The sequence below is a fragment of the Tinamus guttatus genome, unplaced genomic scaffold (assembly GCF_059628265.1).
Source record: "Tinamus guttatus ecotype Peru unplaced genomic scaffold, ASM5962826v1 Tinamus_guttatus_pri_ptg000210l, whole genome shotgun sequence".
NCBI lineage: Eukaryota > Metazoa > Chordata > Aves > Tinamiformes > Tinamidae > Tinamus > Tinamus guttatus.
Window position 1 is genome coordinate 95,820 of NW_028288744.1, and position 66,095 is coordinate 161,914.

Genomic DNA, 66,095 nt, shown 5'->3' on the forward strand with positions numbered 1-66,095 from the left:
GAAAGTAGTATGTGAGGACATCATTCAGCTGCTAAAACAAATCTGCAAAATACACATTTGATTATTCAGGTAGTGATAAATGGGTAAAGGCTAAAAATATCCTGCAGATTCTTATCTAAGTCATTTAGACTTCATAATTAAGAGATACATTGAAATTATTTTTTAGAGGTGGCTTCAGAAGTCCAAGAAATAGAACATCTGTGTACTGATTTCCACCCCCCTTCTTCCTTCTGTAAATAGTAGTTCAGTAGCTTTGCTGCTTTCTCTCCAAAAGAAACAAGTACAGCTGACAGCTGTTTTCCTGGAATAACTACAGTGCTTCTTTCTTTTGCTTGCTGCACAGTGCTTTGTACTGGTATCAGGTGACTGATATTTCTCTGATAAATCAGTGGAACTCTGGCTAATAGGGAGGTAGAAAGATGAGACTGCTCCTAAGACAATGATCTCTTCTACTTACTAAGTCAGGAATGTAAAGAGTGAGATTTTCTTGCATTAAACTACAATGAATTGCTTCAAAAATACCCTATTGAATATCTTGAAAAAGAAAGAGGGTGTACGGTCCAGCATTTTGGAATGTGCTCCTGACCATTTTGCCTTATTCTCTGTTCTTTTAAAAAAAATATTTCTATAACATAATATGATTTGTTTCTAACTGATGACAAGAAGTTGATAGCCAGCAGGGGAAGGGCCGTTTTACACGGATGATAGAAAATGGAGAGTCTGATCCTTGGTGAAGGAAGGAGTTATGAGGGATGATAAAATAAAGGCTTTAAGGAGTCTTGGTAAAAATGCACCAAGTGCTCACTAACAAGTCTCCCTCTGAAGTGTTGTCAGCGAAGCTCAACTTCAAACTCTTGGCTCTCAGTAACTTCAAATATAAGGAAGCGCACAGGTGGAAGTTAAATGTTATGTTTAAAACAACAGCAACAACAAAAAACCCAAACCCTTGGCTGCCTGGGAGCTAAATTCAGGAAGATCAAGGTGCAAGATAAGGTCTATTTCTATTTATTGATTTATTTTCATGTACTACCATATCCGTTCTGTGAGTTCAGAAAGGAAGGAGCAAGCTGGTGTGCGAAGCTGTGAGGTGCCTCTTCCCTACCTCATACTGGCAGCCCAGGGATGACCCTTAACCAGGGCTGTGTTTGCCTGGACTCTGTGCCTAATTCCTGATACCCATCACAGGGAGCCACTGCCTTAGGGAACCACTGCACATGGTGCTGAGGTACCTCCATGTGCTTTAAAAAGCTGCCCAGGGCGCGGAGGTGAGCAGCAGGTACGGCGCCCTGCTGAGAGAGATGCCAAGGAGCTACGGTCAGTCAAGGCAAACAAAAACCTTGCTTTTTGCAGATACAGAGTTATGTTCTGACGCTCATATTTTTCTCTTTTCTTTTTGAAATTGCTGATTTTCTCCCATTTAAAAATCAGTGCTAGATAAATGAAATGGGACATAAATTATTTTTACACTAGCTACGTTGTCATTGTCACGACTGTTGTACAGTTGGATTGTTACTTCTGTGTGCTTTTTTTTCCCCTGTATCTCCTGCAATTGGCATGATCTGACTTAGGAACATGTTCTCTTCCTTAGGGCAGTCTGACTGTCTTCTCTTTAAACAATAAAAATCGTAAGAAAAGGGCATACATGAGAAGTTAATTGTAGTGCACTATAGATTAAAAATCTTATGTTTGAAATCACTCTTAAAACTGCAAAACATTATTTTTACTTTGGTTTTCTTTCGTTAAAGAAAGCTGTTCTCTGTAATTTTAGAAACTTTCAGTTTCTAAACTTGAACTATTACTACTTTAATCTAAAAATAGGATGTTCTCTAGAAATTTACAATGGTACAGCTGTAAAAGAAAATGTCCATCTATGGCAGTTTCTTATTGTAGAGTCTCCCTTAGGGTTCAAAATGTTGCTCTTTCTGAAAACAAGCTTTCTAATAGCAGGGAATGAGCTCTACAGTTTCTTGTAAAGGTCTCTCCTGCTCAGCATAGCTATTTTCTAAATCATCTGGAAAAATAGCCGGGGCTGCTTGGTGTGCACAACAAAAATCAAACAGATCCTTCTTAAATGGCGGAAATAGCCGTCCCTAATATGGTTCAAGCTCAGCTTTGGTCCATGCTGACATGAAAAAGCTGTTCATATATAAACATAAAAATACTAGTTAGATCCTTGCTTCAATTGCTTATTTCAGCCATCTAATCTGTGAAATTTTAGTAGCTCAATTTGCTGAAACTGAACAGATAAGCAACATTTAGTACTTGTACCTGAGCCAACAGCAAATGAAAAGTATGTAATTTTATAGAACTAGACTCAGATTGTCAGATGTAGTGGAGGAGTGGAGGCATGGGTGCTGTGGCAGGAGGTAAAAGACACAAAACAAGAGGATTGTTTTGGCATTTGGAGGCAGGAGGTTTGTACCAGCTGATGCTGTGTGCAAAGAGATGTCTCGTTTCTTCTATTTGCTGTTAGCCTGACTTTGGGGTTTCTTTCCTCCCCAGGCTGACATGTTCTTAGTATTTTCTTGCAGAGAGCTCTGCAGTGTTGCAGCTTACATGGGTGTTGTGTTGACTGCAGCTTTTTAGGTTGGATCACACCTTTTCCCTCTTTGTGTCCATGTTCCCAGTGGACTCCGTTGACATACTGCTAATACCTGAAGTCAAAATTCTAATTTGAACTCTTGCACTTCCATTGTCATCTACTGAAAATACTGGGAAAAAAAACCCAAAAAACAACCCCCCCCCCATATTTGTTTGTGCACTAAGTTTCTGTAACACTTTTAGTTCTTAGCCTCTCTTTTGGAAAAAGTTGTGCTTTGTGATGCAATTTGTCAGTTGGTGTCCACATGTTTGCCCATCATCTTCAGGATTGCCCACTGAAATTTTAGTTTCTTTCCTTTATGGCTTTATATCCTAAAATTTGTAATGCCTGCCTGCCATGTTATGTAATTGAATTGGAATTCTAGAGAAACTTGTGTAATTTATTGCCAATTTGCATACAGAAAGTTTTTTGAACCTTTTTTTTTCTCTCAATTTTTGGAATATCTTCTTATTTGTTAATATACCTGTTCATCCTACAATGAATATTGCTACTTACACTTCTTTTGATAATTGTTTTCTTCTCTTTCAGGTGGGACTTTTAGAAGAAAAGTGTCTGCTAAGAATTTGGAGAAAACTGAAAACTCCAAGAGGCATATTATTTAAAGAAATGTATTTATGGCACTGTAGCATTTTTACAAGTTCTGTGATGACTCCTATGCGAAGTTAAATGCTTAATGGCTTTTCACCAATAGAACCAGTGAGATTTAGGTGCTTTAGTGCTGAGCTCTGAGGACCTCACTGGACTTTGTATAATCTTTACAAGTATCTATACTTGTAAAGCAAAGTATCTATAACTTTTCTTGGCAGTAAAAGCCTCATTAAATAACCTTGATTTTTGTTTTTAGATAAGTATTTTCAAGAGCTCAATCTTCTGATTAATTACCTTATGGATAAGTCATGTCTACCCCTCTGGTCCATCTGTCTTTTTTTTCTCCTCCGTTCTTCCTCTGCAGAGTTCATGGCATTTAAGACGAGCCACATTTATTAATCCAAATGATGAAAGACAACCAAAATGTCCAAGGAAACAAATACTGTATCAGCCCAAATCTGCATGTGTGTAAGCATCTCACAGTACAGACTAGTTCAGCCATATGCAGCTGTTAAGGGGGAGGAAACGCTGATATCATTTATCTCAATAACTGCTTGACACAAGGCTAAAGAGCCTCGTTTCTATGTATGAGCGTTTCTTTGGATGAGCTCTTGGGGAGGCCACTTTCTTCGAGGCTGTTTGTCCTTCTGTTTCCTTGCCTGTTTGTCAGGAATGCCTCGATCTCGCCTTTCTTTTTTGTTTCCTCCACTCTCTCCAGATTCCTTATTAAACTAAGGCAACCTATTTCAGCAGTTAGATAAGCATGTGGAATGTATGATATGAAAAATTTCAGAGTATACTTAAGTACTTCAGAGTGGCTTTATTGGACTGAGGATAGGAGTTGTCAGTGGCATGAAAATGTTAAGCCATGGCATCACTATCTTTATATTTTTAGTGTGACTTACTGGTAAAAATATCAGTGACTGTTCTGTAATGCTGTTTTTTTTTGCGTGTGTGTTTACTTACTACAATCTCTGCTTTATTTTATTATTTGTTACTTGGGTATCTATGCAATAATTCAGCAAACTTTGCTGTATAGTAGAAACTGAAAAAAAAAAATTGCTCTGAGTGCCTAAGAATATGTAAGATGTAATATACTGCCTATTAATAGAGATTGCACTATATTCCGAGAACTATAAAATAATTTAATCTTTATGAACTTACTGAAAAAATCAGTGGCTGTTTTGAAATTGATGTTTTAAATTAATGGTCTCAAACTTTTTAGTCTAAATGTTCTAAACTGTGCTTCTCCTTCACATTTTAAGAGTCAGATCTTTTCATCAGCCTGTGCAATGCTAACAGTCAATATGTAGAAAGATAAATCTTCCCACTTAAAATTCTGGATGATCCTCACAGCTTGTCAAGCTTATGGGGTTATTGCTGGGAAGTGTGTGCTACCTATGGTTGCCTTTTGACTTGTATCTGCAAAACACAATCTGGACCTATCAGTGCATATGTCTCTGACAGTCCCTGCCTGTTTGCAAAAAAACACTTTCTAAAGAGAATCAGAGGTTTATTATTCTTATAAAAATGGTATTTTTACAGGTGATTGTCCATATTTGAGTCCCTAAAATAAGCTTGGCCATGACTGGTACTTGAATGTCTAACATCCTTGCTCCTATAAATTTAAGAGAGAATTTATAAGATCTTTACATTTTTTAAGTTTAACATAACCATCAATCTTGTCTTACAGCTGCTGAGAGGCATATATTTAATAAATTCTTGCATTCTTGTCCTCTCCAAACTTTGCTTGATTATTTCTGTAAAGAGAGCTTAATGTTTGCAGAGGAATTTAATTTGTATTAGTATAATAGTTAGCTTTCAACCTCTAAGATGCTAAGAATTTTTTTTTTCCTCCTTTTTAAAAGGTATTTTACAAAAACAAGCAATTTTGAATATTTAGCAGAAAGGAGATACATGGTCGTAGACTGTCTCAAAAGCTTTAAAAATATTTTATTCTGATAGTGTTGTGTTTTAGTATGCAGTGGGTTAGGACTGCAAGTAGATATGCCAAAAGGATTGAAGAACGTTTAAACAGAAATATGCTATTTTTTTACTTAATTTAAAAGTAGTTTCTCTTTCAATTTTATTGAAAATATATAAAATTAAATACAAGTGTATTGGATATATAAAACATTGTTTGGCTATTTAACATAATTAAATGAGATTTTATAAGACCTGTTCTGTACAGGATCTTAACTTCTGTGTTGCTTCTTCAGCAAGAAGATTTAGAAATGGTGCCTGTTTTATTGGATTTAACACTACACTCCGCAGTTTTGTAGTGGTATGGATGTTGTCATGTCAGTCTTTATTAAATTTGCACATGAAATGTATTTTTAACAAAATAGTTTATATAAAAGTTTTGTACTACCAAGCAGTAAATAAAACATTCATTCTTAAGATTGCTTGTGATTTCCTGAAGTCTGCATCCATTGTGTGAAACTTAACCTTTGCACAGTCTTAGCTGTTAAAAAATGTATAGTGCAGTCTCTTTGCATTAGACAGTGAGAGAGTTATGTTGTAGAGTGATGTACTTAAGTTAGAGGAGTGTTTTTTATCTTGAGAAAGGCCTATTGCAAACATTTGCTGTATTTCATCTAGGTGAGAAGAAAGTCTAAGCTGGTATCTGCTCCAGACGTTTTACCTTTAAAGCATTAAAACTTTTAAGATCTTCACTGAATTTGACTTTGAGCTTTTAAAAATAACACAGCGTTCTTTGTTCTCAATTGTTCTTACAAGGTGTGGAAAGAAAAATTGCAAATGACAGGAAGCTCTTTTCAGTTGCTTCCTCTCATCCTGTGCCTCAGTGATACTACAGTGCTTAGTTTGTCACATTATGTTCTCACAGATGACTGCAATCTGCCAATGGCATTAAAAGACTTTTGGTGTATGAACAGCCTGAAGGAGGCTCAAAACAAGTTGTTGTGGCTAGCTCATATGTAATTATCAGTGTGCTGTCCTGTTTTCAGGTTTTTGTTCTTTATTTTGATGTTTTAGCTGCATCACACAAACGAGGCCTGGGTTTTGTTGAATAGTTATAGCTGTGGTTTGTATTCTGAGTTTTTTTTTTTTGAACAAAATATTCAGCTGATAGCGAAATTTTGTACTGCAAATAGTAAAATTTATAGAAGCTGATGATACTTTAATTCCTGTTCTCGTGTTTTTTTCTGATCTTCTGCATACTGCAGAAAATAAAGGCAGATCATTGCCATTTAATGCATTTTTTATTAGGCAATATAAGCACATGCTAAATACAAAAGGTTTACTGTACTAAAATTTTTGTGAAATGCTGTTACAACTTGACCAAAATAGATGAATGTTCAAAAGAAACAGGAACTTTTTTTTACACAAGGGAATTGTTCTACGACTTTTTTTTTTTCCCCCCAACACACTTTTTTTTTTTTTTTTTTTTTTTTTTTTTGCCAGAATACTATGCAGAAACTCAGGATCTTACAGCAGGCTGACTTAGCAAAACTTATAAGAGAGCTAAATATATCTCTAATAAAATCCTACTTTTGCTATAAAGATTACCAAGTAGATGTACAACTTTCTTAAAACATGGTAAGAATCAAATATCTTTTCTCTATTTCTAAACCTCCTTGTTACCAACACTCAGTTGGCAAGCATACTAGACCCTGCTTGGTCTGATTTCTTTCCCTCTTTTCTCACAGGTACAAAGACTTAACAAAATGATACCTCGTGTTCCTCTACTCAAAAGTGTTTTGCATGTGTCATTTTTGGATAGACTGTGTTGTTCTAGCCAGCTGGTCTCATTTAGCTGCACCCCATCAAGTGCTTTTCAATTTATTCCAAATTTAGGGGCCAGGCGTTGCATATATACACTTTAAATAGAAATTAATGGAAGCAATTCAGGTATTCCTAGACAATAAGGATACAGCTTTTGAATGTTAATGAGTTGTGCTTTAATTTTATTTATTTTACCCAATTACTAAAGTGGTTATCTAGGAGAGGTAAGGGTCTTGCCTTAGGAAACATGAATACCGAAGGCAAAGACTCATCTGATCTGTCTTGAAAATGAAAATAAGCAGCTTGGTTTTCATCCCAAAATGCAGTCTTACTGGCAGCATTATATGGAGAGGAAAGAGGGAAGCTACCACACCAGTAACTTACAGGAAAGGTACATATTTGCAGTAGGGAGATGTAGTACTTGAGAGGAAATGAGTAAGTTCTAAATTATAGTTCAAGCTTTCAAGCTGGGGCTGGAAGGTAACATAAGATGGTGGCAGTGTTGTGTAGTTCAGAATTGCAGAATTTCAAGGGTGAGGGAAGGAATAGCTTGAAGGCAAGGAAGGAGGTCAGTTCACTTTTTATGAATTAACAGCTACAGAATATATGCAGCAGAATATGCAGAGTCATTAGAAAACTCCCAGGGAAATAGTGGAGCTCTTTTTTTTTTTTTTTTTTTTTCTCTCTCTCCAGAGGAGGAGTTTTGCCCTGAAAGAAGGGAATTGCTGCTGTAAAGAAAACAAAGACTTCTGGCATACTGAGAATGAAAGTTAAGAGGTTGAGATAAACCTGCATTTTGATATTTATATGATAATGGGCAGCACTGAGGTACCTCAGTACAAGAGAGTAATTAGAAGAACCTTGGTAAGTTTTTCTAGTGGGGGATGGAGGGAAGGGAGGGAAGGCCCAAGCGAATTTTAGCTTGGCTACTCTACGTAGCTAGAGCTGCTGTTGTCTTGGCTGAGTTGGATAGACAGGTTTTATGCCCAGATTCAGGGCTCTGTGGAGCCAAAGGTTCCCAATGTGATTTGAACATGCCAAATGCACACCTGTTGCACCTTGTGAAGAAACGGACTCAGTCTGGGGTGCAGAGTGAGACAACTTTATTTCCAAACCGACTTCTTTTTATACTTTCTTAACACAAGTGTTGCAAAGCGCACAACCAATCAGCATCTGGCCACCTGCGCGGTTGTCTGGCTTTGTTTCTTTTCTTCTGGCAAGACACGTCGCACACGAGGCAGGGGGAGGTGTTCCTCAGTCCTCGTCTTTCTCGGCTCTGTCCCCCATCTGCTGCAAAGACTGACACCCTTGTGGTTAACTATCTGCTAACAAGGTACTATTGTCTTTGAACAAGCCTCCACATCTCACCCTTCTTTATTTGTTTTTGTTTGAACAGCCATGACTTAATTAAATGATCTATCCTTAAACACATAACAAGAAACAAAGCAGGCACACTAACAATAAACGAAATATGCCAAACATCAACAGGCTGTCCTACTAGACAGGTTACAAACGGATTTACTGGACTAGATAGTATAACATGTCCTGTCAAATTTGATTGGCCAGAATTACCCATATGTAGGTTTTAGCTTGGGACAGCATCCACTGCTGTGTGGATGATGTCACGGTGGTGTGGATGATGGTGATGACTGTGTTAAAAAAGGCTTAATCCATCGAGCAGGTACCCATCTTGGCCCTGAGCCTGTAGAAACACAAGCATATCCTCTACCCCAGGTTATTAAAGAAAAAGGCCCTTCCCACTGATTTGTCTGTGGGTTTTTGATGATAACCTGGGCTTTATCCTGAACTTTGTGTTGTCTCTGTGAATCAAAATGTTGGTATATAGGGGGGCCCTCTTCTGTCCAGCGATTTAAAAAATTCAACACATAGCAAGCTTTCGCTATGCGTTCCTGTGGGGATAAGCCTACACTCCCCCTTTTTTGTTTTTGTAACATATTTTTAAGGGTGCCATGTGTGCGCTCGATAATAGCTTGGCCTGTGGGTGAATGGGGGATACCTGTGATGTGTTGGATTCCCCATTGTTGAAAGAATATTTGTGTTTTTTGCGCTATATAGGCTGGACCATTGTCAGTTTTTATAGTTTTTGGCACTCCCAATATTGCAAAGGCCATAATAAAGTGTCGACATACGTCCTTGGCCTTCTCACCTGTATGTACAGAAGCATAGATACAGGATGAGAAGGTATCAACAGAAACATGTACATATTTAAATCTGCCAAATTCAGGGATATGCGTTACATCTGATTGCCAAATTTCAAGCACAGAAAGACCGCGAGGGTTTACACCGATGGATGGTACTGGTAAAATGCGCTGGCAGTCTGGGCATGACTGTATGATTTGTCTAGCTTGTTCCTGAGTCAACTGGAACGACCTCCGTAACGCTTTTGCATTTTGGTGATAAAAGTCATGCGACAAACGTGCTTGTGCAAAGCGATCTGGCAGAACTACAGCTCCTGCAAGGCTGTCTGCTTGAGCATTACCTTCGCTAATAGGTCCAGGCAGTGAGGTGTGCGAGCGTACATGTTGGATAAAGTACGGATAAATCCTTCTGTTTAATAGCCATCTAAGCTTCCAAAGAAGCGCAAAGAGGGTCTCGTTTGAAACCTCTTTTAAAAACGAATGTTCTAACCTAGAGACTAATCCTGCAACATAGGCAGAGTCTGTTATAATGTTAACTGCAGAGGGCCATCGCGTAAAGACGCGGACGACTGCAGATAATTCCACTATTTGCGGTGAACCTGTGACAACATGTATGTCGCTCTCCCAATGCCCTTCATCATTTCTCCAGACTACAACTGCACGACCTGTCCTACCCGAGCCGTCAGTAAATACTGTAAGAGCATCAGGTATTGGCGTAAGGCTCAAATGGCAAAGAGGTAATAGAGAAAGAGAGTTGAAAGACTGTATGATTTTATGTCCTGGAAAGTGAATACTTATCTGTCCTGGATAATCTGCCAAGGCACACTGAAAAACAAAAGACTGGTGAGTCAAAAAGGTTAATTGTTTTGTATCAAGTGGTAAATAAATAATATTAGGCTCTGTGCCATCTAGAAACATCAAACGCTCTCTTCCTTTTTGAATAACCATTGCAATCATATCAATAGCGGTGGTGACAGTTTTGCCAAAATTATGAGGCAGAAACACCCACTCTAAGATTATTAATGGACATGCGTCCTGTGGTATCCATTGTGCTAATAAGCCATAAGGTTGGAAGCTAGAATAAAAAACAAAAAGACTGACAGGATAATTCTGCTTTCGTCTGTGAACAGTCTGAGTGGTTAATTTGTCCACAACTTTACCAAGCGCAGCTCGCGCGGGAGGAGTGAGCTTTCTTGAGGATGTCAAACTCGTGTCTCCTTCTAAGAGCTTAAATAGAGGATGTAATTCTTCTGTGGAAATTCCTAAGGAGGGACGGATCCAATTAATAGTTCCCAAAAGTTTTTGAAGATCATTCAAAGTCCTTATGTCTGTCTTTAAGGTCAATGATTGTGGTCGAATTTGATGATCAGAAATTCTCCATCCTAAATATCGCCAAGGCGGACTTTCCTGTACTTTATCTTCCGCAATTCTTAATCCTGCAGCTGATGCTGCTCGCGTAATCTGATGCAGAGCCTCTTCTGCTGTTTCCTTTTGCTCTGCAGCAATCAATATATCGTCCATATAGTGATAGATGAGGACATTATCAAAATATTTGCGTATTGGGCTTAAAACTGCTGCCACAAATTGTTGACATAATGTAGGACTATTTTTCATGCCTTGTGGCAGAACTCTCCAATGGTATCTGCTATGCGGTTCCATAGCATTGATGGAAGGTACAGAAAATGCAAACCGAGGTGCATCTTGCGGTGCAAGTGGAATGGTAAAGAAACAGTCTTTCAAATCGATTACTATCAAAGTCCATGTTTGAGGTAACATTGCTGGAGAAGGGAGTCCAGGCTGTAAGGCTCCCATATCTTCGATGACTTCATTGATTTTTCTAAGGTCATGTAACAGCCTCCAGGAATTATTTTTCTTTTGAATTACAAAAACTGGCGTGTTCCAGGGGCTTGTAGTAGGAACTATATGACCAGCTTGCAATTGTTCATCTACTAACTTGTGTAATTGCAGCAGTTTATTTTGTGGAAGGGGCCACTGATCTACCCACACTGGCTTGTCCGTTTTCCAAATCATGGGTGGGACCTGCTGCTGGATAGTGACCCCTAAGAAAAATCCGTGCTTAACTGCATGCCCCATTGACTCAAACAGTCTCTCCCCCACAAGGTGATGGATCCAGGCAATATAAATGGCCTAATGTTTGCAGTTCTTCCTTCTGGGCCAATAATATTTATCAATCTTTTGCTTTGCATTGGAGTACTCTGCCCACCAATTCCTGAAAGCGATGTATGTGCCTTAACTAGGGGTAAACTGTTTGGCCATTGTGAGGCAGCGATGACTGTAACATCTGCTCCACTATCTAAAATTCCTTGTACATTAAATTTTATCAGTCCTGCTTGTAGCGTACAGGATATCTGCGGGCGATTCATAGTTATCTGTTGAGTCCAGAAAATTTCATGCCCTGTGGACCCAAAAGAGCCTGTGCCATGGTTAATGTTTGCAGCGTTTGGTGTCTGTGGTAAAAAGTATACTAATTGTGCTATTCGGCTTCCTGCTGGCACAGTACAGGGTGGTATCGGAGTCCATACCATTATCTTAATTTCTCCTTTGAAATCTGCGTTGATAACTGCAGGTAACACAAACAGCCCTTGTCTCGTTGTTGAAAATCGCCCAATCAATAGTGCTGCCATTCCTCGCCCCAGGGGGCCGTGGACACCAGTTGGAATTAGCACAACTGATGTATCAGTAATTAGCACTTCTATTGTAGTGGCCAGGTCCACCCCGGCGCCGCCGCCTGTGCTGGCGCACAAGCGGCGGCTGCTTCCCGGTGAGGCCGCTCTGAGGGGTGATTTGCTGTCATGGCGCGACCCCCCGCCGCGCTCCGCTTGAAGTTTCCCGAAGGGGCTAGCGGTCGACCTTCCTTATCAAATTTTGATCGACACTGATTAGCATAGTGTTGTCCTTTGTGGCAGCGCGGACATAGTCCAGGCGCTCCTTTGTTTGCTTGTGTTTTCGGACAGTATTTACGAATATGCCCAAATTGGCCACAAGCAAAACATGGCCTTTTCATAGACATTGTTGCAAATGTTTCGGCCATCAGTGAATATTCATACTGTTTGGTACCGACATTAATACATGCCTTTAGCATGTCATCAATAGTAGGATCCTTTAGTGGCCGCAAAACTCTCTGGCAATCAGGGTTAGCATTCTCAACTGCTAGTTGCTTAAAAATGTAGCTTCGTGCTTGTTCATTATCAATTTGTTTCTCCAGAGCCTCATTAAGCCGATCCAAAAACTTCATATATGGCTCATTCGCATCTTGTCTTATGCTAACAAAAGGTTGTCTTTGTTTACCACTCTCCGGAACGGCCTTAAGGGCGCGGAGAGCAAGTGCCTTAACTTGTTGCAAGCCCTCAGGGGGGATTTCTGCTTGTGCTGTTGTAGCACTGTGATCGCCCTCCCCCATTAGCACGTCCACAGTAACAGCCCGTAAAGGACCTTTTTTCGACAGCCGCTGGTTTTCCTCCCCCTGAGCTCGAGCAAGCTCTCTCATTTTCGATTCCCACATCGTGTATTGCATATCAGTCATAATGAGGCGAAACAAGGTTTTAAAATCATGGGGAGTAAAAACCGAAGAATCACAAAGAGATTGTATAAGGTGGGTGGTATATGGTGCACCAAGGCCATGATCTGTCACCGTACGTCGCACGTCCTTAATAAGATTATACGACAAACCTTCCCAACGCGGATTCTGGTCTGGTGCACAGATAACGGGAAAGGCTTTCAGCATGCCCACATCCCCCGCCTGTTTTGCTCCTCGTTTTACTGAGGCCCATTTATCGTGAGGATCCGGGGGGTATAGGTCTGGCTCCTTTCCAGGGTCAATAGGACCCGGACCAAAAGGATCATCGTCCTGTTCATCAGGTGGCAGTACCGCAAAGGCTTTTGCAGCACGTTTTCTTTTCTGATTCTCATCAGGACACGATTGAGGTAAAGGAGGCGCGGAGGGGATGGCAGGGGCCCCGATCCCGTCATTTATGTTCGACTGCAACCCACTATGAGATTTCAATATTTCGAGTACAACTCGCCATTGTGGCAACAGGTTAGCAGCAGCCTTATCACCGCGCGTGGCACTATCCCACAGTCGGACCCCAATTTGGTCCCATCTTTCCAGATTAAAAACATTCTTACTATTCACCGAAGGATCGTCTTTAGAAGCCCATGCAAGAACCTTTTGCAGCTCTTCTTCACCTAATTTTTTTCTTTGCGGTTTCAAGTTTTTAGGAGAAGCTTCTAAATCGTCCTTTTGTTCCTTCATTAGGTATGAACCCATAGTTCCCAGCCGCTTACCTCTTTCCTTTCAAGAGGCTTTTAGTGTGCACACAAAGTAAGCTTCCTTTCAGCTTGATCCTTACGCTTCCTTTCAGCGTGATTCCCGGGAGTTCAGCTGGGCGGTGCAACCGGAGAGACAGCTAGTCTTCGTGCCCCACGTTGGGCGCCATTTGTTGCACCTTGTGAAGAAACGGACTCAGTCTGGGGTGCAGAGTGAGACAACTTTATTTCCAAACCGACTTCTTTTTATACTTTCTTAACACAAGTGTTGCAAAGCGCACAACCAATCAGCATCTGGCCACCTGCGCGGTTGTCTGGCTTTGTTTCTTTTCTTCTGGCAAGACACGTCGCACACGAGGCAGGGGGAGGTGTTCCTCAGTCCTCGTCTTTCTCGGCTCTGTCCCCCATCTGCTGCAAAGACTGACACCCTTGTGGTTAACTATCTGCTAACAAGGTACTATTGTCTTTGAACAAGCCTCCACACACACCCACAGGATGGAGATCATTAGTAATAGCTGCTTTTATTCAAGAACAGGGCAGGAAGAGGTATTGCACTTCTCTTTGCGTCATCCTCCCTCAGAGACCTGAATTGGAGCGCCCTGCACCGGCTGTAAGCACCTGCCCTGGGCCTGTAGCTCAATGCCTGGCAACTGTGGCTGCCTAAGGTTCCCTGTGGGGTTGATGGGTGAAGTGATTTGGAAGGTGTCGTAGAGGAGGTGCAGTGTCCTCCCCATGTTTCCCATCCTGGGGGGAGCCAGGCCTCCCTACAAGGCTGTGGATGTGGGTGGAGGGGCTGAGTGATCTGGTCAAACCTAAAAGCATGGATTGGAGGAGGGCTGCAAACAGTGTGGAAAGAAAGGACAGCATAGGGTGTCAGGTAAACCTGAAGGTTAACTGAGCTTGTGCTTGCTGCCTGCTGGTATAGAGGGATGTGATTTGAAAATGGCCTTGTTGAGGTTGCTCATGTCCTGGTGAGGGAAGAGGGGAGCTGGTTTATTCTGTGTTGGTAGCGCTGCCAGTGTCTCCTGGGTAGAAACATGAAACTTGCTTGCTTGCTCCTTGCCAGAAGGTGTTTCCTGGGTGGTTAATGGCTGCTGAGTGCTTCCACCTGGCTCCCCAGGTGGGTGCTGTGAATGCTAGTGCAAAGCCACATGTGCCTATGTGAACCAAGGTTTCTGTGCCCTTTATTCATGTTCATGTGCTTGTGTACCACTTGTGTACTGAACATGTAATACTGTCAATCGTGTATAAAGTGGTGCAAGAAGATGCCATTGGTCTTCCTCTTGCAGATGGAAGCTGTTGCCCTGGACGTACCATTTCTTCTCCTGCCCTGCTCTGCTGGAGGAGAAGCACCTGTGGTGGGGTTGGCTGGTTGTGTTGACCTCCCACCACAGGGTTGGGATACGCTATGTATCTGCAGCGCTGGCTCATCCAGTGAAGCACAGCTATAGGGAAGATATGTAAGGCTGGAGCAAGATGGGGAAAAAATGCTGAGCTGTTGCCAACGGCAAGGTAGGAGAGACTCTTGGGGAAGAGAAGATGGGAGAAATTCTAAGCTGGTTGTGCTGATGGAGCTAAGTCGAAAATGGTGGAAGATTACTTGGCAATATTTGAAATAGGTCTGTGCTGTAAAACTGAGTTTGGAGTTATTTGGTGGGGAGGGGATATGAGTGGGTTTGTGGTATGTTTTGCTGGGGAGTTTAGGAAAGATTTCTTATACCATGAAATGGATCCCGCTCCAGAGCTTGCGGGCTGCTTGTCCGGGGGATTGCATTCGGCCATCTCGTTCTGGAAACGCAGCCTGGCTTTCTTCATCTGTGTGGGCTTTGAGGGAGCTGCATGTTAACTGAAGTAGCTTTCCTTTAAACCGTGTCCGTGCAACCCCTAGCGTCATAGCGATGTAATGGCAGCAAGTTTTGCTCTGCAGTTTAGCTGACTTCCACCGACTTTCACAAAGATGATTATGTTGGCAAATAAATGTTCTGTCAGTGCAGCTGCCTGTTTTATGCGTGTAAACCTCTGTGATTCCCCCCTCTTCCTTAACTCTTTTCCTTATTTATTTTCAGTCTTTCCAGTCCTGTTGCAGGTGACTTGCCAAGCACGTAGCAGTAGTGGACAGGAGGTTCTGGCGCTTGTGCGCATTGCACTGGAGTTACCGAAATATGGCTGGGGAACAGGGAGTAGAGAGCACTTATTTTGGTAATATTTCTGTAGCTGATTTGATAGCGGCTTGGTAAGAAATGAAGCACAGTTTCCTTGGTTTTCCTAGCAATAGCTATTATAGATAGGCATAGCAGCGAAGACAGAGTTTGAGATGCTGCTGGGTCATCTAGACCTGCTGCAAAATACTGGTATAAGGGCTACCTTACCTGCGAGTGATATCAAGATATGTATTTCATCTTCCTTTGTGTGTGTGTGCCTTAGTAAGATTGAAATGACTTCTTGGTAAGATGATGAATAGTGTCTGTTGTGGTTTATTAGAGCTGCTATCTCTTCAGAGACACAGTAGGACAGTGACTATCCATGGGTACGTGTACCCTAGAACACCATTTTGTGGCTGTGGCAGAATCCGAGCACTCAGGTGACACTTGCTAGGCCTGATGGCAGAAAAGCAAGCTGGGAGAAGAGCAGGCAGCAGTGTGAGCATGAAAGACTTGCAGAAACTTGGGAGGAAGAGGAACGTGTTGCAAGAAATGTTAGCGATAGTGAAGGCAGCCACCAGATGGGTAGACTGCATCGTGCTGTCCTAAAAATTAGCTATCTGAAACCCTTAACTGAAGTACCTTCAGGTTTGTGGTTCACTCTAAATGCATATAGAACAATTAGAATAGGCCAGTGATTTTCCTTTTTTTTTTTTTTTTTTTTTTTTTTTTTTTTTATAAACTGTGTTTAGTGTTCATCACTATACATTTAGCCAGGTGCCCAGGTAATATAGTATGTTTTTTTTTACATTGAATAAGATGATTTTTGACATACCAGAAGGTATGAAATGAGATATGGCTTATATGAAAATAGTTAATATTTTAATTAGTGACCTTTAGTATTTTAATATATAGTCAAAATAGTTATCTTTTAAAAGAAGATTTAGGAAAGTATTTTCCAGTAGTCATTTTCCAAAGATCTACATATGTGTGTGTATGTACATGCACCTGTGTAGGTGCTGTATGTAGATACTTGGGCACATACACATGGATGGAGCTGACATTCTCTCAGCTCAGCAGAGATCTGCGTTTACTGGCAGCAGAGGGAGCCATTGAAGCTTTTATTGATTATTCATCAAGTATTTATTTTCTTTTGGAGAAGGGGGAGGGAAGAGGAACTATAGCACCAATCTAATCAGAGGTAGCTGGAAGTTTCTCTGTAACTGGCTTTTACTCACCTTCAGGTGGGTGTCCTGTGCCCCAGAAAGGGAAATGGAGGGACAAAGAGGCAGCCCTTGCACCCCGGCTGTCCCCTCGGGCCTGGTGGTAGAGAGGGATCCAGGTGCAGCCTGTTCTCCCGATGCTGTGGTGCTCCGTGCTCCTGGGCTGCCTCCTACTTCACCAGGACCCTGGAGTCAGCCCTGGCAGTCCCCACTGTAATTACTGAAAGGAACAAACGTAAACTCCTGCCTAAGCCAAGCTTTTAATCAAAGAGAGGAGAAGGAAGAGGATCTGCGCGGCTCGCGTCAGAACAATAGCAGCACGCATAAGGTGCTCATTAACAGGAGTGAACACACAAATCTGGAAAAGTAATCCCCAGTTCGCGGGGGATGTGTCTGTTATAGTGCCTGGATAATTTGTTTTGGATGTGATTAATATTGGGCCTTTAGTATGGTTCTTTTTCATAGATGCTAACTAGCTGCATTTTGTATGTGAGTCTGATAAATTTGATCAACATCTCTGTGATAAATTCGGTATCCTCTTATTGCTGAAAGAAATCCTCAAATGAGAGCTAAAGGGAAAGTAAATCCTTATTTGGAAAGTAACCATTAAATGAAAAGAGATGGAAGCAATCTGTTATTCATTCCAGGGGATTCTTGGCCAAATCTCCCTTCCATGTGTGTTCCAATCCTTAGGCAATTTTAAAATCGTATTCTTGCATTCATTTTGCTCCACGTCCTCATAGTCGTATAGCTGTTGTCACTTCATCTTGCTGTCCTTTTGGGTTAGGCCAGGTGATTTACATGCTATCTCTGGGTACAGCTCCATGTGTTGAGAGCAGAGGAGAGCATATGTGGCCACAGGTTCTTGGAAAACCTCCAGTGGCTCCAGTGAGCAGCTGCAGGTGCTGCCTTGCCCCGGCTCCACTTGGGGCCTCCCAAAAGCTGAGCCAGGTTCCAGCACGGTGTGAACATCCGCGGGCTCCGCGAGCAAGTGTATAAAACCCCAGCCTTCCCATGACACAGCTTTACTGTGGGGCTGGTTCTGCAGCTTTTCGTAAATCATCTACAGCCTGGCTTAATGTTTGGAAGTTGTATTTCTTGGAGGACTTGTTTTGTTTGCTTTGCTATACAATAAAAGGTTTTTCAGTTGGCAACATATAGATTTGAAGTACAGAAAAGTCCTGCTGTGTGCAGCTTAACCTGTGGTTCTTGCAATCAAGATTTAGATCAGGGGGTGGTGTAGGCTGTTGTAGATTGTTGTTTATGATGCTGGTTGTGAATTGGCTGCTTGTGAACTGTACTTTGGCAAACAGGGTGAGGAAGAAGAGGGTTAAGGCAGTGAGGCAGCACCCAAAAGAAGTGGAGGACAAGTTGTATGACAGAGACCTATTGTGGAGTTGGATTGAAGCCTCTTAGCAAGTTAAAATAGTATTTAACAATAAAAAATGGAAAGAATTCATCTGGTAAATCATGATTATTTACATGAAGGCACAATATTTCTGTCCTCTCCTATAGAAATGGGGAAGCACGTTCAGCTTTTTTCAGAATTTCAGCAGCTCATGGATTGAAATGGAAAAGGGCACTAAGCTTGTGGGACAGAGTTTGCTGCAGTGCTTAATCAGGAGTACACTCATCTGTAGCTGCAGAATGAATATTACTTATTACCAGTTTATCCAACCAGTTCAATTCAAGGATTGCCTGATTTAAAGATTGGAAATGAATGTGAGACCTCAAAATGTGGGAAAGTTTTTAAAAAAAAAAAAAAAAAAAAAAAAAAAAATCCTCCCTTAAACCCCTAAGGGAAGTTTCTAATGGGGGAAGAGTCCCCAGATTGAGTTGTTTGCATACATGGGAGTGTGAAGATTGGAAAGCCTGGCCAGGGACAGAGCTCAGGAGTTCTCATTTCATGATGGTAGGACAATAAATCCTTTGCCAAGGAAACTTCTTGATGGAGAGCTTGCTCAGTCTATTCAAAAAGTCTTAAACTTTAAGATGAAGGCATTCTAAAATCTAGAAGCCAACAACATCTGAAACAGTTTTGTTGCCTCCTTTAAAAATGGAGTCATTTTTAATGTAGACTATAATTTTGATAGATTTGCTTTCTTATGTATTGTGAGTACATTAAAGAAGATTTAATGCATTTAATCTTAAGTGCTGCTCTTGATGCGTTTAGATGGATTCCAATATCATCTACATGCAAGGGGCAGCATGACAATTCAAGATAGTAATCTATTAAGATTCATAGTTTCAACATAATTAAAATATACAACTTAAGCATTTAAATAAACATATAAAATACCATATGCACATGCTTTAATAAATGTTGATATATTCTGTTCTCGTTTAACAAAATGTGGTACATCAGCAGGGATTAATCTTCTGGAAAATAAAATCGCACTTAGGAAATTAAAACTGCAAATACAACACAAGGTCAAAATTAATTTTGCTTATATTAAAACCAGCGTTTCTTGTTTCATGATTTAAATGATGATAAAATTAGTATTTTTAGGTTATTTTAAAGCAATCAACCCTGAAGGATCCTTTAGAAAATAATAGACTTTAACAAAATTTTATTTTTAATAAGAAGTCTCTATAGGAACATTTGCCTGGCTGATTGCCTATTTAAAAGAAAAACAAGAATCTGCATGGAATTTATTGATTTCCAAGTTCCAGCTTCTCGTTTCGCTTTGTTTGCTATACTGAACAATTCTGCAATGTTAGATTTTAGTTTCTGCTCTTGTCTTATAAACAAAGTTGCCCACTAGTGTTCTCTCTAAGAACCAAGTTACTGAAAGAACTGGAGTCTTGTGGACTGGCTGCTTGCTTGTTTCCCGGGACTGCTGACATATTTTCAATCTCTGCAGTGGTCTGAATTTTTTTCATAATTTAGTCCAGTGATTCTCCATAATGATCCACTGTCAAATTAAAAAGTAGTATTTTGATTCCTGTACAATATTTCATTGTTTATATACTGCAATAATATCCTTTTAAGCTGTATCATTAGTTTCAGGGATAATCAATAAAATCTGAGCTCTTAAGATACAAGGTCTTTCTTTGAGCTTCTGTCATTTATAACAGCTTTCCCTCCTGTTAAGGTTTCTTTATTAGTACATATAAGCCTTTACACTTAACTGCACCCAGCTCACATGTTATTTCCTTTTGGGTCAAAAGAAAACCAAAATACTTAGGCATCACTTCATGAGAAGTGGCTAAGAATTCCTGACACCATCTCTTTCCGCTGCGACCTGGTGGAACGGGAGGGGAAGGAAGCTCTGTGAAAGCTGCGCGAGGAGCATAGGAAAACGCTCCCTGTTGGAGATGCCCTGCTCCAGTTATGGAATCTCTGCATCCTGCAGATTCGAGGTATGCGCATGCCTGATTTACTTGGCTGCTAAGAAAAGCACTGGCCCATTATCCAGTTATTTTCTACACAGTCAATATGCTTAATTTATGTTGTATTTTGTCTGTCTTCTTCTTTTGTAATGGAAACCTGGTTTGCGGTAAATACGTTGTTCGTGGCCCAACATAGGGTTTAGGTCCAGGCCCCCAGGATTATGGGCCGCACCAACCAACGGATTCGTTATAGCCATACAAGAGCTGCCTTGTGTGAGGTGCCAGGGGACCGTGTTTGATTTTGGCATCCATGTGGAGAGGTGCAGGCCTAGAGCATGCTTTAATTCGCAGCAAGTGCTGAGAATATGCTTTGATCACCAACAAAAGCCGAGGCTGGAGGTTATAAATGAACCAACCAACCAACCCCTCGAGCTAATGGAGAGGGTGTGGGCAAGTTGGTTGGATTTCCCAGGGTGTGTGTGGTGTTTCCTTCTTCAGCGTTTTGAACCGAGGTCTTTTCTCCCCACCCGGGGGCGGTCCCGGGGGGCCGCGGTGGCTGCGGCCCTGGGCCCGGCTGCTGGGGTCAGGCCGGGCGCCCGCAGGGCCGGGTTGGCTGTGCGAGGGGCAGCAAGGGGCAGCGAGGCTCTGTGTGCTTAGAGCTTCAGTTTGGCCACATAATAGCAGAAATAGGTTATTTCCCATCACAGCCAGAACCAGTAATATGCAGTGTGCAGAAATAGCCACCTACTGTGGTTCAGTATTATAGCAATGCTTGATACTCATATGCATGTATAACATTTATATGCACCTATGAAAAAGCTAGACGTGCTCTCCTAAATGTTCCTACTTAATGCTGCTTCTCAGCTTTGCAGGCTGTTTTGGAATTTGTGTAGTGATTTACTGCTAATGCATTTTTACAAGTCGCAAAGCAGTTGGAGATATGGTTTGCACTGGAAAGGGTTGAGAAGGTGTTGGAGAAAAAATGAACGCTGCTACAATATTTTTAAAATACATAAAACTTTTTTATTTTACAAATACAATACGGTGACTTTGATCTTTAGCTGTGTTTAGTTGTCTTGAAAGTAAAACTTTAGTTTTCAAATCACGATCATATTAACATTTTGAGAAGTGGAACTATTGATTGGCTTTGTAGTATCTGGAAGAGCAGGGGGAATCTGTAGTTAAACAAAAATATTTTGAGTATCTACACATGGCTTAATATTCTTATCTTTAGATAGACTGTGTTACTGATTAGACTAGGGTTTAGCATTTAATGTTGGCAATATACAGTTGGTGCTTTTTGTATGTCTAAAAAAGAAAATCTTACAATTTTGTTTATGCAACTGTTACATAATCAGAAAATGCATAAAGTATAAAAGTCACCTGATGATCTTTAATATGTTTAAAATAGTTTTGTTAAGAGTTTCTGAGTGACTTGGAAACCACAAAATTTCAAAATAAAATTTCAAGCACTTTCTATTGCAGACATTACATTCCATTTTTGGATGACATGATAGTGTGGAGATGGAAGAAGGAGTAAACATGCCAACATACAGACTTGAGGTTTTCAGGTCTTTTGCTTAACTCAACTAGGAAGCACAATCCCTTTCCTGATTTCAATTTAGAGACTGCAATTAAGTCAGAGAGGGAACCCCACCAACCTTTACTGTATAAACAGGATGTATTTAGTGCAGGACCTTATGAGCCTGTTTGCAAACAGGACTGTTCAGGCAAGTGAGCTGTGCTGCGAAACTCAGGAGAGTCGAGAGGTTTTCAGGCTGCAGTTTCACAACACTTAGTCTTCCTATACAGCAGAATTGACTTTGGACCAACTCTTCAATGCCTCTGACTCTGCATGTGTGATTTTTGGGAGCTGTTTCAGCTTATTATCCTGCAGAAAATTGCCCACTTTCAACTGGGTTATGCTTCTGTCATTTTAATCAACTAAAAGTTTATTGGGGGTTCAGAAAAAAGTCCAGGGCAAATGTAAGAGAAGAGATGAAGTTATCATGCAAGCCTGCATTCTTTATTGCATTCTTGCATCAGCTTTATGCTAAAATCACAAAAGTCTGTGGTTTCTAGATATATGGTTTCTGTTTTAAATAATGGAAGCTTTTTGGACCTGAAGTGAACCCTCCTGAGGCTCAGACCTGAAGGAGATATTTGTATGAGCCCAGGTGAGGTGGCCCCACAGCAGAATAACCTGTGCAAACAAATGATACTTTACCCTCCTGGATGCCCACCACGAAGGGCCTTATTTCTACCATTAGCCAAGGGAGCTCATTTGTACCGTAGGCAGTAGAAATTAAAGGGCCACATTTTAACAGCTGAAGGGACAGAGTCCCAATTCCTTTTATTTGTGCTGTTCATAACAGTGGTCCATGTGTACAGCACATGAATTCATTTAGATCCAGAATCAGACCCATCAGTGTATTAAAAGAACCCTTCCCCTAGTACTCATCATCATCTTCCAGATCTTCCCCTGCAGTTGCAGCTTCCAGAGCAGCCAGAGCTGCCGCCACTTCTGCGTCTTCCTCCTCAGTTTCTCCATTGGTAGCTTCGTGGTCGGGGTGTGTAGGTGCCTGTGCTGCTGAGGGAAGGGCTTTGGCAGTGGTACCATCAGGAATGTCCTCGCTCACAGAATAAGTTTTAAAAGGTTCAGCACTGTTTTCCTTCAAATGTAAAGGCAGAGTTAAATAAGGGTACTGGTCTTGTTTTGCTGAAGGCCTCGTGTTTTGATCTGGTTGTGCATAATTGACTGAAAGGGTGTCTTTTTCAACACAGTTCCTGGTTTGACTGTCCTTTTGGGGATAATCTGTGTCTGGCAATTGCATGGCATTATTTTGTGTCGCCAGTATGTCACTTTCTATGAGAGAGGTGTTTTTCTCTGCTACGTAGGAGTTTCCATCTTGAACACTGTCTGGCTCTGCACAGGGTGACTTACTGTGGTTGCCTGCTTCTAGGTCAAAGCTTTGAGCAGACTCATCAGGTTTGGTGTAGAAGTCTCTTGCAGTGGCCACAGAAGACTCTGCGGATGAGCTGGAGGCTCCCTGCTTGCCAGTTTCCTTCATTGGGTTGGGATTGGGCCCGGGGTGAGCTCCAGTGCAGGAGTTGCCACCGTTGACTGCAACATGAAGCTTTGCAACACCCTTCTCGGGGTCATCCTCCTGAAAAGCATTTCCTCTGTGGTTCCGGAGAGCTTCTTTTGTACTATTCACCTGACTTTTATTTTCTGTTCTCTTTAGCTCATCCTTCTGGAGTTCATTTTTGTGTTCTTCAATTTCACCACTCTGTTTGAATTTGGAGTTATTGCTGTCTTGCCCGTGTTGTTTGTAGCTGTTCGCCTCATGAATGTATCCAGGTGATTGTGCCTCTTCTGGATCAAAAATGTAGCTGGTGTGGGGAAAATTTATAAAGGAAATGTTAATTCAGCTGTTGACTAGTAGAAAACAGAAAAGGATTATCTTTAACTTTTAAGCTGGTGATCTGGAGGAGCTCATGCCACTAAGCTTTACCTGGGGTCCTGTGATGTGAATGCAGTGATGAACTGCGCTGTAGCCTGCAGGGAGACAGTAACTAACCCTTGGAGTGAGATTCACCAGGAGCACAGAGATGTCAGCTAGTTGTTCCATGTTTCCAGCTTTATATTTCCTCTTGAGGTTAGATTAGCCAATGAGTAGTCATCATATAGACTGTTTATTTAATGTGTCCCCATGTAACTGCCAATATATATATATATTTTCCTCTTTCCTCCCTGGTATTTTTCTCTCAAGCCTTGTCTCTTTGTCCATTTCTTTTCGTAATTCTGTCCTTCTTTCCTTATTTTATTTTGCTCTGTTCCCCCCGCCCTAATTTTTCCTTGACTTATTTCTTTCAAAGTCTGTCTTCTTTCTCTCTCCTCTTTCATATCACCAGCTTCCTTTCCAGCTTCCTTACCGAATTTAGAGATGTGTTAGGGAGCAATAAGCAAGTGGGACTGCAGTGTTGTCTTCCTAGAACTGGCAATCTTCTACTGGGAGATTTTAGATGTGGGAGTCCTTCTCACAATTAACTACCTTTAAAAGCTGTGGCAGCAAGAATCCGTAGCTCACTTTGAATGTTTAGGGGAAAAGAGAGGGTCTGGCAAAGTTTATTCGTTTCAGTCTAGTAACAGAAAAACACTGTGGCAAAGATAAATTTTAAATGCCACACAACCTTTCTGTGTGTTGGGAAATACAGAGAAGACCCTTGATTACAGTAAATCAAAAGAATGTTCATAGGAAATCAGAATACCTGTGCTCTGACATGATTTACAAAAAATAGTAAATTTGGGTTAATTCAAAGTTGATAAATAGTCTTAATTTAAGTAACAAATATAGAGGAGCAAAGATGTATATTTTAGTACTTTTTTTGACTAAGCATTTTTTTTGTTCTGTTGTACCTTTGTATCATTTTGCAGCACCTGCACCCCATCTGGATTTTCTTTAATCTGAAAAGAGAGAGAGGGAAAGCAAGGGAGAGGGGAAATGAGTGAAGCATTATGAAATTAATGCATGGGCAATTGCATTGAAAATGATGCTCATGTTTAGGGTTTTATTGGTTAAAAAGAGATGCCTACACAGGAGTGATCTAGTGCAGTACGGTTGAAGGCCTCCCGAAGTTCCTATCTTCCATAAACAACAGCCTTTAGATGACAACTCGGGAAGAAGTTAAGGTCTTAAGCATCTAGCGGTGTTTCCCCACAGTATTTTCCTAACCTCCAGCAACTTTGTGGCTTGGAGTATCCTAAGTCAAAACACAGGAGCAGTGTTTCTGTATTTGGTATCCTGGACTTCTCTTTCATGAATTTGACCACTTGTTTTCCAAACTCACTTAAACTATTAGCATCTGTAACATCCTAAGTGAGGAGTTTCCAGCCCAGCCTTTCCGTGTGCCAGGAACCACCTCTTTTTGTTTGATATGATCCTGTTTCCCACTAGCAGTATTCGATGCCTTCTGGTTTTTGTGCTAGAAGGGGGAAGGAGCATTTCTTTCTATTGCCACTGTATTACAGGTCCTGCAATCCCCCTTCAGTTACGGTTTTCAGCCCGAGGAATCCTGGTTTTATTAAATGTTACCTTGGGGATGGTCCTTGTCATGGACCCTTCTTTGGGTCTTACCCACTTCTGTGACCTTCTTAAATGAGGGGAGGAACCACATATGTAGTGTTTTCAAGAGCTATTCTTTGCTAATAACTCTTGCCCACGGCTAGTTGGCTTTGTGGCAGCTAACAGCAGTGACATTGCTCGTAGATATCCCTTACCTCTCTGTAAGGGCACAGACATATTGCCAGATTGGTACTTCACTATGCACAGTGCAGGGGTGGCACCTGTGTTTTATTGGAGTAAATTTTTCAAAGTTTGGAGTTATCAAAATGCTGCTTTTTACTGCATGCCTATAAACTGCAAGGTTGCCTGATGTAGGAAGGGGCTGAGCACCACCTGTCATATGGCTCATAACAGTGAAGTCTTTTATTATAAGCAGGAATAATTTGCTAATTTGGGCCCTTGAGAACTTTTATTTTCTGAACCTAAAGTGAAGACAGCTCTGAACCTCCCAAATCCTCAACAACATTCTTAATTTTATGGGCTGGGGCTGTCCTGGCTCATGGTAATGGTAAATCTTACACTTGTTATTCAGACCTCTCTTTCTCAATATGTTCTTTGTCTTTGCCTCAGGACAGCAGCTCCCTTCGTAGTAAGACAGCAACAGATGATGCAAGGTCAGGGTATTTACTAGAGTGATTATTCATGAAACACTGAAGGAGAATAGTACTGATTTATTCTTACCAGGTGTGGCCCGAACTGCATGCTACTTGTGCTAGCAGAAATTACAGTCAGAGCTCTATGCAATCCAGACCCATTATCCCACTTTTTTTCCTTCTAAATCTGACCTCCTCTGATGTCAGCCCTGAACATAATGCCTGATGTCAGGTCTCCTCAGCTGCAGAGCCTCTAAAGGGGCCTGGAGCCCTTCAGCAGCTGCCCCTAGGCAGGGAGTAGCTGCCAATGGCTCTGCTCTGTGTCCCTGTCTGCACCCGAGCTGCTCTGGGGCTGGAACGGCCCTGAGGAGCGGCCACGTGCTGGAGCCTGGCGCCTGTCACCAAGGCCGCTCGGGCAGCTGCTCGGCTTCCTCTCTGGACGGGGGTCTTCCCTCCCTCTCTTCTCAAAATGCTTTCTCCCTTTGTACCTCTGCTTTTTGTTTTACTGTTATTAACCTAGGAAAACTTCTATGATAGCAGAAGTTTTCATACAGGCGTTTTCTTCTGCAGGTTATGCAGTAATAGCTGGTTGAAGTGACTACATATGCTGACATTTCTTCTGTGCAGTTTCTCTGTAATATGGACACGTTTGCCCAGGTGGGAGATTTGAGCTCCTTGTCTTTCTTCTCAGACAGAGAGGAATTTGTAATCTTTTTGAAGGCTAAATTAGCCATAGCCCTTCTTTAGATTGCCTGATTTGAAGCAAACAGTTGAGATGAGTCCTGTATGGACACTGTTTGGGTCTAACTGACATCTTTAGTTTTGCCATAAATTTGGTTTTACACTGTAGACAGAGCAAAAAAAAATGCTAAAAAGTGACCATTGGGTTAACTGGTTGAGCCTCCAAGTGCTCATGGTTAACAAGTTACCATCCGTTAGACGAGCCACAGTAACTGTTCTTCTGAGACCTTACTTCATGGAAAGGTAGTGTAATCTAGTTTAGGTTCAGTTTCCTTTAGAGGACTAGTTAAGCTACGATAATTCTTGCTTGCCAATGCTTGATTTTTGTAGTTCCATAAAAAAAAAACAAGTAGTATTAATAAATTCCTCCCTGAAGTCTGAAGCAAGCGTATGCTATGCAGGCTCATTTGAGAGAAAAAAAAAAGAAAAAAGGAGAGAGAGAGAGAGAGGGGGGAAATGGGTTTTTGGAGCATTGAAAAAATGGATAGTGATGTTATCCAAGACTGAAGTTGGGAAGAGCAAGATGTTGCATTCTTTGTTCAGTTTTTTTTTCTGCCTTTGTTATAAAAACTTTTATTCTATTAAATATGCTATGCTGCTAAATTGTCTAGATATTTTCAGGTTATCAACACTTAGCCCCAAAGTGTTCTGCAAAGCGCCATTTTATTTCCGAAATACAGTCTGCCTGTCTAATGTAGCAGTAAAATGCTTGACCTTCATGTTTAGATCCTTCAAATTCAGCTCAACTGCGGCTAAACCTTGGCATTATTCTTTCTTAGTCATGAAATTCCTGTAGCCTGTACATTTCTGTCATTAGTTATTACATAGCACTTAATTGTGGACATAACTGTAGCACCTAGTACTAAAGCTCTACTAAAATTCAGAGTACAGATTTTTGTTTTTCTGGACATGAATTTGGAGTGTTAGCAGGAAATGGTGTTGTCAGGAAGGAGGAATGTGGGAGGCCTGGGTTTAAAATGCTCAGTTTTGAACTCTGGCTTTTCAATTTAGAGTAGCCACCAACTCTCCGAAGTGTGTCTGTAAGGCTGAACCTGTAGCAGTTCCTACAAAATCAGATTCTTGGAGCATGAGAGAGGAGAGCCTTGGGGTTTGCACATTTGCTGTCAGTGTTTGCATCAGCTAAAATATTTAGCTTTGATGGAGATGGAAGAGACTCAAGTGTGTGTATAGTTCCCTCAGCCTCTTCAGCAAGCCTTTAGTTGATAATGCGAATGGTGGTCTATAATTTCCTTGTAATCCTTTAGAATGAGTGTTTGCAGAGATCACTAAGATCTGATATTACAAAGGAGTGACTCTTTCTTCCTTCGAAAGAAAAAAGATGTGGAAGACCATCTATTTTATAATCAATTGGAAAAAATGCCCTATGTTTTTTAAGGTGGTGGCAAGTGGATTTAATCTGCAGAGAGCAGAGCAACAATGTCCTCAGCAAAATAAATGTGGGAAGTGGGGAGGCTGGGAAGTCAGGTCCCTTGTTGAATGTTTTCAAGTTGGCACCTGGTAAGAGTCTGGAATGGGACTTTTCTTGGAGTGTGAGACCTTGCTGAGAACAGCAAGCGTGTGTAGTGGCTGGCTCTAAAATGTAAACCTACATTAAAAGCCACCCTGTGCTTTGAGGGCTACTTTACATTAACAGGTCTGGAAAAAAACACAGCATGGCTGACCCTAGCTTGTCCATTGAAAGTGCAGCTGTATTTTGGCTGAACAGAAGGCAGACGAAAGGCAATGTTACAAGTAGGCGAGTGTATTCCAGTTGAGCAAAAATGGTTTGAGAGCATTTCCTGACACTCTTGAAAGTTGTGTGAAAACAGGGAAGGGCTGCTCATTGTGTTTTGTTTTGTTGGCTTCTATTCGGTCTTGAATTCTATGCCCTTCCTGCCTGTCCACCCAGAGTAGAAGCAGAAAGGTGAGGGGGTGACATAATGACATATTTATATGTTACTTCCAGTAAATCCCAACTTGGTTAATCCTGTCTGGGACTTCTGGTCAGAGTCATTTAAAAATAAAACAAAAACTGCTTGATTTCCATCTCCCCTATGCTCTCATCCAAAGCTGGTGCTTTCCAAGCTGCTGCTGTTTCTCTGTTTTTTCTCTCTCATCCATCCTTTCCCACTCTAGATTACAAAGTACAGTCTTTTCCTCTTTACTTTTCCTCTATTTATACATATGCTGCCTGGGCTGCCAAGCCTGAATGCTGCCTCTCCTAGCGGGCTCTGGTAACCTCTTCCTGATAGTTTCTTTTTTAGTAGAGGCCCCTTTTGGACAAGCTGGTGCCCTGTCAGTCGCTGTGTTGCAGCCTCCTCGGTGGAGTCCGCGTGTGCACAGGGTCCCAGGCTGGACCCTTTTGGCTCCGTGCGGACGCTGGTCCTTCTCTCTGCAGAATGGACGCTGTTTGCCTCGCTTCTAACCCAGTCTGCTTGGGTGTTCTTCAGACCCAGGTCTCAGGCAGGTGCCAAATCCGAACCAGCTAGGAGACAGTCACAGAAGCAAGCGTGGGAAGCAAAAAGTGTCTGCAGAGGAATACCTAAGGACAGCATATAAAGAATTTGGGGTTATTTGGGGAATAACCTTCAACAGCTCTTGTGATTGGCAGGCTTTTCCTGCTGGGAGGCACTCGCAGCTCTCGGAGTTTTCCATGGCCATCCTCAGCATCTGCTGTGGTCAGAGGTGTTCCCAGGCAGGGGGAGGGCAGCGCAGCGAGGGGCGAGGGCTGGAGGCAGAGCCGGCATCAGTCTGCACGGCAGGTAACGTGAAGGAAATGTGGGAGGACTGTGAGGCAGATGGTAGAGCTGAGGAGAACCAAAATTAGAAAAGTAGAGAAGTATTAAACATGCAGTGGAAAAACACAACCTGTGGCAGACGGAGGGAGGGAGAATAGGGAAAAGGGAAACAAAGGAGATGATGTAGCTTAGTTAGCCATAGAGCGTATAGACCAATCACTGCTGTTGGGTGAGTCTCATCCATAAAAGGCCTCAGAGACCAAGAGCTCTTCAGAACTTGCTATTTCTGCATGCAAAGCAAGAAATACCCTACTAGCTGTGCTGAGCCTGCAGGTAATGACTCCCTTCCTTCCCCTGGCAAAGGGAGAGAGGAACAAGTTCCTGAGTCCAGCATCCATCCTGCTAATCTGTCGTGGAGACCGATAGCCACCAATGGAGGGCTGTGGAGCTCATGGATCAGTGTCTTCTGACACACGTTTCTTTCTCACACAATTGCAGATCATCTGTACTACTGTGTCTGAAAGCTGTGCTCCAGTTTTCCTAGAACAGTCAAATTTAGCATAGAGGTGACAGCCACACAACTGTGAAAGATGTTACCGGGTAGAATATCAGACCTTTTTCAGCGATTCTCTGGATTCTTTGGCAACCCTTGTCTGAGCATAATTGTTATGGAGGCAACAACCGATAACTGGTCTGTGTTTAACTCTGCGTTAAGACTGATTCTTTTGAAGCTGGACTGAAATCTAGGTACTTCATTTTTCCTAATGGGTTTTTAGTCTGGGAATTTCTCAAAATAGGGCCTTAGGGAGCAAGTGAGCCATCATATATAATCTAAAATAAATCAACTAACTTGAGAAAATATGATGATGTACTCTCTTACAGAAACAGTAAAAACCTGCCTCAGGGTTTTTTTGTCTGTTTTTTTCAGTGGTTTAATTAACTTGGCTCTTTGTTTAGACCTGCTTAAGGTCTATTACAAGGTTATTGCCAAGGCTGTGGCTGCCCATCCTTCCCTTCCTTACTTCTCCCCCTCAAATCTCCTTCTTCCATTTACCTCACCCGCAAAGCTGGGGTGCCTTGCGGGAGCTGAACCCCAGCTCTTTGACTCCCATTGCCTCTTTGACTCTGCTTGCTCGTTTTCACATCAGACCTCCTGACCTTCACAGACAGCAATCATCACTGCATAACTGCAGATACCCCCTCTTACACTGTCTTCACCTGTTTGTAAGAATCTATGTGTGTTTTTGAAGATGATTCTGTGTTAGAATTAAAAGGGAAGTTGTGCAGTATGAGAGACTGCACAGTTATATCACTGCACAGTTACAGCACTGCACGATGATGAGAGCTTTCCAAAGAAGTATCATCAAAAATGCAATCTTTGCTTTTGCAAGAAGACATTCATAATTCCATCATTGATATTTTTCCTTTTTTTTCTAATAATACAAAGTATCCTTTATGGCTTATGTCTGCCAAAATCCCATCGTTTTCTGACAATTATTTGATTGCATACCTTAAGACCATTTTTTATTAATAATTTTTCTGAGTAAAATGTTTTTAAAATCTGAGTAGTGTTAAATGACATAGCATATACTCCCTGAAAATATGACCTGCTGTCATCCAAAGTTATCCCCTTCACCTGTGCTTTAAGGACCTTTTCAAGTCTCTGACCGGCCCCCACATCGATTCCCTCAGGTTTCCTCTGAATGCTCCCATGTTCATCCTCACCCTGGAAGCTCTACTGCAGGCAGAAGGTTATTCCCAACTCCTCCATAATGCAGTCGTGTCTTTCCCTGCCTCTCTCTCCTCTTCTCCCTCGCCATGCTGGATCAAGCCCATAGGCTTTAGGTTGTTCGCGGCAGCGGACTGAGTCTTTGGGCCTTTCTGACATTGCACAACTAGGACTGGTTAGACTCTGTGCATGGGCAATGGCCGGTTGTTTCAGCAAGGAGAGAATTTGATGTGTTTTGTATGCTATTCAAAGCCTGAAGTTTGGGGTTGTTTTGGTGTGTAGGGGCTTAGAGGTGGTATTTATGATTACTCCAAAAGTCATTAAAACAATTTAGATTCATGGGACTCATGGTACTTTTATATTTTTTTTTAAAGGGAAAAAATGAGTTTTAACCAGGGCAGATTTTAAAAAATGAATATTCTTATGCCTGAGAACTGTGCCTTGCTTTTTGTTTGAAAATTTATAGGACTACCTCTGTTACGGCTTCATAAATTATTGTTGCTTAGTGCTCTGGCCTATAGTGATACCATTACTACTATGGAAGTAGCTCTGATGTCACAAAACACTTTTACTCCAGTAAGGTGATAAAAAAGCAAAGCTGTGCAGGTGGCACAACAGGGGAGTACAAATCAAGGGATGTTTGCATGGCACTGTTTGTAGCTAGTGTACCCTGACCTTTCCAAGAAATTCCAAGCCAAATGCCTGATTTTAACGTGTTTGTGAGGTGGTGTCTGAAAATGTTCACATGTGTTGTTCATCCAGGAAGTTGTTGATAATAATAATTGACAAAGATGTGCACTTGCTGTCTTCTATGTTCCAGATTCTCAATATCGGTAGTAGACATCGATTATTGTATAACCGAAATAGTGCGAGCTGAGGGTTATGTCCTTGGATAATGCATGACAGCCTCCAAGAGAGAAGGCCGTCTCCTAGGTGGGAGGTATCTGCTGTGCAGGGGCTGTGCCGGCTGGGGAGGAGCATCCTGCCCGCGCGGTGCCCAGCGCCAGCCTGAGCGGGAACCGCTCCGAGCGCCGCGGTGCTCGGGGCACTGCGTGTAGCTGCTTATGTTCCTGTTCATAGAGCTGAGAAAGGTCAGATTTGGCCTGCGTTGGTATTAGAAAGCTGTGTGCTAATTAGCTTATATACATATCAGAAAACTCTGTTAAATATTACTATGGTCCATGCTAGTGCAAATAACCTTAGCTGGAAGAGGAAACATTTGACATCCGAAACTGTTCCCCTTCCTTACAGCTGCTCCCCCTCAAGGCATTTAGTTACACATTTTATCAGGTCCGCATGGTATTTCTGTCCCCTCCTTGACCCTTTCCCCTATTTCATGTGGCTGTTTTGCCCCAAACGAAGTTGCAGTGGCAGCCAGATGTCAGTGCAAGGAAGGCCGAGCCTTGCCAGCATGGCTTAAACACACCTGCATTTGTGATTTGCAGGTGTGTTGGCACAAGGAGAAGGTAATGAAAAGTAGATGCTATCAGTTTTGCAAAAGGCACTTTGTTTTTGGTTGTAACCATTGGTTATTGTCTAAGTTGGTCTTTTACAAAGCGTAATAATATTCCTAGTTATGCTAAGTCCTGTTAGCTCCTCCTCGAAACGTCCTGCTTTGCAGCCCGCTAAGGTCAGCCAGGTCCTCCGCGTACCCTTACTTACCATGTGGCAGCGTCACTCCGCGTGCCAAGTCCCTTGCTGACTGCTGCCCATAGCTCTTGCCCCTTCTCTTCCCAGCTGGCAGCTTTCCTCTCCCTCTGGCACGCCGTTAAAGGAAGGGATGTGTTTCCCAGCCCAGGATCTGCTGGGTCCTGCCTTTATGAGCAGAACAAGCTCTTCCCCGTCCCTGCTGGTGCTGGGTTCTCGGACACCAGCCCATCTCTAGTACTGCCCCTCTTTCCCCTCATCCTTTTACCCTGTTTTCCCTCCCTCCCTCAGGAAATGGGCTCTGGTGTCCAAGGCTGCTTGCGTGAGTTGCTCAAGGGCTGGTTTTGCTGGGTGCTGAGGGTGCTGATAGTTCCAGTAAAGATGGGGCTCTCTAAGTCCCTCAACACCGTGGCAGAGTGCCGTAGTGTGCGCATGGAGAGCTGCTTAGAGGTGATCTGAACACGTCCTTTTTGTTGTTAAACCCATCACAATTGATTTTAAATATTTATTAGAAATTTAAGAGGAAATAATGCATTCCTTCTGCCTGTTCCTCACCACTCAGAGCAGTAGGTCATAGAGCGTTTCCCTACCCCCATTATTTACCATACAAAACGTTTGTTTTATTTTAGTAGATTAAAAGGAAGAGTGGAGCAAAGGGTAAAACTCGCACAATCATTAGCCAGTTTGCACAAGAGAAAAACAAATAGAGTTTGTAGCATAAAAACACTCATTTCCTCCTCAGCCAAGCTTATTCCCTACATCTGTTCTTTCAAAACCTACATCACTGTCTGTTGTTTCAGTTACTGAAGTTCATATTTCCTGTCTTTTAAAACTGTTAATCCGATGTATTATACTGGTTTGTGCTCTAGGGGCTTCTAAAGCCTGGAATTGTATTTAGGACCATATTGTGCAGAATGAAACATCGAAATACACTCGCTTTCCCAAAGGATACACAGTCTAAATGTGTGACAAGGCAAAAAAATGCATGTGGTAAACAGATGGTCATGTACGTGTGAAAGAAGCAATCATCACTTAAACTATTTTTAATTTGACAATTGCGTTAGGCTAGGCCCATGTGGCGATCTGTGCTTGGAGATACAGTTGGAACCTCAAAATATCCCTAGCTGGTCTTTCTGTAATGAAGAGGGATTGCCTCTGAGATTTCACCTCTTTTGGGAGGTTAAGGTACCTCTTTGTGGGCTTATGTGACTTGCCCTTTGCAGAATGGATTCTTGGGTGTCAGCCTCTGGTTTGAAAAAAACTATTATGAATTTTCTCCCATATAATATTTACAATATTTAACATAAACAGTCCTATAGTCACGGACTGAGATGCCCTCTCTTTCCAGCTCAACCATCCTTGTACTGGGCTATAATTCTTCTTCTTTTGCTTGTGCTCCCTGGAATTATTCCTCTCACAGGGGCAGATCTTCAGCACCTACTTCATAATAGGGTCTTGAGGGTGTCACTTTGATAGCTGAGATATGTGAGTTTGAGGCTGAGGGACAAACTGAAGCTGGTCTTTCTGGGAGAACTTCCCAACCTTTTCTCAACCATTCCTACCACCTCTGCTGCAGTTTTGGCTGGGAATTTTACTCAGCTGGTCACCTGGGTGGAAATGAAGTGCACCACATTACAGGATGTGGTAGGGACCTCAGTTTTGGACCAGGGAACTTACAGCTCACTGAGGTATCACCAAGAATCTCAAAGCATTAGAGTGAAAATGAATACTGGAGCAAGAATAGGAAATGTTTTCAAATTTGCCTTTTTCCCCAACTCTGTTTCGGAAGGCTCTGCTGTGTCATGTGCAGTAGATGAGATTGTGTTCAGTGAAATGGAAGCTTGAATAAGGACTGGGGACAAGTTGTCCCTATGGATAACTGCTGGCAGCTAGATGGGACATCACAGAGCATCTGGGCCCGCTGACCCAGCAGCAGAATGTGAGAGCTGCTGTATTAGACACTGGTTTGTGGCTCTGCTCCCTGAGGAGAGTGGAGATTTCTTGTGCTTCTGTACATGATACAGTGAATCTCTTGGAGAGAAACATTGCTCATTTGCACAGTGTTGCAGGCCAGCTCAGACACAGATGGAGGAAGCAGCTAATCATTTTTGTGCCATAACTGTCACCTTAGAAGAGGTGACATGGCAGGTTAGGTTACAAGGAAAGATAGTGGTATAAAAATGTAAAAAGAGCCTAATCAGTGAATAGGTCCACAGAACTGTACATTTTTGTGTCCTAGACCTGTGAAGCGCTTTTTTTTCCCCTCTCTGTTGGTAAAATGATGCCTTTGAAGCACAATTCCTGAAGATCTGGTTTTGGAATTCAAAGAGTCAAAAGTATCGTGCCGAGAACTTGTTTGACTTGATTGCATATGCGTGCTGAAAGGGGAGCATGTGGCAACTGCTGCATGTCATAGATGTTGGAGTCCTTTTTTTTTTTTTTTAATGTTTCTTTTAGAATAAGTAGTAGCTTATGAAGATGTTGCAGTAAAATGAAAAGCATAATTTGAAAGTTCATTTGCATGCATCTTTTAAAAACTATTACTTGTTTCTCGCATGTGCAGAATATTTGAATACTGACAAATACTACTTTGTTCCCTACCTTCTTACATAGTTCCTGTTCAAGAAGACTGCTTCTTGTTTTTGCTAGGAAGATGTGTACTTGGAGTGCCTGTCCGTGTCCCTTCCTGATCCGCTCTGGCCATTTCCCCCTGTCGCACCGGCCAGCGAATCAAGCAGTCTGAGCTGCTGCGTGTTGCTCCAGTGCTGTTCTGTAGTGGGTTTCCTCCCCTTCAGTGGCCACATCTGAGCATCCTGAAGGCCAGAACCCTTTTGCACAGGGTGCGTACATATTCTGTGTGCCTACGTGAGAAATAAGCAGCAATTCTAGGTTTGGCTTCCTATGGTTCTCACTGAAATCAATGGAAACCTTTCAGTTTACTGCTAAAGAAACTTGATGAGTCCTTCCATTCATTAAATTATGACTAGCTTCTACTTCACTGGAAATATTGAGATGTTTGTGTGTATATTATTGTTCCAAGGCTTTTTTCCCCCCTCCTAGCAGCTGAACCATTTCTTTGGTCATGAAAACTACATATAGTTCAAAATTCAATATGTTTTCTCTAGCTGATTCAGAAGACTTATCTTTATCTGAAATGTCATAAATAAAAGGTTTTATGGTAGGTTACTTGCAGATGTTTCTAGTTCTATGTGCAAAATTAGCTGGAGATGTTAGACTTCAAAGCCTATGCCTGGATGAAAGATTTAGTAAAGAAGGAGGACTTAAAAATGTCACAGAACTCAGCAAATTTAGGTCAGAAAGAGTAGACAGAGAGGAACAATCATGCTGCTTGTTCCAACACTGTATTAAAGGCTTTGGTAGAGTGTATGAGTGCTGAGAAAATTCAACAGGTACTGAGAGGTCAAAGACATCTGTTAAAAATCAGTCAAAGATAGGTCAAAGATGCTGTTGTGTCTGGTAAAAGATGTCAGGAACCATAGCTGAATTTGAGAAAGGCAGTTGTTGGGGTCGGGAAGAGTACGAAGGTCTGTCCCGTAGCAGACTTGCTTCTGGCTGTGTCTGCCTGCCTGCATGGGACAGTGCTGAGCAAACTGATGAACAGGAGCATGTAGTGAGGTGCAGCCAGAGACCTCGGCCTCTGCGTGCGAGCGAAACGCGCAGGAGCGCTGAACCCAGGAACTCGGGAGAAAATCAGTGTTTCCTTGGTCACTCAGGTCCCTGGTTTGAATGGGTACCACAGTCCCCAAGAACCTTTAGCAACACAGGGCCAATCTGGTTCTTTTCTAACCGCCATGGTCTGCCTCGTTTTCCTCACCAGGGAGCATCAGTAGAATGCAAGTAAAAGCAGAGTGTGGCTTTCAGAGCACTTATTCCTCCTGGAGCTGAACAAACCACAAACTGCATAGTTTGATTTTCTTTGCAGCACTGACAGGGAAAACAAAGTTTTTGCTTGACTTTCATATGTCAGCACAGCTGCCAGCTAAGCTGCTTTTTGCTGTCTTCTGGTTCAGAAGTCACTTTTCCTTAGACTTCCATTTTCAGAGTTCAGTGCAGCTGAAGACAGTGAGCCTGTTTGAATACTGAAATACTTTCTCAACTTGGATTATTCTTCAAATAAAAATATTGTTATCTTTCTGTCTTTTTTATGGCCTTCTGGAATAATTTCATTTTATTGTGCCAATGCTGTTGTGAATCAGAATTTCTGTTTGGGCCATTAGGAAAACCAAAAAGATCCTGCAGTCGGTGCAAAGGCTGCGTCCTACTGCCCCAGGATGAAGCCTGGGAGAAGCCAGCTCCAGGCAGGCGGGATCCCAGCAGCGTGGTGTGACTGCAGTGTGTAACCGCCACTAGTTCGCAGCATAGCAGCACACTCCGTGCTGCTTGAAACCGAGCCGTCCTTGCATCCCAGAGAGAATCTTTCATTTACTGGCTGCTGTTCCCTCTTGTATAAACTTTGTGACTTCAGCAGCAGAAACCAGTAACAGTTTTCTGGCCTTCTGCAGCAATTCGGGGGCTATAGGTAGCAGAACCTTAAAAAAATACCTTGTTGTCAGACTGACTTTTTACATGATCTAGGATGCACTTTGTGAACAGAGGAAGGGGGAGAAGGGAGAGGAGGTGGGAACTTGACTCACTTCAGAATTTATAAAATTATTGCAATTTTTATTGCAATTATTAGTATTTAAATAGGAAAATAATAATAGCTTTTAATATTAAAATGTTACATGTAAGTGAACTAAATGTATATGTACAAGTTAACTCATAAGTAGCTTTGGCATCCTGGGTTATTGAAAATTCATGTTCTGTTTGCAGACCAGTTTGTGAATAGGCTTACTGGGTTTTTTGTGGGGTTTTTTTTTGCTGTTTGTTTGTTTGTTTTTTGTCACAGGTATGAAGAAACACTGCTGGTATTTAGCAGGCCTTTATCCTTTAAGTGTATCATACCTTTTTACTTAAGGGCTTGGATATCTATGGAGGTTGCCTCAACCACATATTGGAGTTTTTGAGTAGATGCCTGTAGGCAGCATGTAGGATATGTGATCCCAGCTGGGGTCTTCAGCTGGAGCTTTGTGGCCCTCTAGTCTTGAATATTTCAAATGCTTCCGATTTGTTTAGATGATCCAGCAGATTGCTAGTGGCAGATAGTGCGGTGGTGTTCTAACGTTCAGAACATTAGCCTCTTTTAATACAAAGAAAATTGGATAAAGCTGGAAACAATGTGACTCACTCATTCCCTTCTGGATGAAGAAGAAGAAAAAAGACCCAGGCGCTTTCTTAAAATTGTCAGGATATTGGATTTGTCCATCTAATGGAATAACCTGCAGCTTTCCCTTTGCTAAGGGAACTGTTGGAGGTCAGTGTGCTCTTCCTCTTGAACTCAAATCAATTCTCATATTTTTCAACTTTTTCTCCTTCACTAAATTTCTCTTTCTCTTCACCATTGTTTTAGTTTGTCCTTCTCATAACCTTTGCCAGCCTTTCATCATTTTCTCCTCTGATACTTAGAATGAGTCAAACTTGACTTAGAATGAGTCAACTTTGTATCTTGTATTTCTGCTTTATGGTAATTAACTTTTTCTGAACTTTAAAGTGGAAACAGGTAAGCTTTTGTTTGCTAATAAAGAAATATTAGGGGAAAGAAACACAGTTAAGAACCAGTTTTGTCACCCAGCGCTGGCTACCACAAAGCTTCTCTATTCTGCTGTGCTGAAGGAATAATAGTGAAGAGCAAGGAAATCTTAAACCCACGCAAGGAGAATAAAAAAAGGCTTACCAGTCAGTTTGTACTCCATTGATTGCTTGAAAAGTTTGTTTTAAATGTCTTGATCCTGCAATAATAAAACAGCATTTTGTAAATGGTCTCTGCACATGTCCGCAAAGTGGAGGAGGTGAGATGGGGGCTGACTACTGAAAACTGGTTAGAAATGTGAAAACTGTGCCTTTCTAAATTCTTAATTTAGACAATGATCAAGCAGATCACTTGAGTAATATGCTCATCCCTTTGAGCTGAATCGGAATGCTAACCTGCTTAAAGTGAGCATGAGCCTGCCTGCTACCGTGGATTAGGGCTCATGTGAAATGTTTATACGCCAAGCAGCAACAATAAAACTAGAAAATCTTCAAACATCAAAAACCTTTTTCTTCGCTAGGGGCTGGGATATTTATAGAATCAGCTAAAATTTACCCTTATGCTTGTCAGAACTTTCTCCTTCAGATTTTCAGGAACTTGGAAACTTAAGAAATGCCTCTGGCATTTCAATAATATTCCAGGTATCTGGTAAAGCTGTTGTTCTTTCAGATAAGTACGCTCTGGGCTAAACGGAAAGTTCAGGGAAATGTTTTCTGCTGTGAATTTGCAGAGAGAAATTTGAAAGATACTGGTAGAGTTGGAATAAAACAAAGCAGATGCCTTTGCATTATTTAAAGTATTAATATTTTTTGTATTTTTCATAGCAAGTGGAATGTGGGCATATGCCCATGTGGATCTGTGTGTGCGTGCAAAGCTGTAATAAATATTAATCACAAAGTTCATTTTTGTGAAACAGTGTATTTTCCTGTGTATTTTAGAATGTGTACCATGTGCTTTCTTTGATCCCAGCATCTCTCTGCTTCGACAACAATAATTTGTGAAGTTTCAGTGCAGCTTGTGTTACTAGCCTGTATTCCAAATAGTGTTGAATGTGCTGGGGTCATTTTTGAACTTGGATGATGTTTTTTTGGAAAACGGTGAGGTTTTTATGGCCTTGTAATCCCTATCAGCACAAATTGTTTAGGATCTAAACCACAGCACTTTATTTTCAGTATATAGAAATATCTTAGGGGAGCATGTAAAGAGGATGGGGCCAGATTCATTTCAGTAGTGGTGAGCCATAGGACAAAAGGCAGTGGTCACAAACTGAAACACAGGAAGTTTCGTCTGAATTTCAGGAAGAACATCTTTACTGTGGGAGTGACAGAGCCCTGGAACAGGCTGCCCAGGGATGTCATGGAGTCTCCTTCTCTGGAGATCTTCACGACCGCCTGGATGCCACCCTGTGCCACGTGCTCTGGGTGTCCCTGCTGGAGCAGGAGGCTATTGGACCAGATGATCTCCAAATGTCTCTTCCAGCCTTAATGATTCTGTGATTAATGAATTGACCATCAATTGGTAACAGGGCTGGGGATGACAGACAGGGTCACTGCAGTTGCTACTGTTTTTGCTACCCCATTTTTGTTTGCATACCCTGGATTTGCATAGAAACAAATATATGAACCACATTTTTGGTTGAGGTCTTAAACGTTCTCTTAAAATGTCACAGCTAGCTTTCAGGTTTGAAAGTCCCCTTAGCTGCTCAGGTAGTTTCACAGCTTCTGCGAGCCCACAGCATCAGGAAGCCAACAGCACACAGTGCCATAGGTGGAAGCTTTCCCATTAAGAGCCTGAAAGGTGACTTAAAAATAAGTGCATACTGCTGATTTGTAACTCAGAGGCTTGTGATTTGGAATCCAGTTCAGGTGGCCCAGATATATGATGTGACTCAGTGTGAAGGAGAGTCTGGGTGGAAGCCTTTGATTCATCGCATTGCTCTGTTGTCCTACAGCAAGTCGCTTCACTTACCTTGTTCACTGCAGTTTCATATCCTTCCCAGAGCTTAATGTTTGTGCAGCACTTTGGAGATTTATAGCCCTGTTCAATCTTACACTGATGCAAAGAGTTGAGAAAGTATCTGAGCATCTGTTAAAAGTGCCTTTTGTAGGTTAGGTAGAGGAAATAATAAAGCTTGAGAAGAATATTTTATTGTTCATTACTATCCTTATTTTTTTTATGAGTCATCTTGTGTCTCCTTCTACCTTAATTCTATTCTTATTTGATATAGCTGTCATTATTAATTACAATGTAGATTCTTCCATTTAATTTCTGTCCTAATCTCTAATTAATCTTACTTAACAGTGTAATTTTGTCTTCATGTCCTCATCTGTTTTGTGTAAACTGTGGCCTAAACATTTACACATACCATGGTGCTTTTAAATGAAAATAAAATCATGGCCTCCTGCCACATGTTGAAAAGATGCAGATTTTATTTAACCAGTGTAAAAGGTTCCTCCTGTTTTAACTAAGCTCTGTGGTGCATTCTTATCTCTGGAGAGTTGCTTTTGTCTGTCTAAAAAACTGTGGAGTGGCAGGATTTTCTTCCAGTTTAAGGATTTTCTTCCAGTTTATAATTGGGTTTTGTTTGTTTCTTTTCAATCTACTACAAGATATGTTTCCATGTTTTTCTGGAAATGGAAAGAAAAATGCCAAAAAGGAGAGCTGATGGAGGTCATAGCTGTTGGTAGGTGGTAGGCATACCCCCCTTACCTCTTGTCAAGAGGTAGATGATTTCACTGTGAACTTCTGCCTTCCCCCTGACAATAACAAGGTATCTGACTGTCTTTTGACCCCAAAGAGGTGTTTTTTGTTTGTTTTAGTAGGAAAAGCCATGGGTTAGTGAAGCTGCAAATAGTCTACATACCATGTTAAAATAAATGCTGAAATTTCACTGTCAAATATTTGAGGCTTAAGAAAAGAATACCTGAAGAAGCTGACTTTCTAGTGAACCAGTAGTTAATTTTCTCTGTGTCAACCAGGATGAGGCATAAACCATTTCTATGTTTGTATTTAAAAACTTGAGTTAAAAATATCCCCTTTTCATGGCCTTTGGCGCTTTCTCCTCTTTTACTTGGTGGTAGTGTGGAATGTGGCTGTTATTCCTGCAAATTACACTCACAACTAATTCATAGCTAAATATTCTTTTTTAGGTCATCTTTGCTTAGCAACATCCCTTTTGAGATGTCCTTGGAAACTTTGTGTGATGGAGAAAACAATGTTTGTAAATCAAGGAGTGTTGCCACATCCTGTTCACTTACGTTGTTTAATACTTTTTATGTCACTTTGAGAAAGCCAGCATACTAAGTTGCTCCAGTTTGCTGCAAGATGTAGCTACAGATGAAGAGAGATGTGATCTTTGGAGTGTGCTTACCATGTCAGTGTAGGTTGTTTATGCAGGGCAGTAGTATCTGCATGGTTGTCACGGATGCAAGAAGCAAGTAGCTTTCACATTCCAAAATAACCTGGAATTAAAGGAAAAAAAGAAAAAAAAAGTCTCTTAGTTACTGGGAACTAAGTACACTTAGTTCTCTTAGTGCTACAGTTCTCTGTAGCTTCTGTGCAGCAGAAGCTCCAATTTGCATTTTTCCTTTCATTTAGTTGCTGGGAAATAAGCTCTCTCACAGCCATACGCTCAAAATCTAAATGTGGTGTCATAAGCCTGTGTTACCATAAACCCTGCGTGATCTTTGTGCTGCACAGAATTAACCTTTCAAACACCATGGACAGTTATTTCTATATTTACCTTCTTGTTCTACTTCGGATCCCTTCATTTTAAATGGATCTGTGTCCATTCTCTGACCGAGTGGTGCATGTGGAGTGGTTCTGTCAATGTCCACGCTGGGAAATACGTTGTTTGCACTTCTGGCCATGTGTTTCACTCTAAATGTTCACACAGGGGTGTGTTAGGGTGCTCTTTGTGCAAGGCAGGCTGAGATGGACTTTATGAGAGGGTCACTATAGAACATAGGCCTGTTGTGGGTTGATGATAGGTCATCAGATGAAGGTCAGTTTTAGGATTGACCTTCCTAGGAGCAGAATTCAGACCTTTAAGATTCTGTTGCAAGGTCATAAATTGAGAAGCTTTATGAAATCAAAGCTTATTTTGAAAATCTTAAATTGCTTCTATCAATGCTTGGAATCCAGAAATTATTTTTCAGTTGTAAAACTGTATCCTTCTCCCTTGTGTTCTATGTTAAGATGGAAAAATAAAAATGTAGGTCTAAAGCTAGCTTACCTTGCTAAGGAGGAGAATAAACAAATAGTAAGTTTAAAATTTTTTTTGAGGTTATTTATTAATCTTTCTTGAATTTTAAGAGGCTTTTCCACACATTGTTTATGTTTATTAGTGCACTAGATCTTGAATTATGCCATTATGCTCCTTGTAAATATAAACCTTGCCACTAATAGTATTAAATAGGTAAGTGTGTAACCGAGGCACCATTCATTAATTAGCATTTGAATCAACAGTGTTCAGCAGCTCTTCTGGATCTCCCTGGTTTGTGATGAGCCTGAGCAGCAACCAAGGATGTGCAGGTGATCTGCTGAGTGGACAAGCCAGGCTGGCAGGAGGAGGGAGCTCCAGCTGGCAGTGCTCATCAGGAAGAGCCCCGTGATCCTGCTGCTTTCTGGGCTGCATTGGCTGAGCTTCCAGCTGCCACGTATGTGCGCCGAGGTTTGCTTGCCTTGCTGAAAGCTGAAAGTGCCAGAAACTGCTGGTGTAGTTGTCTGTAACTACACCAAATAGAGACAAGGGATTTCTGAAAAATTATTAGCATCTTCCAACTAGCCAAGGCAGCTTATGATAATGCTCTCTGCTTAGCTGCTCTTGCAGCATGTTATCATGTGCCCATATGTGCCTAGATGCAGGTTATTTTTGCTATCTGTTAGGAAGGCCACTTCTAAAGCTTAGGTTATTGGCGCTAAGAGAGATTTTTATGTTCTGTTTGTTCTGCCAGTCTCACAGACTGTGCGGGCTACTTTCTATTTCTTTCTGGCACATAGTAATCATGAACCATGTTAGATAGTGCTATCCTTGTGGCTAGCCAAGGTTTTGCTGCCTGCAAGATGAATCACAACAAAATAAATTTATTTTCTGTTTTATGAAGTGCTATGTAGAATCGAAGAAATACTGAATAGGAAGGGACGCCTTGAGTTATCTGGCTCAGCCTTTCACATAGTAGAAGTCAACCCAGGTCTACAGCACGTTACACAACGTGAACACCCAGGTCTCAGCTCATGAATGTGTAGGAAACTTTGATCTGTATTGGCAGTGTCTGCGACAACAGCATAAGGCAGGGCAGGAGGTGCAGTGTTAATTTACTTGTCTATGTTTGCCCAGTCCTTTATGGATAAAGATAGCCCAGAAATGTGGGGTCAAAGTTTTGCATCTTAAGTTTTCCATGTCTGTAAAAATTTCCTATTCTTTGAGTGGGTGTTAAAGGTTTCTGTTTGCTGACCTTCAGATTTCAGGCCAAAATACTAGCAGTGTGTGCCTTGTTTGAAGAACAAGGAAGAAGAGAAGCAGATGAAATCCGTGCTCTCTTGCTGTATGTTGCTATTTGCATATATTGCCATTTGATCTGGCAATACAGAGACATTTATATTCCCTCTAGAAGAAGAAATTTGAGGCAATTTCTTGAGGGGCACGCAGTTAGCAGGAGAACTGTCAGCTGTAGTAAACTATGCTGCTTCTCAGGTACCATTTATTTCTCATCTTCTCACCGGCTAGATAAGAAATGACTAGGTAAGAAGTGCCTTGGGAGCAGGACTTCTTGAGCTTCATCCTGGGAGTCGCTTGGGCACAAAGGTGTTCAGATACCCAGTTTCTGTAAGTGTTATTCAGAGGGAATTGAGAAAGCAGGGCAGCTTGCCAGGCAGCAGTCTGTGTCTGGAGCACCTTCATTTTCTTTCCTCGTGCATGCTGAGGACGTGTAGCCTTTTGTATCATCCAAATCTGAGAAATCAGCCTACCCAGATGCTTAAAAATCAATTAGAAGCAGAGACCAAAAACAACTCCTGGTTCCTGCAGCTGTCAATACCCATAAATCAGCTCTGTTTTTCCTTTTGAAGCAGGACAAGAGAATGGATTTAATTAATGGGTTTGACTTGCTTTGGAAACATGCCGCAGAGCAATGGTCCTCCCCACACCTTTCGCAGATGCTGTAAACACACAAATGTTATTGTGTATTTACCCGTGAAAGCCTGCCAGCATGGCTGTGCTAGATACAGTTGGGTGCCTCAAGCAGGTGGCAAGCCAGTGATTGCAACAAATCCTTGTTCTCCAGGCACTCGGATCGTAGCCACGAGGCAGCAGCCGGTTCGAAGGCATTGGGTGGCTGGTGTCACTTCCCTGGTTCCACCTGAGTTCTGCTCAACAAGGGCATTAATAGGATACGGTGGGGGAAAACAAAAAGGATGTTTTTCATCCTAGTGGAATTTAATTATGTGTGGAATTCCCAAATACATGTAAAAAAAATAGGTAGGATTATCCTGTCTCTCCATTTAAAAGAAAAGAGAAGCCTATTCTTCTAAAAACTGTGCCTACAGCAGGATATTTATGGCTTTATTTTTTTCTTGTATTCTTAATTCTGTCTTATTATATGTAGAGAGGCTCTGAAGCTGCCCAGCTGGATCAGACTCAATTTCAGACCTGTGGTCAGCTCCAGATACCTTAGCAGAAGTTGCACAAACTCCCCTCAGGTAGTTGATATTATGCAACTTCAATCTGACTAAATGTTCCCTGGCGTATATATTATATAACAAGATGACTATACCTTCCCTACAGTCTGTATTAGAGCGTATGTTTCATTATAACTTTGGAAAATGTATACTAAGAATAGGTGGTTATGCTAGAAGAACCAGTAATTCAGAGCATTATACTGACTTCTCTATGTGGACTGGTATTTTTTTCTTTTGTTTTTTTTTTGTTAATGTGGCTTAGTCTTCAGGAAAAGAGTCATGGAAGACAGTGATGCTTTATTCAAATACTGAAAAAGCAGCTATAATGGCAGACTGCCATTATATTAATGGCAGACTGTCTTATATTAAAATCTGAATTTTGTTTTCTCAGAGAGACTTTTGTGGGCAGGACCTGAGCTGGGGCTTTGGGAGAATGAGGTGTCTAAGTTTCAGAACAGTATTACTGGACTTGTGAGTGTATTTTTTAACTATATTTGTGGGAATTAAGATTCAAAGTGAGTTCTAAAAGTGCAAGTCACTGCACGTTTTAATCTGGTAAAAGTCTTAGTCCTCTCTTCCTTGCCGTGAGACACTCATAGCTTGAAAAGCTCCATGGTCCTTGTTTGTTAAACTCCTGTGCCAAAACAAGAGCACGTATTACAAGAAATGTTTGCAAAGAATGCCAGACCCCAGGCGACTGGTGTGCTATGTCTCTGCATTTGTTATGAGAGAGCATTTTTTCATTAAACTGAAGAACAAATATTTTAGCTTTCTCATCTGTATGTAACTGCTTTAAATCAAATATTTTACTCATTCTTTAAGTTATTACAAAAATTGTTATTAAAGCTGTACCAGGAGGCACTTCATCACATGAAGAATCCTCAAGTTCCACAGGAACTTAAGGAAAAATGTTTTAACAGTGAGGGTGACAGAGCACTGGAACAGGCTGCCCAGAGAGCTGGTGGAGTCTCCTTCTCTGGAGATCTTCAAAACCCGCTTGGACGCAGTCCTGTGCCACGTGCTCTAGGTGACCCTGCGTGTGCAGGGGGGTTGGACTAGATGATCTCTAGAGGTCCCTTCCAACCTTAAGTATTCTGTGATTCTGTGATCAGCCTGATGTTGGGAGTGCGGTTCCCTGTGAGGGCTCAGGCTCCGGTGTCTCACACAGGACAACTGCAGAGGCCTCGTTCCCAGCTGCTACTCCCGCCTCATCACCGGGCAAGGCCGTTTTCGGGGTAGCACAGGTAGAGAGGGCTGCATCTCTCCTGCTCCTTTGTCACTGCAGTTCATGGTGCACATTAGCATGAGCTGAGCTGTGACTCAGTGCTGTCTGCTCTGCTCTGTCTCCTCCAAGTTGCTCTCCAAGGGCCAGAGGAAGAAACTTCTGTGGCCTTTAAGTTTGGTACAAGCAGGACCGTGAATCTTTTGGACTTGGGTCTCAGACTTGGCTGTGTGTTGGTTTGCCGCTTTATTGCTGTGGAGCGTGAGGAGTCACAGGCGAGTTGTTTGCTGCCTTATCGCAGTTGAGCCCAGCTTTCCGCGTCTCGCCCATCCCTGCCTTGCGTCAGGAGCCTCGTGGGGAGGCGGTTGGGAAAGGCTCGGAGCCCTGTGTGCTCCAGAGCCAAACACCAGGCCTCGCTTCCCGCTTGTGCTTTCCTGGGGTTATGTGGCAGGTGAAATACGTGTGCGCAGAGCCAAGGACATGCAAGTCTGAGGACATGATTTTTCCTTCGTGTTGGGCTGGAGAGGTGGCTCGCTGCAGGGCCTCTGCTCCGTGGTTTTGGATGACCTTGTTCACGTTTACCTAGGAGCTTGTGCTCTCTCTGTTCTTATAACAAATCATGGAACTATTTGGGATATGTGGGGTTAGAGGGTGGGAGGAGATGTGTGCACTGTGCATCTTTTCTTTCCACAGACACCTTCATTACAACTACCTGATACAGATGTGTCCAACGCTTCCTCGTTTGCCAGCTTTCACCTACACTTGTAGCTACCTTGCTTGAGACCTGGCTCGCTTCCTAAGTAGTATTCCCAGATACTCAAGTACCTCCCAGTCGCTGTCAGTTTTTCCATCAGTGATGGCAAAGCAGCATGTAATTTAGATATGGGAATTACACAGGTTTCTGAAGAGTGCAATGCACCATCATAAGCTAGTCCATGGGCAGAGAGCCATGGGGAGCCTCCTGCAGAACGTGGTTTCCCTCCATGCCCAGTTCTGAGGGTGTGGAAATGGATGGTAGTAAATCCTGTGTCATGAGTAGAGTGAGAAGATTGCAGGCTGATTCCATAAGTAGAAAAATCCCTTAAGAAAATACATTAGGTCTCTAATCCTTTCAGTCAGAAGATTAGCGATTCAGTCAAAAATCAACTTACAGAAATGGCTTTAAAAGTAAGGCTTTTGTGATACAAGGGAGACATACATGATGCTGAAGGCTTTGAAAATTGGATAACTTTGGGAAATGGTATTTCCTGTGGTTGTGGTTGCAAAATGTTCTGAGTTATAATTAGTCAAACATGACTCTTTTAGTGAAATACTTGAAATAGATTTGTGGTGGAAAGCATCCTGGTGTGCTCAGTGTTCATTCATGTATTTGGGTAACACGTGCAGCCTTTGAGGCCCCAGCTTCAGTCTGGGGTATGTTCATTATAGTTCCTAATAGTGTGTCAATTCCAGTGACCCAGGGAAGGATGAGGAGGAACAGGAGTGCTTCAGCTCGCGCTTTGCCTCTTCAGTGCTATCCAACACACAGCTGGAAGCAGGATTTTCTCCTTGCTTTTGTTGTGTGTGCATCTGCCCTTTGTTGCTGTGGTTAGTTTGTGGATTTTGTGTTTGTGCATATATATATATATGTATGTATATATATATATACACACACACACACACACAAAGCTTATGTACAGATGTGTGTAAATATGTATCATCAGTATCATACCTTCTTTAATACTTTAATATTACATCTATGTATTTAAGTGCTTATTCCACCATTAAAATAGAAAAGCGAGTCTCAAAGGCTGCTTCCTCCTGTTGCTCCTGCATAATCCTTTTGAAAATGAGATTTCATTCGGAGCTTTTTTCTTCTTTCTTAAAACGTGTGGTGCTGAGTGGAGCAGACAGCAGGGCCCGTGTCGCGTTCGCTCGCGTTGCTCCGGCTGCGAGTGGGAGAGGTAACACGGTTCCCAAAGGCTGGGAAGCCCCCTGCCACGGGGTCGGCTCCTCTCCCCCTTTTTCCTTTTGCTCCCTGTGTATTTCTGAATTAAACAAGACCAGGTTGGGGCAGGGTAGCTTTTCTGGATGAAAAAGCAAGGCGTTTTTGATAAAACTTAACACACATATAAGGGTTAACAGGCACATCAAGCCTCACTGTGGTGAGTGTCTCTGGGCCCCTGCAGTTGCCAGCACCAGAGCGAGCAGAGTTTGTGCTCCTCGGTGAGTCCCCTCGGCAAGGCAGCCACAGAGAGATGAGAACACTTCCCTAAAGTGGTCGCTACAGCCCTTTCCAAGTGAGCAGTAAAGGTGTTTCGCAGACAAACTGCTGCAATTCAGTTAGACTGACCTGATTTCCATTCCTTTTCCCCTTGCTTCAGTTTTCCACTCTGCTACAATTCGAACTTCTTAAGATCCTGTCCTACCTGGATGGGACTCGGGTTGCAGCACCACGAACTAACATGGTTTAAAAACTGAAGGTTGTCTGTCTTGTGTGTGTTTGGTGGTGCTAAGAAAACTGAAAAAAGACATTTTTGGTGTGGGCAGATTAATCTTTTCCATAGAAAAAGAAAAGCTGCTGTAGGCACAAGTGAATGCCACTGAGTATGATTTATGCAATTTATACTTTATTTTTTTTTTAATTAGAGAAATGGAGGCCATAGACCCACTCCTCTATATTTATGTAATTATCTGCATGCTGACTGCTCACAGTGACATATTAAACAGTACAAAAGTCCCCCTGAACACCTATCAACTCAGTCGTGTGTATCACATCCCACAGCACAACTGGTGTTATGCGTTTAACGCAGTTTTATTTAGAAACAGAAATTCTTATAACTGGGCACTTCTTCAGCAGCATCTGTTTTCTTTATTTAACTTAATTAAAAGCTATTTGGAAATGCATTGACGACATCAACATTTGGATAAAATTAGGGAGTGATGGTTCTGGCTTCCAAGCCTTTGAAATAAATGAAAGTTCTTGTTGGAGCACTAAATCACTTTTCCCTAATTTAAAGTTGTTAATCCCATGAGCCTGGAGCATCCCAAGCATCTATGGCCTTGCTTGTCCACAGAAATAGCACTGTTCTGAAGCAAGAGTAAACTAATCAACATAAACCAATTTTAAATCAGCGCATTGTTCCTGTATAAAATTGCTGCCATTTAACTGTGTTAGTTCAACACCACACTTGAATGCAAGTTGTGGATGTAGTTTGAAATGGTCCCTCCATGAGCAGCTCTGAGCAATGGTTTTGCAACTAAAGCAGCGCGACTGCAGCCCTCGATGAAGGCTGGATTCCCGCATCCTCTCTGCCGAGGCCACGCGGTGCCTTGGCGTGACGCTGGCTGCCCGGCCTTTTGCCAGGGGTTGTAGTCACCTGCCATTTTCGTAGGCAATGGGATGGTTTGAGTGGTGAGAGACTTCCTCCCTGTTTGCTGTCTGTGACTACATGAGCTGTAAGGAGGGCCTCAAATTTAGTTATTCATTTTCCTATTGTAGGCTCAACTTAACCAAACTCGTGTGATTTATATTGCTGTGTATTGCTGTGATTTTAAGTGGACAATGCAATGACTGTTGTAAATCAATATTCCTTTTGACTTTACAGTAACAAGTGCTGTGTATCATGTCTTGTAGGAGTTTTACTTAAATTTGGAGTTTGCAGAGGACAGTTAGATCTCTGGCACAGAATTCCTTTTCTTGCATTGTACCGCAATTGTTGAAATTAAGGAATTCTCACGAGGATGAAAATTGCTGCCTTTAGTTAGCCTTTCGTTCCTGTGATTTGGTTCTTACAATGAGTGGAGAGCTAATTAATAGTTAGCTTTGACAAGCTTTGACAAGAACCAAATTTTTAATGATAAAGTCAAACAGTAAAGATTAAAATCTTAGGTTTCTGTTACACATCACAAAACCAATACAGTGGTTTTTTTGCTTTTTTTTTTCTTTCACAGTTTATATTTAATTTGGGCTCTAAATGTTATCTAAAAGATGTTTTTGTTCTTTACAAAAGGGAATGCTTTTTGCACTGTTACCTGGCCTGTTATCTCTTGAGATGTTTGGATCAAAGCTACATTTTCTCTGTAGCAGAACTTTCTTTCACCCACAGTGACATATGACTGACTTGAGGTGTACTTGGCTGTCACAACTAAATTTCTGTAATGCTGGACTGCTGCCAAGTGGTAGGCCATGACCTCACCAATTTCCTTGGGCTGTGCTTGATGTATTAAAAAGAATAAAAGTAAATATTTATTTGAAGGACAGTAATGGAGGAAAGTACCACGAAAAAGCCCAGCCTGTTTGACGTAGGGTTTACTCTGAACTCATAAGATGGGAAGAACCTGTGAACTAGAGGCCTCAAACTTAGGCCATCGTAGGACGGCTGGAGCAGGCACAGCCCAGAGAAGCCTCCTGGTGCCCAGAGCCAGCTCTGGGGCTTTGCCTGAGACGGGAGGGCTACAGAGGAAGCATGGCCCCTATTCCCACCTACTTTTAACACAAAAAGCCTACTTGGTCAGATAGTAGTTAGTAGTCAGCAACAAGGAGTCCACAAAACAAGAGCCCTGTTTAATCTGTGGTGCTTCCTCTGTTGAGACATTGTCTTAAAACCACAGCCTTGCTGCAGACTGTAGTAAGAGGAGTGAAAATTCCTTATTATTGCCTCTGGAAAGGAAGAATGCTACTGTGTAATGTTTTCCAACTAAAACACAGCTTGTGTAGTTCAAACTATTTTGAAAGAGAAATATATATATATTTCTATTTGTTGTGTTTTCAGGTAGCAGAAAGTTTTATAGATGTTAAAGTTTAGCAATATGAAAGAAGGAAACTTGTGAATTCAGGCTCAGGGAATAGATATCTCCATAGTCAAAGTCTAAGAAGGAGGAAACTGATGAAAGTATTAATACTAGGGCAGTTAATTCTGTGGAGTAGGAAGATTGAGTGGAGAAGATGGCTTTGAGATGAAGAGGACCAACTAATCTGCTTGTGGCCCTTCTTATGACCTTGTGGACCTGCGCTCCCTGTGCCCGCAGCGAGCGGCTTTGTGGAGCGCTCGGCCTTGCGGGGAGCAGTGCACGTCTTGGTGCAGGGGCCAGCACGGGTCGAGCCTTCTGCTCCCAGGGAGCAACCAGCAAAACCTCTGCCTAGCTGCTTGGGTACCACCGAGCTTATTATGCCTAAGCTCTATTGCCATGAAACGTGTGTAGCTGTCTAAAGTCCTGTTACTGCAGTGTGCCCGTGGCATATACACTGCTGGCGAGGGTAATGTACAGTTCACAGATTTGGTGTTCCCTTGACCTTGCAGAGCCCTCCCTTTGGGTGAGCTCTGAGACATTTAAATGCGGTGCTGCCACAAGGCAGCATGTGGCGGTGGCAGCTCTTCTTGCCTAGTGACCACCTGATGTCACCGAGTGCTGGGGATTTGGGACACCTGTGATGAAGCCCCTCCAAAATTCAAAGGCACCCAGAGCTTTTACTTCTTGGGATAATGGTTGTTATTAGTAGGCCAAATGGGCCTGGATTATTATTATTATTTTTTTTTATCCCTAAAGTAAGTGTCTGGATCCCCTCGATTCTGGAACTACTCTAGTCTTAAAGTGTTTAAATAGGTTATGCCTTATTGGGTGCCTGTGACAGCAAGAACAATGGGACCTTTATCTCATCTGGTGCCTGCAGATGCTGCCGTAAGACAAACAAGGAAATATTGTAAAAAAAGCTGAAGCCAACTGTCTTGTTCCTGATAAGCTTCGCTGTAAAGGACCTACAGCCCCTTTCCAGGGGAAATCCTCTACGCCAATCAGTGCTGAACTTCCTCTGTTCCTGCTGAAGGGGAGGGGGAAAAAGCCCAGAAGTATAACGGGAGCAGGGTGATTTCACACCACGCAGGGCAAACATGTCACACTTGTTCCGGATGTTTCACCTGAAGGCTTCCAAAAGGTCATTCATGGAAAGCTTTATTGCTAGCAGCAGCAATCCTTGCTTCCATGAAGACATTTCACTCCTCCTGGAAAGTAAAAGAACCACGTGGAAGAAGAAAAAGGGATAACTCCTGACTGTTTCAGGCTTATCTGAAGCATAAAAAAAAAAAAGGGAGAAAAATCCATCATCTAACTGACATCTTTCTTGTGAAAGCAGGGTTATTTCCTGTACCATAAGGGGCTATTTTAGATATCTTTGGACATTGTGTTCCTTACCAGCAGGCCATGCAGGTAAGGAAAACCAAACCAACAGGGATCAAGTCGAAATTCCACAGCGTAACAGTACAGTCCTGCACACACTGAGGAGCCGAAGGCCAAGCCTAGAAAAGAGGTGGCTCAATCCTTGGGCTAGGAATTTTGTGCCAGTGCCTAGGTGAGCTGTTGAGGTCTGTTGAGCTCATTGCCACACAGCGAGTTCTATGGGCAGAGCCATATTGCGGTGGGAATGCCAGATGAGGTGGGACTGAACAGGCCAGGAAAGAAGCCGTTTTGTTAAACAAAGAAATCTCAGTCTATGGTTAACTTTCCTTCATGTCAAGGGTGGAACACGTAGGTCTGGGCTGTTTCATGGCATGATAGGGAACAATGCGGGCCCTGTCGCGGAGCATTCCACGAGTGGATTAGCTGTGCTAAGTGTGCTTTAGAGCAGTTCAGGCAGGTTTGCTTTAGCCTAACAAATACTCTTTTAATGCAGTTGTTAGAAAAAGTGCAAACCGCAGACTTTCAAATGAGCCTTGATAACTTAACAGATTTTGGGGGAAAACAGGCAACTTTAGCTTCTTGAAAGGCAAATAGAGCCTACAGGAAAAAGACTTACGTAGGTTTTATTGTTTCAAAAGAAGTTTAGGTAGCAAAAACAAATCACGTTTTGCACAGCCAATGGACTGAAAAATCTACTGGGAAGATTGCAAGTTACAACTGGCTGTTCAAACTGGAATGTAAACAGCAAGAAAAGATATGGAAACCTGTTTATAAATACCTTGATTTTGTAAGAGTTACATCCTTGGTTTGTTACTGCTAGCCTAAGGCAAAACCTACGCAGAGGAGTAGATATGACCCACAACACGTGTGCTGTAAATTCGGCCAAAAGATAATAAGCCAAAAGATAATCTTTCTTGGCAAGACTGAGGGAGAGGGTGGCACAAGTTAACAGCTCAGCCTCTGCCCGGACTCGTGGCCACCAGCAGCTCTGAGGAGCAGGAGGCTGCGCGCAGGCTGCACGCAGGCCACAGGCCTCGGTCTCGGGCACGCGTAGAGAACGGATGCAAAACCACAAATGTGAGCTCTGCCTGGTGCAAATGAGTACATGGGTTCTACAGAAAAAGATTATTTCCTCAGTGGAAGGTTTCGGGTATGGAGTTAGCTTGCTTAGTGAGCAACATGGTAATGCTGTTGTTTGTTTCAAACCCTGCTTGTCCACAGTTCAGACAAATGCCAGCACTGTGTGTGGGAGCACCAAATGTTGGCGGTCCAGCACTTCAGTGGATGGTCAGGCTGCGGCACTCCTGGCTCCAAATGTTATTTCTGAGATTGTTTTGCAGCCTTCCTACACCTATTCAGCTTGAGGTAGTTTGAGAGTGATCTCTTATATGAATAAAAAGTAGAATAATCCTTCTAAAACAGTGTAAGATATATAAATCAGTATCTTTAATGGGGTATATCCATATCAATGGATCAATTTCAGTCTGAAATGCATTATTTGTGTCTGTTTTTTCCTATTTCCCTTTCCCCTTTCTCTCTTTTCCCCTCATTTTTTCCCTCATTGCTCAAGATCATTTTACAGGAAGAATGGTCAGTAGAAAAGCGTATCATTATTCAGACTGTAGTTTCAAAGTATGGTGAAAATGTATAGAAAGTCTTTTAAAGATATAAATAAAGAAAACACTAAAGCATCCGAAGGTCACACTCAAAAATCTTCAAGGAAAAACTGATACAATATCTTAATAAAGACCCTTTCATGTGACACACTTTTCTTCTGCCACTTGGGTTCTTTTGAACTGAAAGGATTTCTCTTTTCTCTTAAATATAACACTTAGATTGATGTGTGAAGCACAGACGTAATTTAATCAAGAGCTGCTGAGAGGGCCTGTGGACTTTCCCATTTGGTTATTTTTAACCAGTTTCCCTAACAGACATTGAGTGATGATAGGTGGCTAAGAGAATGATTAGACACAATGATTTAGTGAATAAGAGTAAAGGGGCTTTGTTAATAATTACAGTAATTATTTCTCAGTATAAGACAGATCCAAAGTATTGACTACTGCATTAAAAAGGATTAAATGTGTATAAAATGTGGTAGTGGTAAGATAGCAGTGAAGTACAGCTGAATCTCCTTTCTGTTATTGAATTGAAACATGCTTATCTTGATTATATTTGCAGCCTTTTTCAGTATTGCACAGGAACAATACTTGAAGGCTACAAAAAGGTGTTCACTCCCTTAAAAGGCTTAGCTTTGTGTGGAATCAAGACAGCTTACTGGGGTTTTGTTTTGTTTTGGTTTTGTTTTCTGTACTGTGTGAAAGAATGGGCTGCATTCACCAAAGTTATCACCTAGAATTGCGCAATTAATTTCCATTGACACGTGGAAATCCTCCAACTTTTGGAGTAGTCTGTGATGCCCAATGGTAGGATAGGAACTCAGGGACGTTTCAAGCCAAGCTCCTCATCCAAAAAGGTGATAGTGGAACCATAAGGGCCGTGTCTCAGATAGCTCTACGGTAAAGCGAATATCTGCTGTCTGGAGGAACTTTGTTGGCCGTTCTGACACACTTCCTCATGGCAAGGCAGTTATCAACACTGATAACTGATAGCGCTGGTTGAAATTTAAAAGCGCGTTAGTTCCTAGCGGCAGTTTGCTCTGGCGCAGGGAGCCTTTGGGAGATGGATGCAGATGTGGCCTTCCCGTGTGGGGCACCGAGGCAGCCCCTCGCTGCCCAGACCTGCTCTCCCCCACACGCAGGACAGCAGTGAACATTGTGAGCTAAATAGTCATCCCCTGTGCAGCTGGGTCCGGCAGTACCCGTTTCAGAGGTGCCGGTGTAAGGGGCTGCCACGGCAGTGCTGTGGAGGCACGAAGCAACTGCAAGGCCGCGGTGCCATGGCTGCAGTGCAGGGGTTGGCCGCGGAGCAGCTCGCAGGAGCCTATGGAGCAGGCCAGGGCAGCCGGGGTGGCCCTGCTCTGTCCTCCTCCCTGCTGGATGCCCTGGGCTGCGAGCCGTGTGGAGCTCCTGCTCTGGCTGTCAGGTAGCAGATGCAGACGAGTGCCTGTCCCGCAAACCTCCACTTAGGCCTACGTGAGGGGGGTCTGGGGCACGGTGACGTGGAGTGAAAATGCTTCAGATCTAGAGGCCTCTCCTGTTGTTCCTGCCCAAGGCTCAGCTGCCGGTTAATGGGTGTTTGGTTAACGGGGCTGGGCAGGCAGGGGCCCTGCCAGGTGCTTCTGTCCAGGCCTCTGTGGTAGCAGTATCCCAGTCTCAGATTTAAAGGTATTTTATTAAACTGTTGTTTGCCATTATGTATTTTTGATCAGCAAATTTTTTCATCAGCAAATTTTGATTAGCAAATTTGTATGTTTTTACTCTGTGCATATACATAGACAGAAACAGTTTTATAGAATGTAATTAATTGCACAATTGCACCAAGCATTGCTTTTTGATGCATACTGGTCAATATGGACTAGTGTTTTCACACTCTGAGTGAGTCCATCCAATTCAATGGAAAATATTCCCAAGCAATTTTAATTTAAAATGAGATTTTAGGGCAGAAGTCAGACCTTATACGTGGCAGTAGCTTCTCAGGCCCCTGGAGACCGTCAGTTTGGAGTTGATGACTGTAGCTTCTGCCTCATTTACATTTCAAATGAAATCTTACGGTATTTTTGTCCTTTCTGCATCTTTGCCTATGAAACTGTGCCCAGCAGTTGAATGTGTATCGTTGCCACCCAGACACAGCCTGATGTTCAGTGGAGACATACGCATATCCCGACAACAAAAACGCAGCACAAATACTAAGCCGTGCAACATCTGCCAGGTTTGCATGGACAAAGAGAACACAGAAACAAACACACAAAGGGCACAGCTAGCGCGATGGTAAATATTGTTTTTTCCATACCCCGCCCAGACCAAAAATAGGGGCACAGAGGACCTTAACAAAGCTTTATTCAGCTCACGGCGAGCCGCCAGCAACCGCTTTTTCCACTGGGTGCAGGTGAGCAAGGTTTGCTTCCCAAGCCAGCGCTGTCCAGGCTCGCTGTGTGCGCGCTGCCCATGGGCACAGCAGGGCAGGGCAGCAGCATCCGAAATCAGGAGCATTACAATCCCCCAAGTGGACCGCTGCCAAGCTGCCTGCCTGGAAAGCAGTGCTAGCTGATAATGTTTTTTTTTGGATTGGGCTCCTGCACAGGGCCAGAGTGTTGGAGGTGAGAGGTAGAGCTGGGTGCTCCCAAACGTCCCGCTGATAAAAGCAGGTTGCAAAGTGGCAGCAAGAAGAAGAGGGAAGCGAGTGCCATGATGGTAACCCAGCAGAGCAGGGGGGAGGCATCTGCGTGCAAGAGAGCACCGAAGAAAGCAGGCCCCAAGGAGGTGGCTCACTCCTCGCTCTCCCCAGGGAAAAAGAGTAACTCTTGTGGATTAATAATAAAATACTGACTCGGAAACACTTCTTTAACCAGAAGGCATCTGTGGCTTTGCAGAAGACATTTGTGGTTAAAGTGAAGAGTCGGTATTAAAATGAGCTCTTGTATAAAGACTGAAGGCAGGAAAAGATTACATCAAAAAGGAAATTTACAGGTTTTGTTTTTCTGCTTCCTATTGTTACAGATTAAGTGTTTAGTTTCCAGTTCTTAATAAAATTTTAAGGTTTCTCTGTAGGTCCAAGCAAAGTGACTCAGAGGAGAGCTTGCAGGAAAAGTGTTACTGTTTCTTCTCTTTCCAATAGTCCCTTTTGACCTTTCTACCAAAACTCACTTATTTGCCTAATTTGATATTAAACTTTCAATAAGCTAAAAACTGCACCGCCTTGCACCTATTCCCATTAGCAGTATATCCTGCAAGCCAATGCTTTTCTTCTCTAGCAAAGCCCAGCTATTCAGTTGCATCGCTGTCTGTGGGGCTTTTTGGGGGCTCTTTCTGCAGCAGCGGGAGGGGAGGGAGCCCCTGCGGAACGTGGGGACTGCGTTGGGAGTGGGGATTCAGCTGCCAGCAACACTGCACAGCACTCCACGTCCACTGAGAAACAGAAATTCCCACTGTTCTGTTTCAAATAGAAATCCCATGGGATTTCTGGAACAACTGGCCACTGCTAAAAATACCATAAGTTTTTCCTCATGAAAGGAAGGACGCTCAGAGAAATGCTAAAGATTTTACTATGGCCACTTTTTTGTTGTTGTAGATGATTCTGGCATTCTCTTCTGACATCATTCTCAGATGGACAAATTTAGGCAGAGAAATGTTAATTCAAGTACAAGAGTGAATATTTTCTGGCTGAGAGTTTCACTGTGTTTCAGTGGGCTGTGTGTGCCACTGAGCTTTTCTTCATCCCCCTGCCCCAGCCAAACAGTAGCAGTGGAAGATGTGGACAATATTGAGGCCGTATTTAATTAAATACTGTACAAACAGAAAAAGACTCTGCCTTCCTGGAAAAGCTTGCCGTCCAAACAGGCGTTACAGGAAGGACTTTCCTAAGGGCCCCTGGCAGCACTGCGGTGATGCCCGAGGCGGCCCCTAGTCCTCAGGCCCCTGCGGTCGATAGAGCCTGGACCCTCCTGCCCCATGAGTTGGAGTGGGATCTGGAGAGCTCCTTCCCCATGCTGGTCCCTCTCCTGCTCCGTCCCCATTTCTCTCCATGCAGAGGCTGGCGGGCATTATAGATGCCTCTGACCCTTGCTCCTGCCCGCTCTCTGTGCTGCCTTGTTTTGGAAAGGGGCAGTTGTGCTTTGGGGTACACATGGCACCTTGGCTTTCACGCAGTAAAGCCCTGGAGCAAGTCCTTGCTCCCAAGGAAGTTGCTTCCCTGAGATCAGGCATGCACAGTTGTGTGGTTAGAGAAGGGCCTCAGTCTGTGGACACATTGCATGCATCCTTCCCAAATGTGTCCACCTTCTACTGGGCTTCCCAAGGAAGCTGCAGCTCACTTCATCTCATGGATCTGCTCTCTGCTCACCTGCCTGGAGCTGAGCAGAAACCACTTTTGGACTAAAGTCTGGTACAAATTTCTTATACCTGCATGTCTTTTCGAAAACCAGGGTTGGCTTTTGATGAATGCTTTGCCTTGCTCTGGTTTTGGGGTAAAGTGTAAACTCTTCTCAACTTTTGCAAGTGTTTTGATATTTGTGTTGGCTTGGTTTCCCCCAAGGTCTAAATGCAAAATTCTCTCTCAGGTTTCCAGTAATATGTTTGAAAGAATCTCTCTCTGTTCTTGTACACCAAAATGGAAGTGTTTGAATTGTGTGTTTTTCCCATGAAGCATCTGTGTTGACGTGCCAAAGCAACATAATAGGTTGGATAATTTCTTCAGCAAAAAGTAATAATTAAACTGGTGCAAATTACTGTAATGATTGTAAAATTGTTGCCATAAAGAACATCTGAGCTACTAGAGTGCTAGAAGGCAAATGTCTCATTTGTATTTCTTTCTTTAGGATATGAGTTACGTTTCATTCTCATTCAATGCCAGGGCTTTCTCGTTGCGGAGTGCCCATACGGATCAGTGTGTGCTCCATTTCAGCACACCTCCCAGCTTACCCAGGCATTTTACCTATTAAACATTCAACAGTTTTAACTGCTGAACTACTAAGTGCTACTTTCCCCTGACCCGCCCAATTTGTACAAACATTTCTTAAAAAAGATTGGCCACGATAGGCTGTTCTTAGCACTTAAGACGCAATGTTCCTTTTCAGGGAAAAGCTGCGTAATAGGACGGCTGTTTATTTGGGGGCTGGTGCATTCCTCTCTCTTCCCCAAGATTTAAGTGTCGCTGTGCAAATAAGCCCCTTATTGACAAGAGTTTCTGAACAAGTGCAGAGGTCAGTTATGTAAGAGTAAATAAAGAATGGTTCTTTCTACGTGCCCTGGCTTCTCTGCCTTCCCAGCACCGTAGCTGTGAGCTCCTCTGCTGGGGCGCCAGAAGGAGAATTACTTTGATAATAGGATTTTTGATGTCTCAGGCTGGACATACTAGGCCTATTTTCATCTTCACCTTTCTGAAAATTAGAGCTAATATGTTTCAGGTGTTCACACCTTGGAAATGAATGGTGATACTCATTTTTTAAAGCACTGTTGATAAACTTGAGGCTCAGACCTTTTGAATATCCATTAAGCACTGGTAAAAGTCCTTTTTGCAAAGCATGTTGAGAGCTTATCTGAACTAAAGAGCTATATATATTGTTTCCATTTCTTTTTAGCTTGTGCTAGTATTATGTACCAGAAAAACTGAAAATTGTTTGCTTGCAATCACAGTCATTGTGTGAGTAAATTAGTAAACCCTGCTTGCTGCTTTTATGGAGTGGGAATCCCCACGGGTGGAAACCTCGTGATGCAGCAGTGATCTTGTAGTATAACGTAAAGTCTGCTGCCTAAAACTGCAGTCTTTCCACGGAGTTAAAGTAGTGAGTGGTTCAAACACTGTCTGTAAACAACTGAAAAACTATCATGAGAGAAAGAAAGAGCTTTGTGATAAAGATTCTGCCCTGGAAAAGTCCTGTGGTGCAGGTGGAAAAAAATGAACTCTTGCAATGCTGACAGCAGTATCAGTGAAACTGTAGCACTCCGTGTGAATACGGATGTGCTTATATGTAATTTTACTTCTTGATTAACAGTGTTTTAACGAAAGCATCAGGTCACTTTCCTCCCCTGTTTGTAATTTTTTTTTCCTTTTGTGTAGCGCTGAAATACATTTCCCATCTGCCTTGCTTAGCCTTTGTAAGATATTTTTTATGTGCACTGAATTATAGAAGGGGAAATCAGAACTTCTGTAAGTTCAGTGAGGAAACCACATCCATTAAAATATATTTGCACTGAAGTAACTGAAAAATACGCAATTCAGACTGTAAGTAAAGTCAGAAGAGCTCTAAATCCCTTCCCTTCACACATCAAAGACATATTAACTCCCCCTTCACCCCACAGACTCTTAACACACCCAGTTCAATAACTAAGCGATCTTAAGGAATATTAGTTTTAGCTTTCTAGTAGTCAGACATTGCTTAAAGAATTGGCTTGTTTGGCTTTCCGCAGAGCTGACTCTGTTTCTGAGTATAAAAACAATACGAATTCTACAACAGGTGAAATGACTGAGATCAGGTATTTTCTGGATAAAACTCTTACATTGTTCTGAAGGCTAAAAAAATGAAGAGAGAACAGAATATGCCCAGTAAACAGCTTCCCTTGAAAGCACAGCGTTACAAGTTTAAAGGAACAAGAACTTTTCCTACCTGTAGCTTTTATGCTGATCAGGAAGTGCAGCTCTTTTCTGATTGCAATCTTCCATGGCTTAGCTCGGCTTCTGCATTTGAATGTTAAATATGTAAGAATCCCTTGTTTAGCTTGGGAGTTTGCATGACCTCTTAATGAGATACTGTAGTTAGTGTCATTGGGTATTAAGGCATCATGTGACTGTAGATGAAAATAAAATCCTTTAAAGTTTGCATTTAATACTTCCTAGAATCTGTAACCCTTTACCTGCAAGCTGGGTACGAACAGGGTGAACCTCTCTGCTTTCTGGTCGGGACTAAAACAATAAAAGAGTGTGTGCTCAGTCATTCCTTTCCTCTGGGACGGTCACATAGGATAACAACAAAGTCCAAGCCTGACGGTGTATTAATGCTGTCATGTGCATCTTTTTGGAATTAAATCTCCCTATGTCAAATTCTGCTAAAGGATTTGGCAGAAAGCTCCTCTGCTGCATCAGATAGTTTTGCCTAGCAAGGAAATTTAGTTCTCACTGTAGTGGGTGATGCCTCACAGAGCAGCTCTGACCTGAGGTGGGAGTTTCAGGCAGGGTGTCACTTACCTGTGAAACCTGCTGACCTTTCTGGAATTACGTTGTTTCGGGTGTGGTGTTTCCAAAAAAGATGTTCTGCTGCCCCAGCACACTGAGGAGCGTGTCCCCCCGGGAAGGGATTTAATTTAGGCAATGTCTGCCAGCAGCTGGGTCAGGTGTTTTCCATGTGCAGTCTTTAACATGTATCAATGTACCTGGAAACTATAAAATAAGTCCTGGAAAGAACTTGCCAACTCACACTCACGTTGCATCACCGAACGTCGTGCGTCACTGTGCGGGCCTGGAGCTGCAGAGCCCTGGCGGGCGGGCTCGCTAGTGCTGAGGAAACGCACTGCTAGATCCGCTGTGGCGCTAGGCGTGTGGGAAGCGCTGGTTTGAGGTGTGGCTGCTGCCCGGGAAGGTCTGCTCCTGTCACCCTGCGGAACCATGAGGGGCACCGGCGCGTTGGCGCCCTGCCTGGAGGCCCTGCCGTGCCTGGGAAGGGGCCTGTGCCGCCCTGCTCTCCTCCTCCCGCAGAGTGTCCTCCCGATGTGCCGGCTCGGCGGTGAGCACGGCTGCTCCCCTCGTGCTGCCTCTGCTATGCCCTCCTTGAGAGAAACTGTCAAACTCATGGCAGTTGTGAGCGCAGCAGGGGGAAGGGGTCGCCCGTGCAGGGGAAGCAACTGCGCCCTCTAGCCCCGCTATCCCCTCGCGTGGCTGCAGAGCTGAGGCTTCAGCATCACCCGAGTGAGAACGAGCTGCTTTGGATAGGCTTATTTCAAACAGAGAAGTGTGTCATTTGGTGAGGCCAAATGTAATTCTCAGGCTGAAGTAACTCCAGCAAAACTGCCAACTCCAGCACCTCTGCTCTGCAACACGAGGAGTGTTAGTTCGGCTCTCTTCAGCCAGCAACTCTGACTTGGCTGATTCCAACTGCACTGCAACTGCCATCTGGCGGGGGGGGGGTGGGTTTTTCTTTTCCTACAGCTAAGATTTAGCATTACCTGGAAATGGCCTTCAAGTGCTAGGGAATGTCCTGCTGCAAAAGCCCGCATTAAACTCTCTGAAAGGCTGTGATCAGCAGGTGGAAGTTCTGAAGATGCCCCTTGGGCGGCCAGCCGGGCCTCGGGCTGGCTGCCCGTGCGGAGCCGGGGGCTCTGCGCACAGAGTGCGGCAGGCCCTGTCTCCCCACTTCTCCCCCGGCTTGGCCTCCCTCAGACTGGTCCCCACTTTCAGGGCTAGGCAGGCTGCTGCCTTTTCAGAGGTTCTTGGAACAGGTTGTGTGCCCCAGAGGACGCTGTAGCCACGTACCGGCGCTGGGCTGGGTCTCCGTGCTGCCCTTGTGCGAGTGCACACTGGGGCTGGGGCTGCGTGCGTGGGCTGGACCTGGCCCCTTGCACGTGCTTGTGGGCAGGCCTGGCTTTCAGGCAGAGCACGGCGCTTTTCGTGCTCTGAGCACTGGGCCTGCATTCCCATCCCCGTCTGCGTGGACAGGAAGGCCAGTGCTTTCCATATAGGGGTGTCTCACACCGCGTGGACCTGCAGAAATACAGGAAATCCTCTGCATCTCTCTAGAGTAACTTTTGACAGCTGAAAAGTTGGGAGTGCCTTCCTCTCCCCTTCTCCCAAAAGTCCTGGTCTCTCTGATCAGGATGTCCTAGCTTTTCCATGTCCTGGGCTCCCAGCATTGCTTTGTATTTTCACCTTCATTTGTGATACCATTTTCCTCCTTGATCTGCTCCCAGTAGGAGACCCCAAGTCCTCACATCTCTTACTGGTAGCTGCTGCTGACCTCTGTCTCATTCATTCTTCCATTAGCAAGAAGTCCTGCATTAGCCCTTCAGTCCCAGGTGTGTTGTGTCCGTTAGATATGCCAGTTGTGCCAACGTAGATTATGCCATTCCTGAAATCCAATATTTTCTATGAGCATGTGCAAACCAGTGAGAGCTTCCCAGGCTTATAGTTTTGTTAGGTTTTCACAAATAAGTCCTGGATGAAATGACCACTTGTTTCACCCACCCAAGGCCCTTGTTCTAAAACACAACTTTTTTTTTGAGATGTCAAAGGGAAAGCCATTGAGATGTTCAGCTTACGGAAATCCTCTTTTTTCCCCTCTAGCCTCATTCTTGTACTTTACTAAACAATTTTGGCTGAGGTTTTTTGAAAGACATTTCTGCTGTGGTAGCAGACTGCCTTTGAAATTTGCGGCTGAAAAGGTTACGCTTGCAGGTTGAGATACCTGCGTCAGTGTCATCTTGGAGTGGGAAGTGCTGGGCCGTGTGGTAGCCAAGCCATCCATAGAGACTGAATGACAGTCAGCAAAATATCCCACTGCTTTGGAGATTTCTGTTTTCATCTGTGTTGCAGTGTGAAAACTGTAAAAAGTGTAATCTTGCTCAGGGAGTGGAAAAATTGTAATCTTGCTCGCAGTAACCTCCTTCATGGGGTATCAAAGTGGGTTCCAAAGGCCTTAGTCCACATTTTGATATGATTGCATAAAAAAGTGCGTGTAAAAAAAAAAAGTCTTTAGTCTCATAACTAGAAAAAATAAAAATAAATGTCAAATTCTGTCCTTCTGTAGGCTTATATATGTTAAATATCTAAATATTTATGTTAAATATATATACATGTTAAAACGTATATTTTTAAATTTCTGCTTAACCAAACAAAAAAATACAGATTGTTGCTATTGGTGTAATTGCCCAAATGACTGGGGTCCTTCAGACAGGCAAGCTGCCTCAACCTGCCCTGAAGAGCTTTCAGTGTAGCTTTTGACAAAGATGAGCAAAATAGCGGGAGTCTGAGCTGGTCTGGGACTGATATAGTCCACCCTGGCTATGAAAGATGTTTTAGTGGTGATTTTATTTGTTTCAAACAACTGCCTGGTTAGCTGGCTAAAACTGCTCCTACCACAGACACCTGTAGAGGGCTTGAGCAGGTGCCATGTAGCTGTTAGAACTGGGGAACCACAGAGACCTGAACAGACCTTCCGAAAGCCTTTTTTGGGCTACATGTTAACTCACATTTTGATGTTATCTGATAATAACATGAAAGAAGTCAAATGGCCACAGGCTGTAAGAAATGAAGTCATGGGCTGTGCATTCCCCAGCTGTGGTGCAAAGGAAATGACTGATAAAATATACCTCTTTTCTAGCTGACCTCTGGCTTACCTTGGTCTGCCAAAGAATTTCTGGTCAATTCCGTCTGGAAGCTTTGTTCCAGCCACAGCCTTTTTCTAGCAGCTTCTGTGCTGGAAAACATGGATGTCATGTGAGTGTGTTGTGTTGCGTGTCCCAGTACAAGAGGGACGTGGAGCTTCTAGACAGAGTCCAGCATAGAGCGACAAAGATGATTAAGGGACTGGAGCATCTATTGTATGAGGAAAGACTAAGCGAGCTGGGCCTGTTTAGCCTCGAGAAGACTGAGAGGGGATCTGATCAACAGGTACAAGTACCTGGAGGGAGAATGTAGGGACGGTGGGGCCAAACTCTTCTCGCTGGTGACCAGTGACAGGACAAGGGGTAATGGCTACAAGTTGAAACACAGGAAGTTCCATCTCCACGTGAGGAAGAACTTTCCTGTGCGGGTGACAGGGCCCTGGAACAGGCTGCCCACAGAGGTCGCGGAGTCTCCTTTTCTGGAGATCTTCCAACCCTGCACAAACCCAGTGCCACGTGCTCTAGGTGTCCCTGCTGGAGAGGGTGTTGGACTAGATGATCTCTAGAGGTCCCTTCCAACCTTAACCATTCTGTGATTCTGTGTTTATGGATATGCTTTAGATAAGGAATAAGTGAAGGTTTTGCTCTAAATATGCAAATAATCTCCTTGAAAAAGTAAATGGCTCTCTCCCTCTGTCGAGGTAGAAATGCATAGACAAGATCCTGGCACAAGCGGCTGTCAGAGCCGCTCGCCTGCAGGTCTGCACTAAACAGGAACGGGGTTCAGCTGCTCCCCTCTTTTCTAGTGGTAGGTTGCACAAGGCCCTTGCGCAGCTACTTACCTTGCACACTGGCAGTCTTTAATTCAATTAATCTAATTCTAATTCATAACATTCAAACTTCTCTTTTTTTGGTGAATTTCAGGGCCATTTGAATGTTTTATTTAGGTACCTGAAGTGGGAAAAATATTGGAATTTTCATGAATACAGACCTTTAGAAACTATTTATATACAGGTTAATGGAAGATGGAAGTGCCTTGTGTCCATGTGACAGAGTGAAATTTGCTGTTCTGGAGATAGCCCCTAACAACTGGGCATGCCATTCACTTCTCAAGAAGTAGCATGTTAGTCTCCCACAGGAGCTTCCTCTAAAAATAAAACTCTACACACAAGTCTGTTTCCTTAATTTATTAGTACAAACAATGCATACACAAGACTGTATATTGTTTGAAGACTGCAATAGATTTCTAATTTAACAACTCTGTAACAAAATTTAACTAAATTTAACATTTATGAAAATATAAATCTCTGATTGGGTAGGTTTTCCCAACAATACAAAGTTTACATAAAAACATTCAATATGATCTATTAGTTGCAAACAAGTTAGGAAAAAATCATTCAAGTCACTTAATATACTATATTGGCTTGTACATAGAACATTCACACACTACACTGAATCCTAGCTTAGCATTCGTTTCTTGGAAATCTGTGGCATGGAGTTCTGAATTTAAAAATAAAATTGTTTCATTTAAATCCTTTGAAAAAATTTTCACAGACGTGCCATCTTTAAAGATAAGTAAGGAGGGAAAAATCTTCTCACCCTTTCAGATGTTGTCAGCCTGGTGAAATGGATTTTTTAAGCATTTGTTAATATTTCCCAATTTCTGCCCTAAAGCTGATAAAACTGTACAAAAGGCTCAGAACAGTTTTAAAGCAGAAAGTGAAACTTGTAAATATGTGGAAGTAAGAAAAACTCATTACAAATTAGAGCAGTAAAGAACCTTTGGATAGCCTTTATATATAGTGGAA

General features: G+C 42.7%; 1 protein-coding gene across 3 annotated transcripts; it reads right to left on the reverse strand.

Moving 5' to 3' along the window:
- Positions 1–22,398: 22,398 nt before the first annotated feature.
- On the reverse strand, positions 22,399–60,698 carry PGCKA1 (PDCD10 and GCKIII kinases associated 1). 3 transcript variants are annotated; one of them, XM_010223252.2, is made up of 5 exons: positions 60,582–60,698; positions 41,675–41,765; positions 38,449–38,503; positions 24,501–24,548; positions 22,399–23,473 (listed from the first exon to the last, which is right to left on the reverse strand). In XM_010223252.2, the coding sequence occupies exons 4-5, from the start codon at positions 24,530–24,532 to the stop codon at positions 22,531–22,533; spliced, it is 975 nt and encodes a 324-aa protein (XP_010221554.2). In that variant the 5' UTR covers positions 24,533–24,548; positions 38,449–38,503; positions 41,675–41,765; positions 60,582–60,698; the 3' UTR covers positions 22,399–22,530. The 3 variants fall into 3 exon arrangements, 2 of the variants coding, with proteins under 2 accessions (XP_010221554.2, XP_088380472.1); XM_088524346.1 differs by lacking the exon at positions 41,675–41,765; XR_015913335.1 differs by lacking the exons at positions 24,501–24,548; positions 60,582–60,698 and having other exon boundaries at positions 23,372–23,473; positions 41,675–41,789.
- Positions 60,699–66,095: the final 5,397 nt, after the last annotated feature.

Excerpts from the sequence above, each read along its gene's own strand:
- PGCKA1 (XM_088524346.1), bottom strand. The coding sequence starts at position 24,532 with ATGGGGTGCAGGTGCTGCAAAATGATACAAAG. Across the intron at positions 23,474-24,500 it reads TGCTGCAAAATGATACAAAG|CTACATTTTTGATCCAGAAG; the intron begins GTACAACAGAAC and ends TCCCCACACCAG.